Source organism: Python bivittatus, unplaced genomic scaffold (assembly GCF_059951505.1).
Source record: "Python bivittatus isolate LINGU-HERP-01145 unplaced genomic scaffold, Pbiv_v1 ctg000610_np1212, whole genome shotgun sequence".
NCBI classification, from domain to species: Eukaryota; Metazoa; Chordata; class Lepidosauria; order Squamata; family Pythonidae; genus Python; species Python bivittatus.
The window spans coordinates 23729833-23781248 of NW_028277088.1; the positions used below are offsets into that span (position 1 = coordinate 23729833).

The 51416-nt window shown below is 37.7% G+C and overlaps 1 protein-coding gene across 1 annotated transcript; it reads right to left on the minus strand.

The window, feature by feature from the left end:
- Window positions 1–379: 379 nt before the first annotated feature.
- SGCE (sarcoglycan epsilon) lies at window positions 380–40719 on the minus strand. Its single transcript, XM_007425111.4, has 11 exons — window positions 40559–40719; window positions 20935–21057; window positions 19226–19383; window positions 18262–18334; window positions 16824–17022; window positions 13738–13900; window positions 9272–9483; window positions 8333–8359; window positions 6784–6972; window positions 4203–4246; window positions 380–712 (listed from the first exon to the last, which is right to left on the minus strand). The coding sequence occupies exons 1-11, from the start codon at window positions 40638–40640 to the stop codon at window positions 696–698; spliced, it is 1287 nt and encodes a 428-aa protein (XP_007425173.1). The 5' UTR covers window positions 40641–40719; the 3' UTR covers window positions 380–695.
- Window positions 40720–51416: the final 10697 nt, after the last annotated feature.

Here is a 51416-nt window from a genome sequence, read left to right on the forward strand (position 1 = left end):
CTCATTAAACTAGATATAGCTGGAGTAATGAGTAGTAATGCTGAAGAAACCAATTTTCATTCTGAAAATACTGTATGGGATAGTAGCACAGAGGGAACTGAGATTAGTGCTAAGAACAGAATATATGCTTAATGAAATTTCTTGGTATTGGTAGATTCCTGATTTAACAATTTCCATATGCAAAAGCATGGCACAAAAAGAATTACGCATAGTTCAAAACCTCCTGTAAAACGACTCCATTAAATAAAATGCAACATGCTCTAATTTCACTTTTCAGTTTTCTTGATAACAATAACAAAACCTTAATATGAATATTGGACATTGTTACACAGTACAAAAAAAATGAGTAATACTTTGATTAACAATTCAGAAGTTACTCTGGATTTGACATTCATTTTATTTGTACAGTACTTCTGTACATAATGGAATACAATTGAAAGAATGAATAGCTGAATGTCTTATAAATGTTTTAATGTCACAAATATAAAAATTAGTATTTTACAAATTCATTGAAAATATCTGAAGTACAAAAAGATACAGTACAGGTAACAATATGGAAGTGATACTACTTGACATCGGAATATTTGGTAGGCATGCACCAGAAAAATTCATGCGTCATTGGAGAAAATAAAGAAATGAACACTTGTCTTGGTTGTTTTAATTACAAATTAATCGCTTCTGTAAATTTTCTTTCCTCAGGGATACCATTTACCTGTAAATGACAATTCATAAATGTATTAGATCAGAAGTCAGCTTAATATAGGTTTAAATTATAGGTAGGAGAATCTGGGATGAACCTTGACCAGATTTAAATAAGAAACCTATATATTGAACTTCATTCTAAGCAAGCTTTAGAATACTAAATATTTGGAATGTATAGAAGTAAAGACAAAATATAGAACTGACAAAATGGAGGACGGAATTTTTAGCTCCTCAGGTGTTGCTGGACTATGACTCCCAGCACCTGTTACCACTAGTTATGCTGGCTACATTTGTTGAAAACTAGATCAGCAACATGAGCTATAAATTCTTTCATCACTGTTTTTCATCAGGTAGAAAGCAAAGCAATACTAATGTAATACTTGCCTCCAATCTTTGAAATGTTGTCATGCGAAATTCTCCTTTAGTTCCCGAAAGCAGTAATAAAAGTAACAAATAAATTTGAATACAGACCTCCCGCTTAAATGAATTCCTGTCATAATTTCCAGAGGGATGGCTTTGAAAGCCTATTGCAGCAAAAACTAGAGTGTTGTGGCACCTCAAAGACTGATGAACTGCTTTACGGTACCATAAGTTTTTGAAGATATCACTGATTTCTCAGCTCCATGAAGTATTATCCTACATTGACAGTTACCAAGCACATCATCAGCTCCATGGAGTAGACTGTAGTTCATAGAAGCTTAGAATAAATTACTCTTTAAGATGCCACTCTCAATTGGTTTTCTTCCACTTAAATGAATCTTTGATCTAGTTTTTGCCATTTATGAAGTACATGCAAAATGTTTTGCACGAACCATTACTTGAACAACACAGCTGGATTCACATAGCTTTAACCCAAACCAAAACTGAGATGTTTTCTTTCATGCACAGGATGAAGTGGGGCTGTATTGTTCCAAGGGAAGCGCCAGTAGAAAGCCCAAAACTTCAGTAACTCACAGGAGATGGGGAGGGAGGAAAGGGAAGGCACTCAGAAGATCAAAAAGGTAAGCAGGCTGTGGGATATGCTACATTGGGACACTGACTGCAGCTGAAAGAAAGGAAGGTGGGTGCTAGTGGGATGGGGGCTGGTGAGACATTGGCAGCAGCTCAGGCAAGGAAGGATAGGAGCTGGGTGAGTGGAATATGACAACTGGGACCTGCAGAGGCAAGAGAGGGAGTGATTTGCACAAATGTCACCTTACTGGACCCATCTGGATTTTGTGTTGTCCAAATCCTCGAATAATCAAGTGTTCCAGGTTTTGGCTTTGCCAAGCCATAGCTGACCTGAAATGGTTCAGGTGAACCTCCAGGTTCAAAACAAAACATTTTCCCCATGTTCTGCATCGTCCAAAGGTTAACTTCCTGCCTGTCTGCCTGCCTGCAATTTTTAGATAGAAGGCAGAAACAACCAACAATTCTATATGTATCAACGTAACTGCTTGATGCATTCTGATAATTAACAGTAATGCAAATCTCCCCATTTCTTCTCACTCTGCTCTGGGAATGATGGTACAGGAAATATACAATAGTGGATTAAAGAAAAAAAGATTGCAATAGCTCTGTAATAGGGATCTGCAAAACTTTCCTGCACAAAACATTCATGCAATCAATAGCCCATTTTGGATGCTCTGTGTGAATTGAAACATACTTTTCAGATGTTTTGTTGCAGATAGAATTCAGAACAGGACTGGTTGAATTTGGATACATTCCAAAATGTTGCTGTCCCCAACATCTTTTGAATGATTTGTCTTCTCTAGTTATGGCTACAGAAGTGGCCCAGCTGAAGGACAGAAGACTAGGCCATGGCCAGGAGGATGAGGCTGGACTATCTAGCAGACACGGCTCCTTTAGCAGCAGCAGCAGCAGCAGCAGCAGCAGCAGCAGCAGCAGCAGCAGCAGCAGCAGCAGCAGCAGCAGAGCAGTTAAGGACCTAGTTGGTTCATGGGATACTTATTGGTAGGCCCAATCACACTCTCCTCCACTTTTAGGTATCCAATGTCAAGATTTGGCCAGATTCGGCAATGATTGCCTAGCAGTACGTTTCTTCCCCACCAAATACCAATCCAAGCAGGAGGATATTTTCCAAAGCAGATACATGGTAATACCTAATGTGGTTCATGCTTGGACAATTACTTGATAAAACTACTACTCTTCCTTAAGATAAATCTCACCTTGCTGGACTTCCCTGACCTGTCACTGGGGGAACAGCTGAAGGCTAGCCCTTTCCCTTACTCTCCAGCAGCCTGTCCACTGCCTAGATATGGCTGGTTCAGGTGAGTCTTGTCCCTGAGACACCAACTCACCTGGGCCACACTAATTTCCTCAGTATGAAAGTCATATTGGTTCACATCACCTGAGAAATGTGCACTAAATGAGATCCATGTGGATTATTGAGTCTCTGAGCAGTCACTGAGGATTACATTGTAGGAAAGTCTATGTGAGTTTATCTGGTCCGTGCACCATCTAGTCCCTGTAGTGAGATTCCCTCCACTACACCTTTCCTAGCTCCCAACCCTACTCAACTCACTGGCATGGCCCACTTATCTTCACGCATGGCCAATGATACTGCTGCTGACCCACTTGGGTCAAACAGGATATCCATAGCACGAACACATGCAGCATAGAGATGATGCTCTGGCCAGCAGCAGACCACGCAGCCCAGACTGAAGAAAAAGAGGACTGTTTTTCCTACTCATCGTGCCTTTGCCCTGACTGTCCAGAAGGTAAGCTGCTGCTATTTTTTATAAAGATTTCTATATGGAAGTTGGACTTCAAGTTAGTGGGTTGATGTTGCATGTCCTTCAAAAGATAAGCTGGTGTAATGCTTGAAATAGCATTAAAGGTGTGTATGCATGCACATGCACTACAGTGCTTATGTTCACAGACAAGAGATGAAAATACAAACAGTACCAGTACAGGTTGGTTTGGTTAACCTGCTGTTTAGGTGACTGTGTTTTTAATGTGTGTGCATTCTTGGTTCCTTTTATTTTGAGATTCTGGAGGCTTTGTGTATATAGTGAGTGCCTTCAACTTCAAAAATATTTTGAAAGCTCCACAATCAACAACACAAAAGGACACGCACAGAGTGCACAAGCATGGCTAAACTCAACAAGCCATCATCAATGTAGTTTAGTTGCTGCTGCTGCTACTGTTCTTGTTGCTGCTGTTGTGAGGATGATAATCTGGATGGCTCCTAAAGCTGGGGTTTTCTGTATCTCTATAGAAGATCAGCAGAGAACAAGAGGCTTGTTTTGAATCCCATTGTTTTCTAGAGACAGAACATCCAAAACTATTTTACGTTTTGTTTCACCAAACCTGGAAGAAACACTTCTTTCCAAATTTTGTTTTATCTGAACTATAGCCAGCCTAAAACAGGTTGACTAAACTTCTGGGACACAATATTTTGTTTGACTTCAAAACAAAACACATTTTCAATTTTGTGCATACCTCTTTGTTTTTTTATAACCTGGCTAGTTTATATTCACTTAAAAAATAAAAATCACCTTCTGTTTGCTGCTGGGGAATCTGAGTCTGATGAGGCAGGTTCCTATAAATAATAATTTTAAAAACTTTTAATATGCTATTCTATTTGTAAACAGTAAATGCCAATGCTCTGCTTTGTGATGTAATTCAGAATCCATAAAAATGATTTAAGAAGAGCAAAAGAATATTGCATTTATTTTCACAGTAATAAGTGGTTACAGTGGCAGTTTCCCTCTACATACATACATATACACACAAACACACACACATAGACACACACACACACACACATTTGCAAGGCAGAAAATGAATGATGATATGTCTAAAAGGAAGTTAGACATATTTCAGAGTAATAACCTAATGCAATCATAATTAATCCTCCAAATGGAAAAGATTATATCATACATGGTAAATGGTTTTAAATTGGGATTTATAAAAATCATATTTTGGGTCAATTTAGTTATCATACCTGCTTTTATAAAGCAAAAAAAAAAAATGGTTCTTTCAAAAGACAGGAAATCTTATGATCCTGTGATCATCCTCCTGCTATCCGTTGCACTTCATTGCTTTTGGTTCACTATTTACACATCATTTTTTCTCTTTATCAATACATTATCAATATATGCCAACTCAAAATAACCTTATATCATATGAAATACAGTAGAATCTAATCCCTAAAATCAATGTCCCCCAAATGTGTTAGTCTTTACGGTGCCAGAAGAGCTCTTTGTTGAATTTCAACAAACAAAAGTTGTATTTCAACAAACAGAAGTGATGAAATACTATCATTCATCTCCCACTGAAGTTAGGAGCAATCTCCCTCTAGATATTTAAGATAAGTATCATTCTACTTGTAGACAATAAGGAACTTAAACAAAAAACACCTGTGTCTATCTGTTGCAGAAGACTGAGAATTCCACGGACAGCCAAGAAACAAACAAATAGGTCATCAAACAATTCAACCCTGACTTCCCACTTGAGGCACAAATGACCAGACTCAAATTATCTTACTTAAGACACATTATGCGAAGACCTAGCTCTCTGGAGAAGGCTCTAATGCTGGGAAAGGTGGAAAGAAAGAGAAGAGGATGATCAGCAGCAAGGTGGATGGACTTAGTTATGGTGGTGATGGGTATACCCTTGGAAGCCCTGAAAGACCAGGTTAGGGACAGATCGTCATAGAGAAAATCTATGTGGTTCCTAAGAATCAACACCAACTTGATGGCACCTAATCAATAAATCACGTATGCTTATTAACTTACAATTTTACAAGACTTTTTATTTCTGGACTTATTACACTAACGTTTAAAAAAAAAACACTAGATGGAATTTAGCAGAATAAAATAATATATATTTATATTTAGTTTTATCCATTGCCTCTAGAGCAATCTTTAGATCTATGAATGGCAAAAATGACCTACCCTAGCTGATTCTTATTTTACAAAGCTCACAATGGACAGATTTTGGATATATCAGTAAGGTCCTGAATTATCTGAAACTTTTGGAACAACTTTGCCTCTTATGCTTAATATGCTACATATAAAATGTTTGATGAGCATAATTAAAGTTTCTGTTCTCAGGGATATGTTTCCACTCAATCATATTTCACTTTCCATCTTGTGCTCACTTTGAACGTTGTACTCCATTACTAACATGCACAATTAACAAATGCCTTGTTGTGCTATGGTTTGTGGGGAGGGGCTTACCTCAATTCAAGTCAGTAAATAAATCAGGCTTGTTTTAGGACATTAACTAGTCTGACATCATAGTTTGTTGTTCACTTACTGATTGCATCTATGATTTATCTGAGTCTGGTATCATGAAATTCTGAACGATACTGCAAGGAAATGTTGGAAAAACAGGAAGAAAGAGGAATAATATGTTCTTTAATCTTTTTTTCACCCCTGGAACTAGCTCTGAGAGGGAGTATGTTTTTCTTGAACTATAAACATTGTCTTAAAGCACGGGTCAGCAACTTCTGGCCAGAGAGAGCCCACCACTTGAAATCATCTGGCCTGTGGTCCTAAAAAATAATATATTCACTCAACCTGCTACAGAGAGGGAGAGAGCACTTGTCACCTCTTTGGGCAGCCATTCTGGCAACAGCTTCACCAGCTGCCTCGGCATGGGCAGAACAACACATCCCCAAAAAATGGCAGCAGTGGCATGGCCTCTGGCCCCTATGGAGAAGGTTGCCAAGCCCTGTCTTAGACGGATGAAATTAGACTACCAAATGTTGCAGGTCATATTAACTGGATAATAATATTCAGTCATTTTCTTTAAAAATGGTAAATTACTGTTACGGGAAACATATGACAAAAAGTAAATTACAAGAATGTGTTCTATATGCAAAGCCCAAGTTGTTCTACAAGTGCCTTTCCCAACTTCTGCACATTCTAGAGGAGCTGGGAATAAAATCCAGAATCCCCAGCCAACATTCTAAGAGCTTAGTTCCAATGCATGTAGAGGCCACGATTAGGCTGGAGACTTTGTCTTATAAAATAACATCCTAATACTAGCTCTGCAATGAAAAAGGTCAGCAGATCTCCATCAAAACTCAATTAAAATGCCTCAGTTCAAGCAATCTATGTTGATACTTACTGTTGTGTTTGCATCAGTGGCATGCTAGTATTGTCATAACTGTCTGGGTGAACAGGTGGTACAATCTCACCAGTGACTGGGTGAAAAACAGGAAGTGTTGAGAGAGGCCATGCTATCTCTCTGTTTTTTGACATCTCCCGAAGTTCTTTTGTGGATTTCTGAATTGCGTTGTGATGGACCAACTGAATGCTAGATCAAAAGGAAACATTTTTTTAAATAGATCTTGTCATAATGAGTACTGCAAAAAAATAATTTCAAATAATCTGACAAATTACTGTCAAATAGATTCAAAATATATGATTTATATCAAAAATATTACTCAATGTTATTTTGGGGGGAAAGAAATCACACACAACACACACACGCACATACTTTTTTTTTTCCTGCATAAGAACCAAAAAGGGGGGACAATATACAGTGTGTGTGGGGGAATTAACTCTTTTGATCATCATGGTTAATATCTCACTCCTACACAAAACAGCTGAAATTTGTTCCAGGAAAGAAACTTTCACTGATACCAATGGCAGCATCTCTTAGGGTAAAGAGCAATATTTACTAGAAAATTAAAGGGATGAAAGGCTATCATAAAAATACATGGCTATTATTTAGAACATTGGATTAAAATTCAGTCCTACAGGTTACATCACTTCTAGTTTGGCTTTACTTTTATTTTTATTTCTGGGAAAAGCTTGATAGATTCAGTATAATCTACATGTCCCGTTTAGCCTATTTGTGCTATAGAATTGACATTATAAAACTAGTCCTTCAGATGTTACTGAATTACAGTTTCCATCATTCATAGCCAGCATGGCTAACAGTAAGGAATGCTGGGAGATGTATTCAGCAACACTGAGAGGACAAATTCCCCCTTCTTGTTTTAGATGGGTGAGCAATCTATATAGCCTTTCAGAGGTTGAACTACAGCTCCCAGCTTTCTTCTGCCAATTTTGCTGGAATTTGTAATTTGGCAACACTATGAGGGACAGAGGTTCCTCCTACCTGCTATTAAATCTCAGAAGTCTATTCCATAATCAAGCTCATATATTACTGCTTTTGTTTGATAAGTGTTTCTTTGTTATTCAAAGAAGGAACATTTTGTATTTAAGGTACTCCTTTCACAAAATGGAATTTTAGTCTTTTAATTATCTTATAAATGCCTTCCCCAATGAGGTACCCTAGATATATGTTGGAATTACAGCCCCCAGAATTCTCAGCTAGCAAGGGGATGCTGGCTAGGAATCCTGGAACTGTAATCCAGCAAATCTGCAAGGCACCAGGTTGTGGAAGACTGCCTTTAGATATAAAGTTAGTAATTTCAAAACACTGAACTACAAATTTTGCTTTTAATCTATTTTATTATTAATTTTTAGCCCTTTTTATTTTGACCTACTCAATTCCTTATGACTGTATTTTTTCAAAGCAGCTAACTTGGCAATGGAAGACAAGGTAATGACAATGAAAATGGTATACATGTATGAAGCATGATGAGCATCCAGCAAATGGTTAAATTAAATGATGGGGAAAAAATAACAGGAAAGAAGACACTTACTCTGGTGTTTGCATGTTTCTCTTTTCCCTAAAAATAAAACAAAAGTTATGAATTAAATAATAGCATTGATATTTGGAACCTTAATTCTAAGCGCTGATGGAAACAAGGAATGATATGGAAATGCTGGCCTTTATTACAACAGGGTCATGATCCAAAAAAGCCATAGAAAAAGGTACACAGCCAGAAAATGGCATGGCCCTCTGAAGAGCTGCCACAGCAGCTTCAGCCGCCACCAGTCAAGCTGCCCTTAAGCAGAAGGTCCCTTTTCAACTGTGGGACCAGCAGTGGCGACCCTTCACAGAACACTTCAGTTAGGTCTGCAGTTGTGTGCTTCTGCATTCATACAAGTGGCTTGAATCATGACCTTTGTTTCATGTCATTTAGGAGCATTTACCACAGGTTTATGAGGAGGCATGGGTGAAGGCATAGAAAGAAATGAAAAAGAGGAAAAACACAGATATAGAGACATGAATATGCAGGACAGATGCTGGACTAAAAAGGCCCCAGAACATGTGCATGTAAAATGGAAGAGGAATATGTTGCTTCCTTATGCTGGTCTATGACTGCAATAAAAAATGGATTTGATGATATGTTGCTTGCTGCTTTCTAACAATACTTTTTTAGCTTTTATCATCCTAAAATTCAGTTCACAATCTCAAGAAAGTTTATTTTAATATTAGAAAGACATTTTCCTACTTTTAATTCCAAATTAGACATGTTAAATTTCTTTTTTAAAATGGATTTCTTGTTTTGCAGTTTCTTAACAAATTAAGATTGCTAGCTCAAAAGATAATGGTAGCAATTTCATTTTACTGCAAGTTTTAGAAAATATGAAGTACTATTTTTATGAACTGAATTAAGCTGAACCTAATATTCTTTTTGCGTGCTTATAATTTTACAAAAATGCAGAGTCATGTATTAATGCATTAAAGTACTCACACTCCTTCTCGCCGGCAGCACATAATATAAGCAAGTATTAGAAAAAGCACCAGTGCAACTGCAGAGGGAACTGCCAAAGTAATGAGGAAGTCTGAATAATAATCTCGGCTTTTCAGATTTTCAGAAGGTGGCTTATATTCACCACCATCTGGCAATATGCCTTCTCCACGGATCACTTCTTGGTAAGTAGAAACTTGCTGTGTTTTATCAACCTGATACCAAAAGTACAAAAAACATTTTAGACTTCTTTGGAAAAATATGCAGGCAATAGCTTAAAAAAAAAAAGAGAGAGAGAGCGCAATTTACTAAATCAGGTTATCCCATACCTTTTAGGAAACAGTATATTTGAAATTTGGTGAAAGATGATGAAGTCTGAGTAATAATCTCTGCTTTATTTGGCACTCTCACAAAATGGTTAACACAAGAAAAAGGTTTGTCTATTTACCAAATGACTGTTATATTGCTTATGGTCCATTACAAAAACTTAATTTCTCAGCCATAATACTGTTGAAGCCAAAATAAGGTAACCTGCCCAATCACTTTAATACAAGGCATAAGTTCTGTTCAAAAACATTACAGTAAATCAGTTTACTGAATAGCTTTCTTGTAAGTACTCTTTCCATGAGGCTCACATACCAGTGGTTTGAACAAGAAAAGGAGTCAAGAAAGAAGTACTCTACACCAACTCACATATTTGACCCAACACAACATAACAAAATAATTTCACTGAAGACAAAACTACCCAGAAATGTTTGAGAGTGCCTGCATTAAAGAAACACACACAAATACACACATAGAACCAGTGTACATTCTCCTCTCTTCTGCTGATTCTCTCTTTAGATTTCTGGACTGTCATCCTTAAATTTAAGCCAGAGTATAGTTTGTTCGTCTTCAGCGTGATGTACAAATCAGGCTATCATGACTTGTTTAATAAATTATGATTTATAAATCATGACTTAGCATTATGTGTGGGCACTCCCTATCCATGAGCCAGGAATTGTGATTAAAAAGCACGCTAGTCAATTGTCAGGCAGTCTAACTGCAACTATAAACTTATCCCAGATTTACATATACAGTGGGCTATAATCAGGGCTCTGCTAAACTTTACCTACAGTGCATGAAACAGCTGCCCACAGTTTGACTTGGTTCCTCTGTCCTCCATAGATGACTGCAAAAGCAGAACTGCTAGGATTCCTTCTCCAACATCCCCTGAAGACATCCAACATCTGTAACATCCCCTGAAGATATGATCATTTCACCAGATCTGTTCTCTTTGAAGACCCAAACAATCTCTAGAAATACGAGCTTAACTCTGTTAATTGAGAATTTGGAAAAGCTCTTGCAGACTCCTCTTCCAGCTTTATTGGGGGGCACTCTGGCCCAGTGTAGCCGATGAAAGTGCAGAAGCTGTGGGTTGCAACAGATCCAGACTTTCTCTGGAAATACAGTGGGGCAAAAAAGTATTTAGTCAGCCACCAATTGTGCAAGTTCTCCCACTTAAAAAGATGAGAGAGGCCTGTAATTTTCATCATAGGTATACCTCAACTATGAGAGACAAAAGGGGGGGGGGAAATCCAGAAAATCACATTGTCTGATTTTTAAAGAATTTGTTTGTAAATCATGGTGGAAAATAAGTATTTGGTCAATATCAAAAGTTCATCTCAATACTTTGTTATATATCCTTTGTTGGCAATGACAGAGGTCAAACATTTTCTATAAGTCTTCACAAGGTTTTCACACACTGTTGCTGGTATTTTGGCCCATTCCTCCATGCAGATCTCCTCTAGAGCAGTGATGTTTTGGGGCTGTCACTGGGCAACACGGACTTTCAACTCCCTCCAAAGGTTTTCCATGGGGTTGAGATCTGGAGACTGGCTAGGCCACTCCAGGACCTTGAAATGCTTCTTACGAAGCCACTCCTTCGTTGCCCAGGCGGTGTGTTTGGGATCATTGTCATGCTGAAAGACCCAGCCATGTTTCATCTTCAATGCCCTTGCTGGTGGAAGGAGGTGTTCACTCAAAATCTCACGATACATGGCCCATTCATTCTTTCCTTTACACAGATCAGTCGTCCTGGTCCCTTTGCAGAAAAACAGCCCCAAAGCATGATGTTTTCACTCCCATGCTTCACAGTAGGTATGGTGTTCTTTGGATGCAACTCAGCATTCTCTCTCCTCCAAACACAACGAGTTTAGACCAAAATGTTCTACTTTAGTTTCATCTGACCATATGACATTCTCCCAATCCTCTTCTGGATCATCCAAATGCTCTCTAGCAAATTTCAGACGGGCCCGGACATGTACTGGCTTAAGCAGGGGGACACATCTGGCACTGCAGGATTTGAATCCCTGGCGGCGTAGTGTGTTACTGATGGTAGCCTTTGATACTTTGGTCCCAGCTCTCTGCAGATCATTCACTAGGTTCCCCCGTGTGGTTCTGGGATTTTTGCTCACCGTTCTTGTGATCATTTTGAACCCACAGGGTGAGATCTTGTGTGGAGCCCCAGATCGAGGGAGATTATCAGTGGTCTTGTATGTCTTCCATTTTCTAATTATTGCTCCCACAGTTGATTTCTTCACACCAAGCTGCTTGCCTATTGCAGATTCAGTCTTTCCAGCCTGGTGCAGGTCTACAATTTTGTTTCTGGTGTCCTTCAACAGCTCTTTGGTCTTGGCCATAGTACAGTTTGGAGTGTGACTGTTTGAGGTTGTGGACAGGTGTCTTTTATACTGATAACAAGGTCAAACAGGTGCCATTACTACAGGTAACGAGTGGAGGACAGAGGAGCCTCTTAAAGAAGTAGTTACAGGTCTGTGAGAGCCAGACATCTTGCTTGTTTGTAGGTGACCAAATACTTATTTTCCACCATGATTTGCAAATAAATTCTTTAAAAATCAGACAATGTGATTTTCTGGATTTTTTTTCTCATTTTGTCTCTCATAGTTGAGGTATACCTATGATGAAAATTACAGGCCTCTCTCATCTTTTTAAGTGGGAGAACTTGCACAATTGGTGGCTGACTAAATACTTTTTTGCCCCACTGTATCTACAGTAGCACTTTTGCCTGCTCAAACTGAACACTTACTCCCAGCTTTTACATCCTGGAATATTGCAGGCTAAAAAAGCCAAAAAATAAGGATCCATAATTCCTGGCATGCATCTCCAGTTATGTCAGAGTTTTTTAGGAAACATGACACATGGGTGAATTGTTTTCACAGGGATTCAGGGCAACCATATTGGAAGCAGTGCCTGGAGTCGGTCAAGGGAGACTTTGCAGGGGCTTAGGGATTTTAACTTCTACAGACTTAGGTAACTGGTTTACAGTCATTAGAATGACATGCAATGGCAGCACTGCTTCAATTTAAGGTGTCAACTCCTTTTGATCAATGTGTATATTCCACCCCTGACAGCATGGGCTAAAGGAGGCTGGTCGATCCTGACCAACAGTACTGTATTTCTCCTGGAGATGCTAGGAATGAACCCTGGATTTTTTAAAAAAGAAATTACGCACTCTACATGCATATGTCTGTGTCTATGTACAATTATTTCTCTGATTGTTTTCACATACTGTCATCAAAGTCATTTACAGACAGTCCCCTACTTACGAACAGGTTACGTTCCAAGAGGCTGTTCATAAGTCTGTTTTGTTTGTAAATCCAACCAAGTAAAAAGTAAAAGAAAGAGGAGGAAGCAGGAGCCAGGACAGTGGTGTGGGCAGAGGAGCCCTATCTTCTGCTGCCAATGCGTCGTCAGGTGAGTGAGACAGGAGAGGTGGCGGTCGCTCCCTGGACTAAGGGAAAAGCCAATGGGATGAGATTTTCTCCCCCACTCCCCTGTCCTCTGCCACTGCCCCCTCTCCTGCCTCACCCAGTGATGGAGCACGCCGTGTAAACTAACCCATTCTGGGAACTCCAACTCCAATGCAAACGTCCAGTGCAAATGGAAGGCGGGAGAAGGCAGGAAAGGGTTAGTTTACGGCACACTCCAAACTAACCCTTTCCCTTCTCCTGATTCCCGGCCCAGCTTCCGGTTCTGACTTCTGGGTCCATCTTGTTCGTATTGGTGAAAGTTTGCAACACGAAAGTTCGCAAGGGGACTATCTGTATTATAGAAATTTCAAATCTGTTTTACTTCTACTAGAGTAACTCTGGTTAAAAGCAAATATGTAAATAATGAAATAGTATAGTAAGACAGAATAACCATAGAATTAACAGGCACAATAAATTACCAGTTTAGCTTTCTTCAATAAGCTAGATTTTCATCAGTCACCAAAAGGCATACTGGTGACAAGCACTACAAATTGTCCCAGCAAGGGCATGGGGGAGCTTAACACTGCAAGTGACAGAAGTTCACCCCATGAAGTTCATCACACAGATCAAAAATTTATGTGCACAATCTACCCCTCCAATGGTATTTTAAACATAAAATGGCTATGTCTTCTAAAATACTGCCAATCAATAACTCACCAAAGAGATTTTACACCAGTCTATGTGAAACTGAGTACGAAACTTTTTATCACAAGTTATTATAGGTTCCATTTCTTGACTGCATCTCAGCTGATTCTGTGGGTTTTCTACTTCCCGTAAGCACGAGGAGAATGTAACATCTGCACCAACCATAACATAGACACTGAAAAGAAATGGCAACAGTTTTAGGATGGTCATTGACAATCTTTAAATTAATCAACTGGATCCCAGGATTCCTTTCTGTAAATGAAAAGGACTTCCAGTCTTAGCACTTTTACCACTGTTTTCTAATGCAAGTTATTCATACAAGATTAATAATAATAGCATAAAATATTGTCTTTAATGTAGCTTTATCAAATGCAGGTACATAAAAGGAGTAAACTAAATAAAAACATGCTTTGCAATTTCACCAAAACACTTTCTGAAAGCAAATATAAATTTTCTTAAGATTGAAAACAGAGCATACTCAAATCAAAACATTGTTTAAAAAAATATTCTGCTAAAGAATCAGTATCTTTAGGAATCAAATGTAAACTCTGCTTGCTTGCAAAAATAAAAGCATTAAAACATTAACTCACTTAAGTGTGAGGTTTGTTAATAACATATTAAGTTCCTATTTCTCAGCCTGTTTTCAGCAGCTCCAAACTGGTGAGTAGCTTTAAAGGACATACACCAGAAATTATCAAGGAAGGATAGAAAAGCAAGGAATGCATAAAAAAAACTGAAATCCAGCTGCATTTGTCTGTTCATTATCAATTTCTTCCATAATCAGAAGTCAGAAAGCAGACAAATTGCCCTCTTCCTTGCAGTCATGGAGTGGGCCATAAGAAGACAAAAGGAATTATATTGCATTATGCTGGATTTCACCTATTATATAAAAGCCCTTAGGAGACCAATTCTACTGCATTATTTGAAGTGCTCATGGCAGGGCCACTGTGTAGCTGGAAAGATATTCACATTTTTCTATTGTCTTCCTAGTATATTTTGTTCTTTTGCTTTATTATTTCCTTCCTACTTAAGAAATGGGTGAGATTTTATTTAGATCAAGTAGAGCTAACATTACTCCATATTTTAGGACATAGTGGAAGGCTCATTTTCTCCTACATCTATCCTTTTCTCATAAATTTGAAGGTTTGTGTTTATTCTAGTCCCCCGCTATGCCATCTCCCAATTGTTTCAGCCTTCCTGACACCATTTTTAACATTGAGAGAAAAACAGGCTTTGAAATAAGAGGAATATCTGTTGTTGTTATTTAATTTTATTGTACAACCCACCTTTCATATATGAAAATCAAGATGGATTTCATGGGGACTTCCTTGCATTTCTTCTTCAGAACAACTCTGTGAGGTAGACCGGGCTTCAGAAGAGTGACCCAAAGCTAACCAGCGCATTTCCACAGTGGCATATGGCCTTGAATCTGTGTTTTCCTATCTTAGTCCAGCACCATAATCACAATACAGTATGTATTACTGAACTACCCCCCTCCCTCAAATAGTGGTAGGGACTTTTGGTAGTCAAGAATCTGACCCATCTATTTCAGCCAGCATGGCCCAGAGTGAGAGATTCCAGGAGCTGCAGTTCAACAACATCTGGAGAGGCCCAGATCAACCATCTCTGTTCCAAACCATTAAAATATATTCTTTAAAAATATGAATAAAATAAATAATTAATTGCACCAACAACTAGAGGTTCATACACATCTGATAACCTAGATATGCAAGGAAAAAAAAACATGGGGAGAAATGTGAAACAACTTTCTTAGAGGAGAATGTTTACACTGTGAATGAAATTGCAAAAAAGCCTCGTATCACAGTTTAGCTGTTGTTTGAAATTTTTAACAAAGTCCCATGTGGCTAGCTTTAAAAGCAAATCCTTAATTTCAGCCCTTAAGCACTGCAGAAAAACATTTTGAGAAAGATGTATGTACACATGCCTTGCTTCCCATAGGCATTTGGACTGACCACTGCCTATCATCTTAACACATGCAGCAGACACACTCTCGTATCAGTAGGGCATAAATGTAACATGGGATACTGATTACAAGGCCAAAAGACAAGAAAAAGGCAGATACAGTCAACTCCAGCATTTTCAAATAATTAACAAAAAACTAAACAAATCAATGAATGATTTGTGGAAGAGCTAATTAAATGAAGAGGATTAAGTAAAATCTAATACAATTGAAAAAATATTGCTTTGAAGCAAAATAACTAAGTTCTGGATTACTGTGGAAGAAAAGGGAGAAGAGAAAGAAGATGGTTAAATAAAAGAACCTGCAAGAGGATCAAAAAGATATCAAGCTGTTCTCACAAGAGAGCCCAATTAGAGAAGAACCGCTCCAAAGAGAATTTGGGCAATGAAGTATGACTATAGTGACATTTGTCTGTTTCTCTCTCCACATTCCATGTTCCTGCTGTCCATCCACAAGGCTGCAATTGGGGAACTGATTGGAAGTTCTGACTTAAGAATAGGGATTAATATTATTTATAAAGGGGACATTCTTATGGTCTACAGAATGAATATTAAATTGAATAATGTACAGTTTTAAGGACAAGACAGGACTGTTGATCTCTGAAACCAGTTATCTCCCTTCCCACCCTTCCTCACCAAGAAGTTGCAAAAATAAATTATATTAGGTATTATTCTACTTTTTTTTTCACTCTTTCTTGGCAAGCAGATCTGTCTTTGCCAGCATAATGAGCTCCCAAACTACAGGCTGAAGACAGGGTTCTGCAGAGAACTGGAGACAGACTGAGTTAGAAATGTTTGTCTTGCCTCAGGACAATTAAAAACCTCCCTGAATTGCCCATTCACTCTGGAGTCAAGCTTCACGCCAAGGCAGAGCATCATCCTGAAGCGGACTAAAATCGTCATGTCCTTCCTTCCTGCATCCCCAAGCTTTGGAGAATCATTCCTTCTGGCAGAGAGAGATGGTTTAGATTCCTGAAACCGGAATTCCTTGTAGGTTAGTCCAGATGCATTATAGCTTTTTACTGAATTGTTTAAAAATCTTTCCACTATACAATTTTAATGGATATTAAACTGTTCAATAAATAATTGCTCTTGCTAACAGAAATATAACATCTTACCCTTCTTTCATGTCATTAATAGGAAGGGGCACTCTGCCTCCCCTATCAAGAGCTGAGGTAATATTTATGGCATTCAGGCGCTCAGGCTGCCACACATTTTTCACGGCTCCAAGGAAATCTCCGAGAACCTCACTTGCCAACATTTCCTCTACATTCATGTTTTTAATGAAGAATTCTGCTTGATATGGTAAAAGAAGATCTAATTGCAAAGAGAAAAGTAATTGTGTCTTAAACACTTTTCAAATTTACTGAAAGAGATGGAGTAGTAAGTCAGAAATACAGCACTATGTCCTTTTATCTGCATGATCAAATATAAACATGCACAAGAAAGGCCTAGTCTTTTAAGCATGGTTACAAGACTGGGAGGTCTACATCCCATAATGGGAAAACATGGATTGATTATTCCTGCTGGCACCTCTGGGGTATAGGCTCTTTTTCTCTACTCTGTCACTTCAATTTTCTTCTGGATTTACTCAGTTTGCTTCAATCCAATATTGAAAACTCACTACATCATTTTTATTTAGAGATAGGCCATGATTTGCATAATTTGGATGTAAGAAACCAGAGTGTATTCAACTTTGGAAGGGAATCCAGATGCATAAACTGAAGGCTCAGGAATAGTGAAACCATGGTTTGTAATTATATGTGGTCCTAATACGGGATCATTCTGCCATCAAATGGCTATGCTAGTAATATAGTACAGAAGAGGTACCTAACCTTTTTGGACAAGATATGCATGTGGAGTATTGAATAATGTTATAGAATGCCTTCTGCCATCTCCACTAGCCCCTCCTCTCCATAATGTTCCCTTCTACCCCAATTTCCTCCTTTTGTTTTAACTGAAAGAGTATTTAAAGAAAAAAATGCTTAGGGAGTGTCAGAAGGCCCTCTCAGGCCTCTGACCTATATACTTTGAATATGCTAAGCATCCTTTCTTTCCATCAACATATTGGTGAGCTGTTCATGTCTACCAGCTCTCAATTTCTGAAGCATCCTAGCTGGAATCCATTCACTGTCAGTTTTTCTGGACTGGAAAAAAATATCCTTTAATCGCTCATCATAAATGTTTTGAGTTAACATTGCCTTAAAGTGCACATAAATTTGGACAATGGGGTTCTTTTTATCTGTTTTAGTCACTTGAATTACCAGAAGCTGCATATAGCTAACTAGGTACTATTCTGCATTCTAAGCAATTTACAATAAAAGTTACAATATACTGTTCAAATACAATGCCGATATTTCAGTGTGATTATGAAGCAGTCCTCTTTAAAGTAGCTAACTTACTAACATCCGTTTAAATGAAATTAACTAGACAAGAAAAAGTGACAGATATCTTTCTCTCAATGCTTTTCTGTCTTTATTCAGTAACAACTTAACTGCTTCACATTATTTATCAGCTGTATCACCCAAAATGCTGAGATAATTCCTGATGACATACCTTCTGCCGACATTATATTAATAATCAAATTATTTCTTGCTGTCTCGAAGGTACGCCTATTATAAGCAGTGATCTAATAATGGAAAAAAAAGTAAAACAGTAATTCTATTACATTTCTTAATTGATAAAAAGGTAAACAATAATCAGAGTTCTCTTAAATTTGCTGCAAATATAATAATAGAGGCAGTTTGTTTTTCTGTTTAATCTTCTTAGTGTTCGGGGGGGTCAGTATGATATACAGCCATACATGTATATAAAACAGAAGATGTTCAGAAGAGCCAGAATTAGGTGATGAGAAATCTGTGGGATGTTTTTTTATTGAAGAACAGAAAACGAGAGAAACAGGCTATGTTGGCGGGGGGGGGGAGCTAGTCCTAGTCTCCTTTCAGTTATAGTATGACTGAAGAAACTTTGAGAACTAAGGGGCATTCCAATATTATATAGCACCAAGATGTACATCAATATCAGTTAAAGTGACTACCTACAATGAATCCCAGAATCATTGTATATATCTATCTAGCCACTTTTGCAAAGAGATTTCAGGGACTTATCTTGCAAGGCCTTTAATAAGCAACACAAAGGTATTAATGGTATCTAGAAGATGACAGTTTTTAAGGATATGATTTTTTAAAATTTCTATTGAGAAATATGCTTTTTATTTGCTCTCCAATACATGAAAAATTATATTAAGATACAATCCTTTATCCACTTGCTTGGAAAAAGTCCCCTTTCAGTGTTGTGGTTCTTGCATCAAAGCAGATAGTATTGAAAACAGCTCAGTATTTCTGCATTTAAGAACAATTATTTTCAATAGAATATGTACTCAAATGTAATTTCCAGCTGTTAATGCTGTCCCTTCCTTTTAGTGGGATGCAAGTTTAGACCATTACCATTATCTCTGATAGTATGTTTGTGTCAAAATGTCTAATGCATTTTTGAAATAAACATTCTGTAAGGTAAATACCTCAATGATAGTTGGCTTGCCCATGTTTTCTATAGTTGGTGATCCATATAGCACACCATCACTATATGGTGTTCTTTGGATGTAGCGCAACCAGCCAGGTCTATCAGGGTAACCCATTAGGTTTGTATTAAATGTTATGGGATCATTGTTTATCCCACCTGGATAAATAAGACAGCCATGTTAACATACAGTTCCACCATCTGAACAGCATACTTTTATGCTCATGCCAATGGTAAATTCCTACTAGTTAGTTCCTATTTATATCCACAATAATTTAGTTCCTATTTTCATTATGGTGATGAATTCACAGTAAACCAAAAAAGTATAGGCATAGTTTTTTTAGTTTTGGCCAACAGTACAGTTGTGTGATCTTGTCTTCCTAAAAATGTAATTTTCAGCAACCACCAATGACTCCTAATCCTGCATAAATTCTAATATCAGTGGATTCAATTGGGCTGAATCCTAAATAAGTGGGTACTGCAGCTTAAATGAGGTTGTTTCATTAACTGTGAAGGCTTTGCTGTGTTCCTTTATAGCTAAATAACAAACAAGCATTAAATGTGTTAAGAAAGTTCTGTTAATTTTGTTATATTGTCTGATTTTATTTCATAGAAATCAGAATAATAATATGTTTCACAACAGTGAAGATACTTTGGTTTTTTAAAAAAATGCAAATTGGAAAAGAGATGATACCCAAGAAAAACAGCAGGCTTTTAATGCTACATTCATGACATTTGCTGTTAGCCCAAAGGCCAGAAGATTCATGATGCTAAATGTGTCAGTTATAAATCTTATGAGAAAGAGAGAGGTTATTTTTATATAAAATTAACAATGCCATTTTTACTGAGACTCTAGCACATTTAATCTTTTCACACCTCCCTTTCTATTGCCCCAGTGACACGGGTGCCATAGAAACCACAGCCCATGTTCTTTTGTATTGTCAGTTCTACAGGGATATTATCCCCCTTTTACATAAATTACCTGTTAAACAACCAAGATAAATGTATTTCCCTAAATGTAGCAAAATTCTGCTACATTATGTGTAAGCTTCACCCACAAATGGTTGCTAACAGTTATTGATGTGAGGGGATAATTTTGCTTTGTTTGTTTTATAAAAGGTACTTTTATTGGTCAATGACTGAAATAAAGTTTCTCTCTCTCTCTCTCTCTCTCTCTCTCTCTCACACACACACACACACACACACAGACGCTGCCAGAAGCCCTTAGCTAGCAGCTTTGTGGAGAAAATGATGGGGGTGTTACCTTTTGGAAGGATTAGCCCTCTCCTTTTTCTGCTCTCCTCACAACTGCTATTTAAAAAAATCTGACATGACAAGTCTCATATTCAGCATTTGTGCCTCTTTTGGCCTTAAATAATACAGCATTTATAAAATGTCAACAACAGAGCAGGATGTAGCATAAATTAGGTATGCTGAAACCAATGGGACAAGTTTCAGTTTTATTTTGGTTTGTTAATATGGTATTATTTAGGGCCAAATTAGATTTCTTGGGTTCAGTGGCTCCTCTTCCCCTGCCCTAGCACAAATTTAGGGACCCAGGTGCATTTAATTCATTGGAGCTTACATCTGATTAAACAGATGTAGGCTTCATGTGCATATCACTTTGTTATCTCTTTTCCTCCACAAAGACAACTTAAACTGGAAGCTGTATCACTTTTATATGCATTTATAATTGTAAACATTTCTTACCAAGCTTTGGATAAGGAGGAAATTCCCCCTTAAAATACTCTCTCTCCAAAACATGAACAAAGAGAACTCCAGCAGAAGGGTATACATTTCGATCAGAATGCACCTTGGAGAGAATTGTATACACTGGAAAGCAGGAGAACAGGAGAGGACACAAGATGAAAAAGTCATATTCATGGAAAATAGTGATTTTATATGCTTATTAAAAACAAGCTGAAAAAGATGACATGGAATATAAACCCAAAAATATTTGTTGCCTTTTTAGATATCTTAACAGCTCTTCATGTATGTAGCCACTGATAATAAACAATTTAGAATTTCTATCTTAATGATATAAAACCCAAGAAGTGATTTACCACAAGTCAGTTTCTATGTAGTAATATATGTAATTCAAATCAGCTACCATTTTTAGAATATTTTGATAAAAAGAAGAAAAGTGTTTTCATCATATGTCTCAATTTATCTAGTTACTGTGAAATAAGTCTTGTTGCAATAGATTTTACTTCTAAGTAAGCTTGCTACAACAGTCTTAGTATGTTAAAAGTAACACAGAGAAGCAGAACAAAGGGAGGGTTCTGTTTTAAAGAACTTTCAGAAGGCCTCTGAATACTAAAATTTATGGCTTAACATATTGTTTCCTTACTCCCCACAATCCCCTTTTTAGCAATATTTTCAATCTTTCAGGAATTATATTAGGTAAACTGGAAACAGATGCAATGGAGAGTCTTGTATTTGTTAATTTCAAGGTCCCAGCTCATCAAAGGCAGCTGGGTTGAGGGAGTGTTTGGGGGGCACAGTTCTGGTCGCTACCACCTAATGGGGCATACACACCCACTATCTTTAAGCCTGCCTCTGCATTATAATCAGTATGAATAATAAGCATAGCTACATTAAAAGTCTATGGTTATCCTTTATTACAACTGTAAATTGCATATACAAATATACAGTATATGTATGAGAAGTTTAGATATAGTTTTTATATTGCTTTTATTTCTTCCCTTTTTCTCTATTATTTTTCTTGTCTTTGCTTTCTTTTAAATACATAAAAATCTAAATAAAATTAAAAAAAACCAAAATGCAGTTTTATAAAAAAAATAAAAATCTGTGAAGAACTCTTTAAAAATAAAAAGTCTAATGGGAACACATTCTTTAACATTTACTCTCATTGAACTGTTTTACATTTACCTATATGTGTTTAAAGTGTGATTAATTTAAAACTGTTTGTATTCATAGGAGAGCAAGGTAGAATCAGTCCAAAATCAGTCATGTATGGACTGATTCCAATGGGGTAGTCAAAGACACACATTATCTCTCAGTGATTCCACATAAATGTGCAAATATCAAATGAAATGCTGATTTTTACCCACATCATATCAATGCTTATAGTATCATCTATGCTTGCATCAACATTTCACAAACTTCTTTGCACATTTGTTCAATTCTATAATATTAAGACTGACTACCTCATAAAAGAGGACAAAATTTCAGTTGGCTTCTAAAAGTTCAAAAATGAAAGCTATTGACAAGTAGTAGTGAAAAACAATACTAGTATAATTAGGTAATTACATTCAACAAACCTGGAAGATAATATATACTTTCTATTCCTTGTGTCTTAAGTTATATGCAGATGAACTTCCCCAGTTACCCTTTCACTGAATCAAGGATACACAGAAGATGTAATGTCTAAAATAATTAAAATACATTATTCATTAGATACAATATTTATTACTTTTCTGAGGTGGGTGATAAGAGTTGCTATTTAATCTTTCATACACATCATAACAAAATTACTTTCCATTTTGACTCCACTGAGAGTGAAGCATAATTCTAATTACCTAGGTCATCCTGACAATTTAGGATAGCCAGCTATCCTGCCATGTTTAGTAAAGCTAAACCTATTTCAAATTCAAACATTTTCAGCTAAGTAACCAATAATTTTTTATTGTGTTGTGAACCTGTCAAGCATATGAATGTTTAGGTATAAACCATCCATGCTAGAAACAACCTGGTGTTTTGACATGTTGCTTGGGCTAGAAGCAAACTGACAGTTTCTTCATTCTCTCCCAAGCCAAAGGCTGTAGGGAAGAAACATATAGCTCATAATAGAAGTCTGAGCTGATAACTTGCAGAAAGCTTTTGAAATTGGGCCAAGGGATGTGAAATTAGCTAGAGGTCTGAATATGGAGTGGGCACTGCAGGTTGCTCATTCTGCACTATACAATGTCCACACCTTCCATGTGATCCCTAAGTATGCAAACAAATACTTTCTTTTATCCCAGTAGGAGGTCTGGAATATCATTTGGGAATTTCATATGGCTGATGGAAGCAATATTTTCTTGTGGGAGGGGAGCCCCTAGAGAAGCTGAAACATCCCCCAAACAGGATGGTTCTACTGGACAGATCTGTAATTCTGCAGGCACATAAGATCATGCTGCAAGATCAACTCAGAGCATCCTACTGTGCAATGTATCCTATAATACAAATTTCTGATTCACTCCACAAAGAGCTCATATCCTACAAACTAATTGGAGAGGGACAAAAATTTTACCTCCTACTTCAATTGGGTCACTCCCCAGGTGCCAATAAAACTAACCATTAGGTATTTTTGTACTCATCCCAAAGAGAGAGAGAAAAATCCAACATTGTTCTCCATATCTGACACAAATGCAGAATCCCCCAGTCTTTGAAGCATATTAATTAAATATACTGCATTATCTGATTTGCCTCATGCTTTCTGATGCAGATGTTCCTGTAAAATGTTTTCATATTAACCAGCTATTTGTCTCCAATCATAACAGACATTTCCTTAGCATATTTAGTTCAATATGCTAATCAGTAGAGGTGATTACCAGAAGGACTCCAAACCTGAAGCAACAATAGTATCACTGTTAAAATAATGTGGTGACCAGACTATGTGGGGCTCTGAGCATTTTCAGCAGAAATGAAGAGTAGCCTCACCGTATTTGCTGTTAATTAATCTTGGTCAGGATAGCATGACTCTGCAATGCTTCAGATGTTATTCTAAAAAAAGTGTTTTGGAACAGTCAGGGGTGTTTAGCACTTGTCTGCAACTCTTTAAAGCAGTTGCATTTTTCATGGAATCATGTAGCTGCTGAAGCAACTTTTTGGAATCAAAATAGAAGGACTACATAGCCTTAAAAATAGTGCTTCCTAATATGATAATCTGTTCTCCAGTAAATTAATGGACCTTACAGGTTTTTTGATATTATGTATGCTCTTTCAGGTGAATTCCATACTGATTTTATGTTGTAAGAAAAAAGCAATTCACTTTTTCCATTTATAGAGTATACAGTAACAGTTCCATGGAAAACAGCTAATATGTGGTTGCCAATATGCCACTGGCTATTTAGGTCATCTAACCAGGATAGGAGTAATGTTCCATTGCTATCTGTTAGGTAGATTACTATCCTACAATCCATTATGCATATACAGAAACACACATAATTCACATAATGATACTGTATGCAACAGAACACTGTCCACACTGCTACTTAAATATACCTCATCACTTCTTAAGGATCTGTGCTGGCCACCAAGAAGTTTCTCGACTCCACTCAAAGGGCTGATTCTGACCTATAAGCCACCTTGAACCAAGTATCTTACAAACTTTCTTGCTCCAAATGAACCTCCCTATTCAATAAGTTGAACGCATGGACGTAAGAGGTGGGGCTTGAGTCAGGCTTCCATTAGACATTCCAACCTTCAGAGATTCCTTTGGGAGCTTCCACACCCCCAAGTTAATCCACCAAATTAATCCCAAATTAGCTACCGGCAGTCCTTAATTTACCAAAGGGGTCCCACCTCAAATGTTACAGATATTCTTTCATCTTTGGTTTTGTTTGCAAATGGAAAAATACATTTTCCCCCTTTTCCCTGTTTCCAGTTTTGTGAGGAAGCTCTTGCTGCAGTTCCACAGTATACTGTGGTGGTTCGTTTTCCCACTATAGGAAATGTTGCCTTGTCATAGGAAGTTGCCTTATATGTAGTTGGACCAATACTCTATTTAACTCATTAACTGTGCTAACAGACAGTGACTCTACAGAAATATTTGTTTCCCAAATCATACTTTAAGAATCCAGCATTTAATCTAAATGTTGGAAATGGTGCACTAATTGTTTAGGTCCCCTCCCATTTAGCTCTTACCCTTCTAATCTCCAGGTATCAAATTAAAATGTTTGATATTAAAATAAAAAATGAGTTTGCCTATGTGTCTTAATACTCTTCCTTTTTTGACTGGGAAGATTTTTATTGTTATTATTTTCATTACCCTTCTCAATTTTTTCTATTTTATTTTAGGAACCTAACAACCACAAAAACTACAACCAAAACCATTATGATGGGAACAATTTTTTCCTAATTGATCCTGACATTTATAATATTTCCTAAAATGAATTGAGTCAAGTTCCATTGGAATAACATGAATAAGTAGTATTATAAACAAGTTATTATCTCACCACCAGATTACTAATATGTTTAAGGAGAAGCCAGTAATGAGGAATTTGCAATATTTTTACACGGAGCCATTATTTGAATGAGGAAATCCACAAAAAGTGTAACTGAAAATTTAGTAGCAAACAAAAAATTAGAATGGGGAAAACTTAACATTTAGAAGATTAGATGTTTAATACTTGTTGCTTATCTGCACATCTTATTGTCAGTGAAACACAACAAAAGTGATTCATCACATACAATATTGCAAGACGTTGATAAATCCCATTTAAATGCCTAAACTCACCATTTTTCTCAGCAGCCTTAACGCTACTGCTAACATAACTGATGATGTGCTTTGTCTTCCCTTTAATCATTCCACTTATCCCATCAGGAGGGTGCAAGAAAAAAGCTTTCCAAAATAAAACAAATGCAAGATAAAGAAATTAATACTATGTCAACAGTTTCTCCGAAGTCAAAGACCACCAGTCAGAATGCACTTCAGAATGCTATTTGGCACATTCTTATCTTTGGCTTGTTAGGAGAGAAACAAGACAGACTTCCTAGTTCATATATAATGCTAAACAAACCATAGATGGAATTGCTTGGATTTATTAATGATTTATTTATCGCTGCCACTTAAAGAAGGAGCCAAGTGGGAGTGATTGGGAGTACATACCAGTGTATTGTTTATTGTAATTAAGCCAGAATTCTTAAGAATTACAGCATAGCCTTTCAGTTCTGTACATGGTAAAGAATAAGAGAGGGATTCATATGGAGGTGCCGATATCTTTAAAATAGAGTGTATGTTACTAAATCTGCCTTAAATTAGTGATGTCTACTGAATGTTTTTGCTTCCAAAGAAATGCAAAGATAAACAGTTTAAGCCATTCTTGACATCAAAAAACAAACAAACAAAACTAAGAACAGTTCACTTAAAGAAGTCATAAACTCAAATTCTTCTCCAACTTGCCTCTAAAATGGAGTTTGAGAGATTATTGTTAATCTGACATTGATACGGTTCCTCAAAATGTACACATATTTCTTAAACCTTGGTTTCACCCATAACATTCTGTCTTGAACTGCAATAATTTTTCAAGTTAGATCTTGTTTTCTTGAAACAGTGGCTTTAAAGCATGATTTTTGATGTTCTGAATATATACATAAAATCTGTGGCATTCAGAACAAAGTCATAAAACCATTTTAAAAACAAACATCTGATTGCTCACCTGTAATTGATTCTGCAAGTGGCTCTGGATGAAGTAGCCATGACTGAAATTTTCTACAGCAGAGGGAGACAGGAAAACACACTTCCAGAAGTACAACCTTCTGGATGCTGTTCCTGCCTTTCCCTTCAGCTTCCATGAAAACTGCCATGGTGGCATAGGAGATTAAAAATAGCTATCATAGTAAGGACCTGGAGAGGGAGAGGAGGAATGGATTGTGGGACTGCATAGAGGCCACAGAGGTGAAAAACCACAGCAGCCTGTGTATCTTTAGAATAGTCTCTGTGTATCACACATATGGGTGACTAGCAAGCTTATATCAAGGAGATGGACAGATGATGCCCAAATCATCCCAGGAAATAGTCAAGACCTTCTTCCAAAGCAATTTAATCTCTGGCCCAAACACTGAGACACTGAATGAACGTGAAACCTTGGGACCATATTGCTGCCTGGCAGAATTTGCTAAAACACATACAGAGCACAGATCTAATCACCTTATAGGCTGGAAACATCTTTAGAATAAATATATTGATAAAATACATTCAGTGTTGCTTGCTGTTAATGCCTTGAGTACTACAGACTGCCTCTATGCCAATACAATAAAGTAACAGGGAAGTTCAGATTCATTACATGTTTAATGAATAATTTCAGAGTTAGTTGAAAAAAAAAAGTATGACCAACAACAGCAGCAAGATTCCTTAAAGACATGACTTAGCCAAATAATTAAAGTACCTGGGAAACAAGTTAATGAACTAGACTACCAGTTGAATCCAGAAGCCACTGGGAAAAAAAGTCAATTTCCAAAATATGCAATTCTAAAACTTCAACTGCTGCTGAAAGACAAGCCATGCTATCAGGTGCAACTTGCTCTTGTCTGGAAGAAACAGGTCAGTTTTGTTCAGCAACTAAGGAAACGGCAGAAATATGAAAGTTAACATTACCCTCTCCATAACAGGGTCATAAGACTGAAAGGACATGGAACTTGTTACAAATGTTAGAATAATTTATTTTTTAAAAAATGGGGAAAAAAACCTCTATCCAAACATGAGTGAACACATCCTCCAGAAAATGCCTGTATATTTTCACTCTGAAGCAGAATCATGGATATTTCTTGCCAGAAATAGAAGTACCAATAGAAGCGAATATGTGTACCTCAGGGTTGAACTGTGGAGTCCTTCTCTGTTTTATTTTTTTCCCTCTGGTAGTTCCTTGATTAGGGTATTGTTTACTGCTTGATTGTATGTCTGGTGGTAATCTTGATGCCTATGTGCCTCTTGATGGCTGCCTTGTCTTAGAGATAAACAACATCTACACAGAGATGTAACAACATCTACATAGAGGTAAACAACATCTACACACTATTCAAAAGAGACAATAGAAAGGAAAACAAAAGATCAGAACATCTCCTCACCAGCAATCATCACCCAGATAAGCAGAGATTAACACCAAGATTACCACCAGACATAAGTAAACAGTACCCTAATCAAGGAACTATCAGAGGGAACAAAACAAAACACACATCCCCCCACCAAAACTGGCAGGGCATGCCACAGTATATAAACAGAGAGCAAACCCCACTCCATTCTAGCACTGAAGATGTTACCTAGCTGGGTAACAAAACGTTTGCAAGAAAACAACCAAGCTCAGAGAACCCCAAGGACTCCACAGAAATAGAAGTGAACTGATCACAGGTGAGGCACCCATTGTCAGAGCTCCATTAGTGGCAGTAAAATCCCACCCTAACCAGAAGGAATTTTATAGGCAGGAGAGCAGGAATACAGAGAGTGTAGAAGTGCAACTATCTTCAACAGACAGGATGAGACTAAGTGAGAAAAGGAAGCCCAAGACTATTCTTCATAGGGTACAGTGCAGTGAAAAAGTGTAAAAGATTTGAAAACTAACAGGTTGTAATTGTGAGGATCACTTCACACACTGATAAAAGAGGTGTCAGTTATCAAAGCAATAAACAGATGCAATCTGCCTTTCCTTTACAAAAGGGTCCAGCCCTTTTCATAAAAAGAGTAGGAGGAAATGTAAAAGAGTTTTTCTGCCTCAAAATTGCCTATATATAGATGTCTCATTTGAAAGTAAAATACTTGCTGGAATTCTTGTAACTTTTACTTTCCTTCTATAAAAAGTACTAACTAGAGCTCTTGGATTCCTATTTCTTGGAATAACTGTTTCCAGTCCACACTGCAAGGAGGGCAATAGAATTCAGTACCATCTCTCCTGCCTGCTCAGAGACTATCAACTGTCTGTTATGATGAAATATATTTTGCATATTATAAAGGAATAATTCCTTGCTCGGTAGTCCTTGTCTCTGGAAGGAAGCTTGATACCTATTGGCAAAAGACTCTGGTAACAATCTGGAGTTGGAGCATTCATTTGTATGTTGTTACATGCAATATGTCTCTTAAAATCTACCTCAGCTCTAGAAGATTCTAAACATTATTCATCTGTGCATTATTCATCTTGTGATGAACAAAGAAAAGAACATGATAATAATGTTCCTGTGTCAAAACATTCCTTTAAATTCAGCTGGATATGAAAACAGATTTTCAGAATTATCACTCAAGCCAGTAGTTTATTGATACATACTACTTTTGATCTTGTACCTTTTTACAACTAGTTGGTGAAATAAGCTCTCTTACCACCATCCAGAAACAGGACATAGTTTTAACAAGCCAGTGCCCAGTTTATCTAGGATCCTATGCACTTTTAACACAAACACTGAGGAAATACAAACATTATACAAATTATAGAAGGGACCAATCTACGAGTCTCTCTCCCATCACACAGAATACTGTCAATTCTCATGAGTCACATAACAGCATGGCAGCAATCTCCCTATCAACCTTATAAAAGAAGAGCCAATCTCCATACAGTGACAAACATATTGCAAACACAAGCACATATTCTGACATACCCAGACAACACTGCACGAGTGACTGTAACTCAGACAGCAAAAATCCAGCAAATGAAAGCATTCAAAAATTCCCATAGTCTCTGTTAGAGAATGCAAGAAAGGAGCAAGAAATAGTAAGACAAATAAGACATGAGATAAGAAAAAGAAAAGGGAATATAGCTAAATTTATCCTTGCTTTCACTATGTTCATGTGTGACTTCATATATTTTGTTCTTTAAATTTCCTGCCTCTCTTTTCCATGATCTCAATCTTCCCCTTCTTCTTCACCCATTCATCCTTCCTTCATATATTTATTTTGCAATTCCATTTTCATGTATCCTGTCCTATGTCCAAACCACCTCAATATCTCTTTTTAATATTGGCCATTCCCTTCTGTATTCAATCCACATTCATTCAGGACTCATTAATTCCTGACACTATCTCATCTTCTTTTATTCCATAAATTTCTTAAGTATTCAATTCCCATTGGATTCAACTTACTTTTATGGTTCTCCTGACATATCTAACTCTCACTTTCATATAAGAAAGTGGGCAAAAGTATACTCTTATAAACAGCCCTTATGGCTTTTTTCAACATTCATTCCTTGAAACTGACAATATACTCTCTACCACTTTTCTGCCAGGTTTGCACACATTAAAAATTCTCTATCCGTTTTCCCATAATAAACACTTTACCAACCAAAGTATACAATTTCATCTAAATGCTCTAGTTTTTCACCATTTAGATATATATATCTTGGAAGTGTTAACTCCATTTTCCCTGCAAAATGCAACTACAGTGGGGCAAAAAAGTATTTAGTCAGCCACCAATTGTGCAAGTTCTCCCACTTAAAAAGATGAGAGAGACCTGTAATTTTCATCATAGGTATACCTCAACTATGAGAGACAAAATGAGAAAAAAAATCCAGAAAATCACATTGTCTGATTTTTAAAGAATTTATTTGCAAATCATGGTGGAAAATAAGTATTTGGTCACCTGCAAACAAGCAAGATGTCTGGCTCTCACAGACCTGTAACTACTTCTTTAAGAGGCTCCTCTGTCCTCCACTCGTTACCTGTAGTAATGGCACCTGTTTGACCTTGTTATCAGTATAAAAGACACCTGTCCACAACCTCAAACAGTCACACTCCAAACTCCACTATGGCCAAGACCAAAGAGCTGTCGAAGGACACCAGAAACAAAATTGTAGACCTGCACCAGGCTGGGAAGACTGAATCTGCAATAGGCAAGCAGCTTGGTGTGAAGAAATCAACTGTGGGAGCAATAATTAGAAAATGGAAGACATACAAGACCACTGATAATCTCCCTCGATCTGGGGCTCCATGCAAGATCTCACCCTGTGGGTTCAAAATGATCACAAGAATGGTGAGCAAAAATCCCAGAACCACATGGGGAGACCTAGTGAATGACCTGCAGAGAGCTAGGACCAAAGTAATAAAGGCTACCATCAGTAACACACTACGCCGCCAGGGACTCAAATCCTGCAGTGCCAGACGTGTCCCCCTGCTTAAGCCAGTACATGTCCAGGCCTGTCTGAAGTTTGCTAGAGAGCATTTGGATGATCCAGAAGAGGATTGGGAGAATGCCATATGGTCAGATGAAACCAAAGTAGAACGTTTTGGTCTAAACGCAACTTGTCGTGTTTGGAGGAGAGAGAGAATGCTGAGTTGCATCCAAAGAACACCGTACCTACTGTGAAGCATGGGGGTGGAAACATCATGCTTTGGGGCTGTTTTTCTGCAAAGGGACCAGGACGACTGATCTGTGTAAAGGAAAGAATGAATGGGGCCATGTATCGTGAGAGTTTGAGTGAACACCTCCTTCCATCAGCAAGGGCATTGAAGATGAAACGTGGCTGGGTCTTTCAGCATGACAATGATCCCAAACACACCGCCTGGGCAACGAAGGAGTGGCTTCGTAAGAAGCATTTCAAGGTCCTGGAGTGGCCTAGCCAGTCTCCAGATCTCAACCCCATGGAAAACCTTTGGAGGGAGTTGAAAGTCCGTGTTGCCCAGTGACAGCCCCAAAACATCACTGCTCTAGAGGAGATCTACATGGAGGAATGGGCCAAAATACCAGCAACAGTGTGTGAAAACCTTGTGAAGACTTATAGAAAATGTTTGACCTCTGTCATTGCCAACAAAGGATATATAACAAAGTATTGAGATGAACTTTTGATATTGACCAAATACTTATTTTCCACCATGATTTACAAACAAATTCTTTAAAAATCAGACAATGTGATTTTCTGGATTTTTTCCCCCATTTTGTCTCTCATAGTTGAGGTATACCTATGATGAAAATTACAGGCCTCTCTCATCTTTTTAAGTGGGAGAACTTGCACAATTGGTGGCTGACTAAATACTTTTTTGCCCCACTGTAGCTAGGCATTTGATAGACTAATTTTCATATCTTTACTCTTCATTGCATCATACAATTTATCTTACATTTATTGCAAACCGGAATAATTTGCAAGGTTTACAGTCAGCAACATGGCATCATCTGCAGATAAAAATATACATACATTCACAACCAACATATCTATGTATAACATCACCAAAAGTCTTATACATTATTCCTTAAATACATTCAACAGCCAAAGGGGTACCACATATCCTTATCTTACCCTCTCCTTAGTGCTAAACTGTATTCAGCAACCTTCATATTGGTGCAAAATGTTCCATAATTCAAGACTATTCATTTTGTCATACATTTTCTTTTAATCAACCAACTTTGTCATAATCATACATATCAATGACTTGCTAAAGAACAAACATTTGTTCTGCACCCATTGCCCAACATAATGTACTTCCCAACTTTTGCTCATTGCTGTGCCTTTCAATCAGAATTCTTCCAGACTCTTCCCAGGCACTTTTAACACACTGATCTCCATGTAGTTTTTGCCTTCACTTTTTTGCTACTTTTCCCTTTGTATAGGGGAACAACAAGGCATTCTTTCTATAGTCAAGTACAGAAGCAGTCTTCACATACATGTTAAAACTGCACATCCATAGCATAAGCAACCACATGCAAATTTTAACAATTTTCCAGTTTATTTATTTATTTAAATATATTGGCTGCCCAACTCCAGTGGACAAAACTAAAAAAAAAAAAAAACCACCACACATAAAAACAGCAAGAAACATTAAATCAACAGGCAGCCCAGACCAAAATACTCTAACAAAACCCACAAAACAAAATAGGGGCCATTAAACAATGACAAACATCAACTCCAGGCCTGGGACCAAAGCTAGGTTTTCAGGTTATCCTATGTGGTGTATTTTTTATTTATACTTTATTTATATTTTTACTGATATTTACTTATAAAACATCACACAGGATATACACTGGGTAAAAATAAAAAAATCCCCTCCCTCCAAAGAGGTGTGTATGGAAGTCTTGTAAAATATTGTACATGGGGACATAAGTTAATATAACATCCATATTTCTCTGCACTGAGAGCTTAAGAAAAAATGAACTGATTTACTGTTCTGATAGATTCTATATATTCCTTCCTGCAGCACTGCTAAGCACCAGGATCTGGATAGTTCCTAAAGTTAATGCACTGTACTGAATCATCTAAAGTGCAATGGTCCATACATTCAATTCTCAAGTAGAGGATTTGAACTCCATAGAAAGAGCTGACTGAAGAGTCGCAATATAGGATGAAAGCAATTGTATACTGTCCCCTGGTGGCTGATATAAGTAAAGTACATCATTATCACTTGTAGCCTTACCATTTTCCAATATTCTGTTATGAGTACTTTTTCATTTATTTTTCTTGTACTGTATGTTGACTTCAGCCATTTTTCATAGTATCACTACATAGTACCATACAAATCACTCAACTGCAGAAGTTAATGCAAAGAATATGCATTTTTGTATGCAGAATTAATAAGGTATACATTTGTGAGTCTGTGAATATATGGGTACATACAGAATGTATGAATACATACAGTGAAACAAGCAAAGCCTTTAAAGATCATATGGGCAGAAGAGTATGAGTTTTGTGTGTAAGAGAGGAGAGGAAGAAGGAAGAGATTTCTTAAAGGGAGTATATTTTGTGATATTTGCACTGCAGTGTATGATATTCTTTTGAGTGTTTATGCAGTCAATTTTACGATTCACCAGACCTTATATGCAGCTGTTCTGTGGCTATAATAGTGTCCACAAAACTTTTTAAAAATCTAATGGCTCCCAAAAAGATTGAAGACGTTGCCAGAAATACAAGCACCAAGTTTACGATATCCAACCATTTGAACTTATCGGATAGTATGTGCACGCCCTCCTTACAAAGTGCTTCAGTACAATCAATCCTGATTTCAAGTCCAACAGTGGTTATATCACTGAAAGCAGTTTTTCTCTTGAACAAGATCATGAGCATTTCCAATGTCCTATGAGCAGATAAACATTCGGTGTTCTGATGAATGAGGATGATTGTCTAAAAATTGCTTTGCAATTCTCTGCACATACTATTCATAAAGCAATGGTCTCAGAATAGATATACAGTGCATTCGGAAAGTATTCAGACCCCTTTCACTTTTTTCAATTTTGTAATGTTGTAGCCTGATACAATCGTTCAAATTCATTTTTTTCCTCATTAATCTACACTCAATACCTCATAATGACAAAGTGAAAACAGAATTTTAGAAATGTCTGTAAATTTATTAAAAAGGAAAAACTGAAATATTACATTGGCGTAAGTATTCAGACACTTTACTCATTATTTTGTTGTAGCACCTTTGGCAGCAATTACAGCCTCAAGTCTTTTTCAGTATGATGCGACAAGCTTTGCACACCTGGATTGGGGGATTTTCTGCCATTCTTCTTTGCAAATCCTCTCAAGCTTAATCAGGTTGGATGGGGACCGTTGGTGGACAGCCATTTCCAGGTCTCTCAAGAGATGTTCAATAAGGTTCAAGTCAGGGCTCTGGCTGGGCCACTCTAGGACATTCACAGAGTTGTCCCTAAGTCATTCCTGTGTTGTCTTGGCTGTGTGCTTAGGATCATTGTCATGCTGGAAGGTGCACCTTCGGCCCAGTCTGAGGTCCTGAACACTGTGGAACAGGTTTTCATTGAGGATATCTCTGTCCCTTGCTCCGTTCAGCTTTCCCTCAACCCTGACCAGTCTCCCAGTCCCTGCTGCTGAAAAACACTCCCACAGCATGATGCTGCCACCACCATGCTTCACTGTTGGGATGGCATTGGGCAGGTAATGAGTGGTGCCTGGTTTCCTCCAGAAATAACATTTAGAATTGAGGCCAAACAGTTCAATCTTGATTTCATCAGACCAGAGAATCTTGTTCCTTACAGTCTGAGAGTCCTTCAGGTACTTTTTTGCAAACTCCAAGCAGGCTTTCACGTGTTTTGCACTGAGGAGAGGCTTCCATCTAGCTACTCTGCCAGAAAGCCCAGATTGGTGGAGGGCTGCAGTGATGGTTGTCCTTCTGGAACTTTGTTCCACCTCCACACAGGATCTCTGGAGCTCAGTCAGAGTGACCATCGGGTTCTTGGTCACCTCTTTTATTAAGGCTCTTCTCCCCCAGTTGCTCAGTTTGGCCGGGCAACCAGCTCTTGGAAGAGTCCTGGTTGTGCCAAACTTCTTCCACTTGAGAATTATGGAGGCCACTGTGCTCTTGGGAACCTTCAGTGCAGCAAAAATTTTTCTGTAGCCTTCCCCAGATCTGTGCCTTGCAGTAATCCTGTCTCTGAGCTCTGCAGGCAGTTCCTTTGACCCCATGGCTTTTGCTCTGATACAGTATGCATTGTCAGCTGTGAGGCCTTCTATAGAGGTGTGCCTTTCCAAATCATGTCCAATCAATTTAATTTACCACAGGTGGACTCTAATCAAAGTGTAGAAACAGCTCCGCAACTATCAAGAGAAATGGCAGGCACCTGAGCTAAATTTCAAGTGTTGTTGCAAAGGGTCTGAATATTTATGCCAATGTGACAGTTCAGTTTTGCAAACATTTCTAAAATTCTGTTTTCACTTTGTCATTATGGGGTACTGCGTGTAGATTAATGAGAAAAAAAATGAATCTGAACAATTGTAGTATTAGGCTGCAACATAACAAAATTGAAAAAAGTGAAGGGGGTCTGAATACTTTCTGAATGCACTGTATTTATAGTCAAGTCTGCATTTGTATGCAACCAAATTAGTGACAGAATCTCACAAAAATATGAAATATCCTAAAGCATATAGAAGAAACATAATTGTTGAATGAGATATAAGAAAATGCTAGTTTAGTATACAGCACATATTTATAAATCACTTATGTATCTAAGATCACATATTTATAATTTCATATTAAAACACCCGTGTTTATATACTTCAGTAAGGTTTTCCAAATTGTGACTTCTACATTTATTAAAATGAATAATATACATATCCCCTGCAACCCAGTTTTTTTTAATTGTAACTCATTCATAGTCTTCAGTAATCCAGTCTTTTCATCTGTAATGTGATGTAATTACAGAAGAAGCTCTCATTGTTGAAGTATTTGGTTTTCTTTAAGAGTTTGTGGATTTTAATGCAAATGCTTATGTTGCTATATATCCTACATTGTACTAAAACATTCAGTAGCAGATACTGTTTCTTCTCAACATTGCAGGAACTGATCTTGCAGTTTGTGCATATTCATCCCAAGATCTAAAAACTGAAAGCTTGCTGAAAGATAGGTGTTATGTGTGAAGCTCTCATCAAACAATCTTGTAAATCTAGCAAAAGACAGCGTATTTAATCAATTGTACATAGCCTACATAAAAGGTTGTATGAACCTAGACTCTTTTCAGACCACCAGAGCAAGGGGCTACAAAGAAGCCCAGAAAGCATGAGACCCTATCCCAGTCTATAAAGTCACATCATACATATGCTGCATGCAGAGTCTGGCATGTTTTCAATTTACATCTCTGAGAAAAGGTGTTTGATCCCAATGTAGCATTTGTATTTGCAATAAAACAACTTAATACGAAATACTGTACACGTCTTCTTATTTGTCATCACTGAAGACATGTGGCCCATTGCAGTCTTCCAGGGAAGAAATGGCAAACTGAAGACGGTTCCGTTAAAAGCAGAGCCAACGACCACAGCGGAATGAAGAGCCGGCGAGTAGACCGGCTCTTTGTAATTCTTCTCCGGAGAGCGGTCTCTGGTGGGATTAGAGCTCTGGGAGACGAGGGACTAGCCATGTTGGTCAAACCATGGTCGGCTTCTTTAAAAGGACACTGGATTTGCCTACTTCCTTTTCTAATCACTTTTGGAAATTGCTTGTTAACTGTTTTTCAGCTACTAGGAACCTCTGGATTAATTAGTCTGAAAACACCGGGTAAGTTTCCCTCAATCCTTAGTGAAAGAAGTTTTAAATACAAGTTTAAGGACTTAAAAACAAACTATTTAATAAACAACAAAAGGGTGATTAGAACTTTGATTTTGGAAAGTTACAAATAGACTAAGGGTCCAGATGGATTTGAAATAAGATTCTGGAATTAATTATAAGAATCCTTCCCATGGGAAAATGCTTTTGAATTCTTTAAAAAAAAAAAACATGATAGGATGGGAGTTTGAAGGTTGAACACTAGAGGGAACTAGAAGGAACTAAAGATTATAATTAAAGGAGAAGAACACTTAAATTCAATTTACAGATACAGAATGAAGCAAAATATTTTAACATTGGTTACACTGAAGGATATTTTTGAACAATGGACCCAGAAGTTAATTTTAAGAGTGTCTGCTTCTATAGATTCGGGTAGTCCTCACTTAATAACCATTCATTTAAGGACCGTTTGAAATTACAATGGTTCTGAACAAAGGGACTTACAACTGGTCCTCGCATTTACAACCATTGCAGCACCCCTGTGCTCATGTGATCGCAATCCGGGCATATGGCAACCAGCTTGCATTTATGATGGTTACAGCATCTTGGGGTCATGTGATCGCCATTTGTGACCTTCCCAGCCAGCTTCCAGCAAGCAAAATCAGCAGGAACTGCATGATTTGCTTAATGACCATGTGATTTTCTTAATGGCTGCATTAATTCACTTAATGACCGCTACAAAAAATCAGGTGCGACTTGCTTAACAACCACCCCACCTAACAACAAATTTTCCAGTTCCTATTGTGGTCGTTAAGTGAGGACTACCTGTAGACTATGTTTAAAGGATGTTATGGAAGAGGAACACGTTTTACCTGACAAGACTGAGACTGATCTGAAAGTAGATTTCAAGAATCTACTTTTATTAATTATAAGAATGATAATGAAAAAGATGCTGTGCTGGACATACAAAAGAAACCAGCTGATGTCTTAACAATTAAAAGGTATATACAAATAACAAACCAGGAGAATGACCTGGATAATTTTCCTATACAAACAGTCCCCTATGTATGAACAGGTTACGTTCCAAGAGGCTGTTCATAAGTCCATTTTGTTTGTAAGTCCAGCCAAGTAAAAAGTACTGTAAAAAGTAAAAAAAAAAAAAAAAAGAGGAGGAGGCAGGGCAGCAGTGTGGGCAGAGGAGCCCTGTCTTCTGCTGCCAACACAAGGAGTGATAGCACGCAGACTGTGGAGAACGCAGTGGGATGAGCTGGTGGGGCATGGTGTGCTCCACTGCTGGTGAGGCAGGAGAGGCAGCAGTGTCTCCCTGGGCGAAGGGGATGGCTGTGCAGGAGGTGCTGTTCAGAGTGGTGGTGGAACTGGAAGAAGCAGAGATATGAGCACAGGCACAGCGTGCACTCTGCAGCTTGTGTTGGAAACTGCTGGCCCTTGCAGGAGGAAGGCTGAAAATTGCAGCCTCCAACACACGCTGTAAACTCCAACACAAACCTCCAACCTCCTGGAAGGTGGGAGAAGGCGGGAAAGGGTTAGTTTCTGGCACACCACATACGGGAGGTTGGAGGTTTGTGTTGGAGTTCCTGGAAAGGGTTAGTTTACTGAATGAGGCAGGAGAGGCGGTGGTGGCTCCCTGGCAAAGGGGGCAGTTGTGAGGGACACACCCTGGGCGAAGGGGGCACAGCTGCCCCCTTTGCCAGGGAGCCACCACCGCCTCTCCTGCTTCATCCAGCAACGGAGCACACCATGCCCCACCAGTTTGTCCCTTTGCCCAGGAACTAACCCTTTCCTGCCTTCTTCTGACTTCTGGGTCCATCTTGTTCGTATCAGCAAAAGTTCACAACTCAAAAATTTGTAAGTAGGGGACTGTCTGTATTGGATTTACAAAAGAGGCTTGTTAAAGCTTTGAAGAATTTTGTGAGAAGGGACAAAGAAAAAATGAAAAGAAATCAAGTTCTAGGACATTATTTGAAGGGACTAAAGATCGAGTTTGTTAAAAGTAAAAGGAAGAAATATAAAGTCGGTTTATTCGATCAAGGTTAAAATAGATATGTTGTTATATCTGATAACCCTTAATGGACTTTTGCTGACATCAGGACTGAAATGACGAGGCTTTAAGGATTTGTTTATAGACAACAGATGGGATATGGGAAGAAGAAATCATTTGTTGTATTTTAAGAGAAGGTAGTAAGTTACTAAAATTGTTTATACTTGTGATGAAGAGGGAAGTCATTTCTTTATATTATTTTCTTTTCTTTACTATATTCCAATTTTTTCTATTTTTTTCTTTTCTACATCTTCTATTTTCTTTTTATCCTTTTATTTTTTTAGTTTGTTTTAGTTTTTATTGTTGCAATTGTAATTTTTAATAAAATTACTATTAAAAAAAGAAGATATGTGTCCCACTGAGGAATGCCAACATTCAAAGATATAGCACATGCCTTATATGTAAATTGCTCCTGATAGAACAAACATCCCTAGAGAGATGCAGTTTGGCCAGTATTGAACTACATGGACCACTGATCTATTCAGCATAAGATAACTTCACATATTCCTATTATCTGAAGAAACAGGCAGTCAATCTCAAAGGTATATATTCCACTTTATATTTTTTCTATCCTTTCAATACTTGACGCTACGTATCCTTAGCACTCTTATTCAAGCAGGTATTTAATCATAAATATGCACCAAACATTATTAGAAAGTGAACAATTAGCCATGGGGTATTCTAACCAAAGAAACCCCAAGTATTTGAGGTGATACTTTTATTTTTTTGTTGCACTCTGAATTTACTCCCGTCCAAGGTTTTATTTCTTATGGAGGCCTTGTCCTATGTCTTCATTTTCTGAGACAAGCATTCACATATGTTTTCCTTTTATGGTTAGCAGGATACTCTCATCTCCATTTGCTGGTATTGCTCAGCTTGTATCCACATAACCAAGAATGGAAAAATGTGCCTGTTATTCCAAGCTCATGGCTGACACAAAGCTTCGCTAATGGGTGGTCTGGTCTGCAACAGAAGAAAGTAGCCTGTATCCACCAGCCTTTACAGAAGATAATCAGAACTTACACGGTTTAGGACTATATGGAGGGGAAGTGGTGGGGGGATTATAACCACCTCTGCAGACCTATTGCAATGTTTTAAAAAAGCATACTTTTTCCCAATTTTCTTTGAAATGTAACAGATAAAAAAAAAATTATTGGAGCTTCTCCATATATTTTAAACATGCCAGGCCTTGTCACTCTAGAGCAGATGCTCCTTAAATATATTGCTGTATATTGCTTGTGTCTTTTCCATTATTGTGAGAAACACTGGAAATGCATCTTTGAAAATATTTTTCCATAACATGCCCTGATGTTATGAAAGGCAGAAGGGAATGGCATCTGGCTGGGGAAGGCAATGCCTTTTGAAGGCAACTATCCCAACTGCTCCCTCCTTCTTGCCCGCACATTCTTCTGAACCCTCACAGGGCAGCTACTTAGGAAAGGGCGGCGTCAGCTCGGGGAAGAAAAATACCGAGCCGCTGGAGCAGGGGCAGCGGGAGAAGGCTGGCATCAGAGCAGGGACGAAGAGGAAGGGAGCCCCCGCTTGGCAAGGGTCGGGCACGAGGCGAAGCGGTGTGGCAGGCCGTGGACGGAGGAGGATGCGCCATCCCAGCGGGAAGGGCCGGGCCCAAGCGGGGGCCCCGCAGAGACCAACCTGTCAGCAAGAGGGTGGTGAGGGCCGTTCCCCTGGGCTTGTTCCGGGACTGGAACCAGGATCCTGCGCCTCGGTGCGGCATTGCTCCTCGCGGCTGCAGACGGTGCTCTCGCTGATGCCGCTGCCGCTGCTGCTCCTCCCTCCGCCGCCCGCCTTCCCGCCTGACAGAACCATCCCCAGCAGCAGCAGCAGCAGCAGCAGCATCCCTCCCTCGCTCCCTCCTCCTTCCCATAGAAACGATCGCGAAGGCAGGAGTGAGGAGCGAGCTAGGCCTGCAGAAGAGGGTCGGTCTCTGCGTGGGCAGGCCCGGCCGGCCTGTTTCGCCCAGGACGGCGGTTTGATCCCTGGGAGGCTTGGGACTGGCTTGCTCTCGCTCCCGATTTCTGGAGCTGGGCGCGTCTCGGTGGGTCGGGGGTGAGGTACAAATGCAGCTTGGCCTTCTCCAAGCAGGACTCTGAGGCGTAGGTCCCACGGAGGGCCTCCAGACCCGAGCACCAGGATGGGCTGAGGCAAACAGGACCTTCTGCGCGACTTTTACCTGCAGAGGCACCCACGTGCCCACGGTGTGTTATTGCGTGGTATCCTGCCCCATTCCACTAGCCGCGGGAGGGGCCATAGTATGAAATAAGTGTATCCAAGAGAGTTGCATGAGATGGAGCAACAAATACCAGAGGCACATATGCAAAAATCTTTAATACCCCAAAGCAGGTGGGTTGTTTTAGTAAGAGGCAGAAAATGTCACTCCCATTCCCAGATTCAAAAATGCAACAATTATCAGTAAAATAAGTAACCATTTCATGCCACCCCAGTCAGGTCCATCATCCATCCTTCCCTAAAAATAGCTTTATATATACCCACATGCTCCCTGTCCCTCAGGATTATATTTTTGCATCTAATTATGCAATCCAGAAGTCTGAAATTTCTCAGGAAGGTTGGAGGTGGCTGTAATGTTATAAATGCTCATGAAATTTCAGGCAATTTTAATTATACTTAACTGTAATTTGATCTGTACTGCATTGCTCTGACATTTTCTGTGTTTACTTCCATACACTTGCTCACACTGAGTCTACAAGACTAATAACACTTGATAGACCTGTCCTCCATGAATTGATCCAATTCCCCCTTTAAAGCTATCCAAGTTAGTGGTCTTCACACATCTTTTGATAGCGGCTTCCATAAATTAATTGAGAGCTGTGTCAGGAAGTGCCTTTTCCTTTTGTCTGTTTAATTCTCCTTCCAGTTAATTGGGGGTGAGGGGGGAAAGATGATTTCTGATCCTTGGGTTTTGAATAATTGTCACATTAGTAATCCTAACGTTCTAAGCCCATTTTAATTGCGCCGATGAATTATTGTCAGATTTCAAACTCATAGAGGAAAGACAATTGGTATCTTCTAGCAGAATCTCCACTAACAATTTATAGAATCTTCTAGAGTCATCCAACCATTTTTGTTGTACCAAAATAACAATAATGATGATAGGCTTTATACTGTATCACCAATCCTGAGATATGGTAGAGTACACTATAAGTCACTAGTAGGGATCCTACCATAGATTCACTGCTTGGATTTCTTCTCTCTCCCTATTAACAGGTGAAAGAGAAGGGCAATCAGCCAGAGCTAGATAAAAGTGAAGGCACAACAATCTGATTTTATAATCATTTAGTAATTGTGTATGTTTATGATTAGTAGATGTGGAAAAAAATAGAAATATTAGTTACTTAAATAAAATTTATTTCAGATATTAAAACTGTGCAGGATGGCTTATGAACTAGGAAAGACATTATGTGTTCCTTCACATAGGGGTGCATCAACTTGTATATGGTAAAGTATGTAATATGCCTTCAAGAGGTGCTGTGTATATACTTTTCTGCCTGAAAAAAAAAAGATCTACTATGTAAATGAAAACTTTGCTAATCTACTCTACCCTATTAGTTCAATAAAAATAATTGCATAAATCATTTTGTGCTACAAATCTTCAATAATGATAGAAAAGTTCATCCCACAGAATTGATTATCCTATTTTTAATGCAGATATGATCATATGCATATTATAAAATCTGCAGTATAATTCTATAATACATACCATTTCTGAGTCTTTCCATAGAAACAATGACATTCCTGGGTTGTGACTACAGTGTAGTCAATTGTTAACTAATTTCCCATGGTAACTTGGCTATGTACTCTCCTGACAAACAGTGAAAATGTTTCTATTCTGTAACTGATTAATTGTACCGAGAAATGGGGGAGCACTGTAACTTTCTTCCTCAAAGGCATGATTGGCTAATCAAGAAAATTATTAATATGTTGGACATACATGTAGGAAACCCTGTGCTCTAATGCAGATCACTATGTTGGACATACATGTAGGAAAACCCTGGTTACTTATCCAGATCACTATGTGAGCCTGTGTTTTCCAGCAAATGTAACAGAAATAAGCAGAACTCTTTCAGAAAAATTTACTGTTCTCAATAAACAAAACAGCTTTCATAACAGTCTCAAGACTTTCCTTTTTTTCTTGTTCAGCAATGACAGCTGACCTTCAAATCCTTCTCAGACATTGAAATAATGTCATAAAGTCATTCCCTTAATGTGACTGCTTATGCACTGTTGCATAAGTAGCTTTTGTTTCAATTTGTATAATACTGATAAATCAGTTTACGAAATAAAATTCCTGTAGATATTGCTTTTACTCAGCATATTTTATTAGCATTATTTTATCAAGGAAATTTTCCAAAACAAAATCTTAGCCATTTCCTTTTCAGATTTCTTGGACTGAAGAGAACTTATATTGAGATTTAGCAATAAATTTAAATATAGATTTAGAGCAACAGATCTAAATATTTAGCATAATTTAGCAAATTATGATTTTAGTCGAAAACAGACTTTGTGTTTTTCATTGTATGAATACACACAATCATACAATCCTTGCATAAAAATCTAAACAATTGTGAGAACAAGAAGCATTACTAGCTTCAGCAACCGTATCTGTTGTAAAAAGTATCACATGTTCAAAAAGAGGAATAGAATAGAATAGAATAGAATAGAATAGAATAGAATAGAATAGAATAGAATAGAATAGAATAGAATAGAATAGAATAGAATAGAATAGAATAGAATACTTTATTGGCCAAGTATGATTAGACATACAAGGAATTTGACTTCGGTTCAAAGAGCTCTCAATGTATTTGCATAGCATCAGGAAATAAAGAATAATAAAAATAACTTTATATATTAAAACTATGCAGTCAGAAGAGGAGAATTGGAGGAAGAATAATACTGTGGCTATTGACTAACATATATTCATTTTTAAAAGGAGAAGCTATTATCCAACATATATTCACATTTAACACAGCATTATCAGTCACTTCTTAGCAGTCATATCTTATCATGCAATGTCAATCAGTATATCATGCTGCATTAATTAGGTGTTCAACAGAGCAATGGCACGAGGGAAAAAACTGTTCCGGTGTCTAGATGTTTTAACATACGGTGCTCTGTAGCGCCATCCTGAGGGAAGAAGCTGAAACAATTTATATCCAGGATGAGAGGGATCTGCAGATATCTTCTCCACCCTCCTCTTAACCCTCACAGTATACAGATCTTCTATTGAAGGCAAGCAGATTGCAATTATTCTTTCTGCAGACTTAACTATCTGTTGGAGTCTGTATCTGTCCTGTTTGGTTACGGAGTCAAACCAAACAGTTATAGAGGAACAGAAAACAGACTCAATGGTTTCTCTATAAAACTGTACCAAAAGCTCCTGAGGTAATTTAAACTTCCTAAGTTGACGCAGGAAGAACATCCTTTGGTGTGCCTTTTTGATGATGGTTCTGATGTTAAGCGTCCATTTCAGGTCTTGGGAGATTATAGAACCCAAGAACTTGAAGGACTCTACTACTGATACTGGGCTGTCGAGGAGTAAGGAGAGGGGAATTAGAAGGGTTCTTCCTAAAATCCACAATCATCTCCACAGTTTTGAGTGTATTCAGTTTCAAGTTGTTATGACAGCACCACAAGACCAGTTGTTGAATCTCCCGTCTGTATGCTGACTCATCACCATTTTGAATGAGACCAATGACAGTTGTATCATCTGCGAATTTCAGAACTTTAACAGAAGAGTCTTTTGAGGTACAGTCATTGGTGTAGAGGGAGAAAAGCAATGGGGAGAGCACACATCCCTGAGGGGCGCCTGTACTGATTAACCGGGTACTGGATATAGTTTTGCCTAACCTCACGTGTTGTTTCCTATCTGTTAGAAAGCTGATTATCCACCTATAGGTATGGTCAGGCAAAGTAAACTGGATCAGTTTGTTGTAAAGGATTTCTGGAATAATAGTGTTAAATGGTGAGCTGAAGTCCACAAAAAGAACTTGTGCATAAGACTCCAGAGATTCAAGATGTTGCAGAATATAGTGTAAGGCCATATTAGTATCAGCATCTACTGACCTATTTCCTCAATAAGAAAACTGCAGTGGATCTAACAGGGGATCCGTGATGGCTCTCAGGTGAGCCAGCACTAACCTCTCAAAGGTCTTCATAACTACAGATGTCAGTGCAACAGGTCTGTAGTCATTCAGCTCACTGTTGGTAGATTTCTTCGGAACTGGAATGATGGTAGAGCTTTTAAAGCAAGAAGGGACATAGCACATCTCCAGTGATTTATTTAAACTATGTATGAAAATGGGGGCCAGTTGTTCCGCACAAACTTTCAGACAAGAGGTGATCACACCATCTGGGCCTGGAGCTTTTCCAATCTTTTGTTTTTGAAATAGACCTTGCACTTCTTTTTCTAGGATCACCAGAGGTAAGGGACCTAGGGAATTGGGAATAGGTGTAGAAAAATTTGATGCTAATGATGTATCTGAAATACAGTTGGTAGCAGCAGATAGCAGTTGTTTCTTCTCAAACCTGCAGTAAAACATATTGAGGTTGTCTGCCAATTGACGACTCTTCAGTCAAGAGGTAGGTTATTGTAGCTGATGATGTTCTTCAGACTTTTCCACACAGCTGCAGGATCCTTTGCTGAAAACTGATTTTTCAGCTTTTCTGAGTAATTTCTCTTTGCTGCCTTAATCTCTCTCGTAAGTACATTTCTGGCCAGATTATACATAATCCTGTCCCCATCCCTATATACCTCCTCCATGTCATGACGCAACTGTTTGAGCTTTGCTGTGAACCACAGCTTATTATATATATGTATGTTTTTGGTGGGCACACATATGCCTTCACAAAAACTAATGTATGATGTCACAGCATTTCTAGAATATGTAATTATATTCTAAAGTAGTATATATCCAAAAATGGAAGCAATTAAATGTCTCATTGAAAATTATTCAAACAGGCTTGCAGGCAACTTCAAGTGGTTGAGCCATTTTTAAGCCAAACCACCAAGCATCTTTGTGATGCGTTATGATACAGACCTTATAGCTTGATCTAACACAAGTATTTATGAACCATTTCTATACAGTTTCATAAACAAAACCATGCCATTAAGTGTACTGGAAATGGAAAGAGGATCTTGGTAGAAATGTAGTTGTCAAACTAGGGGATATAACTTCTTTATATAGTGTGGTTCCTACTGTTTAAGATAAAACTTACAGGACAATGTAAAATCAACATAGAATTGAGTCATATCGTATGGTTGCATTTTTTATAAATTGAATCCAATTAGTTGTGTAATTAAAATATAATATATACTCCCATATAATTACTTCATTATCTAGGGGCTACAAGATGCAGAACTACATCACTGCGTACTGTTGCATTTAGATGAAGAATTCTCCCAAATTTCATAGGTATACAAAACACTATGATATAGTAAAATCCTACAGTTGAGTAAAAGACCCCTATTTTTCAAAGTGCATGCAACATCTTCCAAAGGATTTGTAAACTCTATCAACCTATATTGATTGTTTGTGAAACTTAGATCTCCTTATTTCGAAGATATGCAACTAATCCTTTAAACTGGCAAGAATGTTGAAATTATAATATGGCTTTTCTAAGCACATTGAAACTTGCTGAAAAAGTATTATAGAGGAATGAGACTGATGTACTGAGTAAATTTTAGTCCTTGACTGATTTTGGGTGGGACTTTGGTCACCCATATGTCATACTTGGGAATAAGACATCCTTCCCCAGTGATCTACTTTTCTGAAGGTACAAGCCCAGTTGTATCATTAGATGAAAATGTTTTTATTTGCATAGCTTGCATAAATAGATGCCCATTTTGTACTGTACATGTGAAGATCTCCCGTATTGTTAAGAAGTTTATTGCATATCCCCACTGTCATATAAGACCAATGGCTTGCTACAGAATCAGGTTTTGGGTGCTAGTATAAAACCTAAACATCCTTGATATCTGATATCTTCTCTTATATAAATCTGCTTGAGAACTGTGATACTCATCAGAAATCCTTTCTGGTTGTACTGTTTCCTATAAGCTATTCAGGAAGAGTATTCTTTCAGTTGTAACACTACAATTTAGGAGCATACAAAAAAGTCTGAGAGCCCATGTTTATGCTGCAAAATACCATAACTGATTTATTGTTTTATTATTGTGTGGGCTGAATTGCATGATAAAATAAGCGTCCAGATGTTATGTTGTTATAGTCCTTTGAATCAACCCTGACTCCTGGTGATTACAGGAACAAGACCCTGCAATTTTCTTGGCAACATTTGTGGAAATATATTGGCAGTTTCTTCTTCCTTGGGTTCAGCGGTGACTGAACTAAAGGCACCCAGCTGGCTTCCATGCCTAAGGCAGGACTAGAACTCACAGTCTTCTACCTTCTAATCTAGCACTTTAACTACTAGATCAATAGTTGGTCAAAAATTATATTCAAAGAGTGTTACCAACTGTTCCTTATTTGAGGAAGTGTAGGTTATGCTTGTAAAATTTGTGTATAATACACAATTGCATGGGATAACTAATAACCTAGAAGATAGATATAAAATTAAAAACAATAACATTTTCTAGGTTAGGTTTAAGCTAACAGAATAAATTTTAATTGACAAATGCAAAGTTTTTCATTTAGGAAATAGAAATCAAATGCCCAAGTATAGGGTGGAAGATGCCTCACTTGTTTATAGTATTTGTGAAAATGATCTTGGAATATTAGCTGATTGCAAACTGAGTGTGAGTCAGCAGTATGATGTGGCTACAAAACATGCAATTGCAATTTCAGACTGTACCAACAGAAGTACAGTTTCCAAATAACTGGAAATAATATTTCCACTTTATTCTGCATTGGTCAGACTGAAATAATGTGTTCAGTTCTAAACATTACATCTTAAGAAGGATTCGTTCAGAGAAAGGCGTTGAGGATAATGGGGGGTCCAGTCCTATCCAGAGAAATAGAAGTAACTGGGTACACTTAGCCTTGAGAAGACATGAATGAGACAAAATAAGATAACACCTTTCAAGTACCTGAAAGGATATTACAAAGAAAGTCAATATCTCTTCACTATTATCCCACCACAGAATAAGGGACTTAAGGTATAGGAAGAAGTAGAACCAATGATCATCTCTTTACTGGATAAGCTGAAGCAGAGGCTAGAGAGGTTGCTGTTGGAAATGCTGAATTGACCTTGGATTGGCCCCTCCAACCCAATGATTACATTTTGCATGCTTGCATTATATTACTATATTCAAGTATATTTTTAAAAATTCTGGATATCACCTGGAAATGTATTGCATGACAGCCCGTATAACATTCTTTTATATTAAAATATATTAAAATAAATCAATGCATTCTGCCTCAGATGAAACTTTAGGATTCTCAGCTCTCTGTCCTATTGCTTTCATATTATTTTCCACTGTCTCCCACATTAGAGAATATTGCAAATACTTTTTCCTTGACATCTTTACTTTTAAACTTCTGCCTTTGTGGGCTTTTTAAACTCAAGTTATAATGTATGACAATTTTCCTCAGTAACTCCTCCTCTGGAGCCCTCTGTAGGCCAAAGAGAATAATGAAGCATTAATAGTGGAGTTAATCACAGTATCAAAAGCTAGCTGGCAAGGTACTACTGTATACAGGAATAATGACTCTGTGTCTTCTAGAAATCCATTGCCTGACATGGCTCTTCAGCAGTCACTGCACTTTACTTTAAAATGAGATGCATATGACTTCTTTTTAATGAAAAAAAAGTAAGGCAAAAAGAAGATATTAGTTTTATACAACTAAAGGAATAACAATGAAATGATCTGCAGGAAATGCTGAATGCTCTTTCACTTTGATATATCGAAGGGTACAGTAGGTCCAAAGATCCTGAGAATGACGCTAGCAGGAATGTAAGCCTCTGCATGGTCACCCTTGCTCATAAGGTCAAAAAAGGAGTCAGATTAAGGGTAAACCACATATGATGAATTTGGGCTCTGCAGGCATGAGAGAAGTCAACCTATATAAGAACTCCAAAAAACAATTTCAGAAGAAGGCAATGGCAGCTATTTCTGTTTTCTTTTGAAGAAAACTGTATGGACAAACTAGAAACATTTAGACAAGTTTGGATGCCAGTGATGAGATTCCCCAGGTTGGAAGGCACTCTTTTAGTTAATGAGAAAGTTCATCAAACTTCATGAAAAGACTTGAATATGATGATGTGGCCATAACAAAGTAAGTTTGAAAGAGAAGTTTGTTGTTTTACAAGGACACGCAACTGATATATGCAGTATGAAAAGCATGAATTCAAAATTGTTAAGATAGAAATGAAGCATACTAAATTTAATATTTTAAGTAGAAGTGAGCTTAGGACACCCATAACAGACCACTTTAAAATATACTATTCAGAACATATGTTCATACAAAGGAATGAAATGGTAATGATATCCAAAAAGGACATTGCTAAATATGTTGTTGACTAGAGCCTAACAGCCAACAAGATCATATATATTAGAATTAATGCAATGGAGGAAGACATGAAGGAGTTCTGTGGCAATTAAATAAATGCTCAATGTAGCCTGTAGAAGGTCATGGTGCTACTAACAGGTGATTGGAATGTACAAGTTGGAGGAATGGAAGAACCTGGATTTATAGGAAATTTGAATTAGGCAAACAGAAAATGCAGGAGATAACGTAATAGAATTTTACTAAAGTAATTATTTGATTATTGCAAGAACACCTGCATGCAACTTTTTTTTTTTATTATGACAGGATATAAATGTACTAAATAAATAAATAACTCCAAATTCCACACCTGGCCTACGCCAGATGGACAACATTGGAATCCAAGGTATTATGTAACAGAAAACAGGTGATGGAGAAGTGCAATTCAGTCAGCCAGAACAGTTCCAGGTACATAGGCAGATCATTAATTATTGGCATCAAATATATTTTAAACTTCAAAAATTAAAGAGAGAAGGTGTGCAGCAATATTTCATTTACAGTCACAGTGCAAGATCAGTATAAGGAACAGGTTTGGTACACTTGACCTATGCAAAAGGAATTTGAAGAGATAAGAGATGCTGTGTAAATATTCCCAACATTTCAAAGAGGGAAAGATTTAAGTGGCTTTCAGAACAAGCTATCACAATAGCCAAGGACAGATAATGAATGTTTTGAGCAACAAGTAAGTAAGCATAACTTTACTGATTAGTCAACTGACCATATCAAAGGTGTCAGCCACAATAAGATACAATAAAATTAGATAAGGTAAGATACAGGAAAATAAGATTAAATAAAGTAAGGTCAGATAAAATAAAGATAAAAGAGTGAGATAAAATAGTGTAAGATAAAATAGAATACAGAGACATAAAATGTGTACTAAAATACAAAACAGTATGTGTTTAAGTGAATTCATTACCTTTACGTGCAACCCCAATGCGTTCTATAAATAGTGTTCTCAGCTGGACAGCCCTAACTATAAATTTAACAGTTCTGATGGCTACATATGTTTTGTCCCTAAAAGAAATAAGATAATCTTTTGTTATGGTCCCAATGTATGGTTCTGTCAAGTAGTGTCTGTAAATACTGAGCCCTTGCTGGGGCATATAATTGGCAATTGAATAGGACATGTGCAGTGTCTTCTATTTCTGGTGCTCCACAATGCTTTGAGCAACAAGAAGAGCATAAAAAATCCAAACAGAGAGTGTCAAGCAAGTGTCAAGTAAGAAATAACAAATCAAGGATGTCAACAAATAGAGGAAAATAACAAGGAAAAGAAAAATGAGAGATGTTTTTAAGAAGATCAGAGAAATCAAACAAAAAATTTCAGCTAGGATAGGAATATTCAAACAGCCTCTATTAACTAATAGAAGCAAAGGAGACAAAAAATGGAAAAATCTGTACTGAGCCCTTTACAAATAATATTGTAAAATGACAGAAACATTTTTGTAGACAGAGATTATATTAAGTGGAATTTACTGAATGTATTGCACTAGAAAAGGACGTACAGTGGAATAGGGTAGCCGATAGATAGGAAAGTACCACTGTTGTCTGCAGGGGTGCAAGGGAATGGAAGTATGTAACAACAGTTTGTGTGATATTGTTGCTGTGTGTGAGTCATCATTCTGGCATCATCAAGCACCAAATGCAAATGAGACAATAATTAAAATGTTTAAAGATGCAGCAGAAAAGGCAGTGAAAGTCCTAACAATTATTTGTCAAAAATATGGAAGACTACGTGGCCTAAAGATTAGAAAAGATTAATGTTTTTATCTATACTGAAAAAGAAATGTGCAAATAGCTTTACCATTGCACACATTCCTCACGCAAACAAAGTTTTGTTTATGAGCTGACAAAGAAGAATAGAGCCATACATAGAGAAATACCAGATGAACAGTTGGATTTCAAAAAATGCATAAGGACATGAGATCAGATAGCTGACATCAGATGAAGAATAGAGCGCGCAACAGAATATG

Excerpts from the sequence above, each read along its gene's own strand:
- SGCE (XM_007425111.4), bottom strand. The coding sequence starts at position 40,640 with ATGCCGCACCGAGGCGCAGGATCCTGGTTCCAGTCCCGGAACAAGCCC. Across the intron at positions 21,058-40,558 it reads CACCACCCTCTTGCTGACAG|TGTATACAATTCTCTCCAAG; the intron begins GTTGGTCTCTGC and ends CCTGCTTTCCAG. Across the intron at positions 8,360-9,271 it reads TGCTGCCGGCGAGAAGGAGT|GGAAAAGAGAAACATGCAAA; the intron begins GTGAGTACTTTA and ends TTTTATTTTTAG.